This window comes from Chionomys nivalis, chromosome 7 (genome assembly GCF_950005125.1).
Source record: "Chionomys nivalis chromosome 7, mChiNiv1.1, whole genome shotgun sequence".
Lineage (NCBI taxonomy): Eukaryota > Metazoa > Chordata > Mammalia > Rodentia > Cricetidae > Chionomys > Chionomys nivalis.
Window position 1 is genome coordinate 1,989,606 of NC_080092.1, and position 72,089 is coordinate 2,061,694.

Here is a 72,089-nt window from a genome sequence, read left to right on the forward strand (position 1 = left end):
GAGATGCTCGGTTCACAGCTATGCTGACTCCCAGAAGTAAAAGATGAGTCAGTCTGAGTCCTCCTCCAAACTTCAATTTTCTCCTCTCAAAATAGGGATTAATGTCAGCCATCTTCTGAGACCGTAGTGGAATATGGTAGCTGAGTTAACGGGATTGCAGGGCTTCAGGAGCTGGGGGCTAGGAGGCAGAGTCCTCATTCAGCACCATGGGGGCGTGGTCATTCAGAACATGGGGGCGTGGTCATTCAGAACCATGGCCAGTACATATTTTCCCTTGGTGTATTTCAACACAACCTGGGTCAACTAAATTGCTGTTTAGCATGCTTTTGCCATTCTTGTCTGCCTTGAATTGGGTTGCCTAGCTTGCAGTAGAGATGCATGTGTAGATGCATCTTGAGGCAGTTGCTGTCTGGACTCACCTGCAGTGGAGGAATGGCAACCAGAGAGGATATAACTGGGAGGGTTCACAGAAATAGTGCCAGGTTCCACAGGACGCTTCAGATCGTGTGTTGTGGTACAGACTGTACTACTCAGAGGGCAAAGGGCTTGGCTGTGTGACTTCCTGTGAGCTAGTGCCCTGCTTGTCAAAAGCCTTCATTTCCCCAAGCGTGTCTGGGAAAGAAGCTAATCCTTCAGAGCAGGGTGCATCACGAACTAAGCGGCAGCAGCGTGGGGATGACACAGTAGCAGAGAACCAGCAGCACATTCTCCACTCTTCTGGAACATCTTGATTTGCCTTTGGAAGACCAATTATATACTCTCAGCCAAATCAGAGGCATAGAGTCAGAGATGACCATGTGACATTACAAGAGTCAGTGAACCCTTCACAATACCCACAAATAGCATAAAATATCTCGGAGTAACTCTAACCAAGCAAGTGGAAGACTGGTATGAAAATAACTTTAAATCTTTGAAGAAAGAAACTGAAGAAGATACCAGAAAGTGGAAAGATCTCTTATGCTCTTGGGTAGCCAGAATTAACATAGTAAAAATGGCAATCTTACCAAAAGCAATCTACAGATTCAATGTAATGTACATCAGAATCCCAGCAAAATTCTTTACATATCTCGAAAGAACGGTACTCAACTTCATGTAAAAAAGCATAAAACCCAGGATAGCCAAAACAGTCCTGTACAATAAAAGAACTTCTAAAGGCATCACAATCCCTGACTTCAAACTCTACAACAGAGCTACAGTACTGAAAACAGCCTGGTATTGGCGTAAAAACAGACAGGAGGACCAATGAAACCAAATCGAAGACCCGGATATTAATCCACACACCTATGAACACCTGATTTTTGGGAAAGAAGCAAAAAATATCAAATGGAAAAAGAAAATTTAGCAAATGGTGCTGACGTAACTGGATAGCAACATATAGAAGAATGAAAATAGACCCATATCTATCACCATGCACAAAACTCCAGTCCAAAGGGATCAAAGACCTCAACATAAAGCCAACCACACTGAACCTCATAGAAGAGAAAATGGGAAGTACACTTGAACACATAAGCACAAAAGACCACTTCCTAAATATAACCCCAGTAGTACAGACACTGAGAGAAACAATTAATAAATAGGACCTCCTAAAACAGAAGCTTCTGCAAAGCAAAGGATACGGTCAACAAGACAAAACAACAGCCTACAGAATGGGAAAAGATCTTTACCAACCCCACATCAGACAGAGATCTGATCTCCAAAATATAAAATGAACTCAAGAAATTGGTCATCAAAAGAACAAATAATCCTTAACAGAGAACTCTCAACAGAGGAATCTAAAATGGCTGAAAGACACTTAAGGAAATGTTCAACATCCTTAGTCATCAGAGAAATGCAAATCAAAACAACTCTGAGATTCCATCTTACACCTGTAAGAATGGCCAAGATTAAGAACACTGATGACAACTTATGCTGGAGAGGTTGTGGGGAAAAGGGAACACTTCTGCATTGCTGGTGGGAGTGCAAGCTGGTACAACCCCTTTGGATGTCAGTGTGGAGAATTCTCCGAAAATTAGGAAACAACCTTCCTCAAGACCGAGTAGTACCATTTTTGGGTATATATCCAAAGGATGGTCAATCGTGACACAAGGACATGTGCTCAACTATGTTCATAGCAGCTTTGTTTGTCATAGCCAGAACCTGGAAACAACCTAAATGCCCCTCAACTGAAGAATGGATAAGGAAAATGTGATACATTTACACAATGGAGTACTACACAGCAGAAAAAAATAATGACATCTTGAAAATTGCAGGCAAATGGATGGAGCTAGAAAACATTATTTTGAGTAAGGCAACCCAGACACAGAAAGACAATTATCACATGTACTCACTCATAGGTGGTTTTTAACATAAAGCAAAGAAAACCAGCCTACAAACCACAATCCCAGAGAACCTAGACAACAATGAGGACCCTAAGAAAGACATACATGGATCTAATCTACATGGGAAGTAGAAAAGACAAGATCTCCTGAGTAAATTGGGAGCATGGGGACCATGGGAGAGGGTTGAAGGGGAGGGGAGAGGCAGGGAGGGGAGCAGAGAAAATCAAAAAAAAAAAAAAACAAGAGTCAGTGAGACCCAAAGGGACTTTGATAGGAGCAGCACAAACAGACTCATTGGTTTCTCTGTACCTAGTGAGATTATGAGCTGGCCCAGTCAGGACTGAGGATGGGTTCCAAATTGAAAGCAGTCCAGTGCTGGCAGAGCTAGGAAGTGAAACAACACAGCTCCCAACTCAGTACCCAAATCAAGACACACTGAAGATTATGCCGCTGTTGCATTTTCAGTCTATGTGACAGCAGGGCCTCATGCTTACTAGCAGGGTAGCCTCAAACTTACTACATAGTCAAGGATGACCTTGAATTTCTGATTCTCTTGCCTCCTGGAATGCTGGAACTACAGGTGTAACAAGGACATATGCACCAATGGAAATACTGCCCCCTTTGTTATTTATTTTGCTTGGTTCTTTGGGCTGAGAGAATTCTGGGTATTTGTAACACAGTCTAAATAATATCAAGACCATAATGGATCTAGAAGCAGTATTCAAATTCGGACAGTCAATCAGTTTCTAGGAATACTGCTGTTATGTAAATAAACTTTTCTGCAGATTTTCAAAATGAGTTTTGTTTTCTGAGACAAAGACAAGGAATATTAGGGTGCTCTGAGGGCACTGACCATGCCCCCACCTCTGGCATGAAGACTTTCTAGCCAGCTTTCCTGGACATTTGAGACCAAGGTGTGCCACACCAAGAGAGAAAGTCGTATTGGTAGGAAAGGCATGTGAGGATGGAATGTAACTGCAAATCAACAATGCCTTGGGATGGACAGAATTATTTTATACCAAAACCAGCCAGCTAATCAGTCAATCCACCCTTCCGGCCAGGGAGAGGGATCCGTGGGATGAGCCCTGCTGCAGAAACCTGACAACCTGAGGACTTCCTCCCTGGAACCCACAACAAAACCAAGGAAGCAACACCTTGCACTCCGATGGCAATGTGGGAGGCAGAGACGGGAAAGTCTCCTGGGAGCTCCAGGGTGTGCCAACCTGGAACTCACAGCACAGCAGCAGAGCAGGAGACCCCGTAGGAACAAGGTGTAAAGCAAGAGCCAACTCCAGAAGTTTTCCCCTTACTTCTACATGCCTGCTGTGGCACACACATGCTGGTCCTCACATGGCACACACAGACACACTCATAACACTCACAGACACAAACATACAGACACACACAAACCACACATATAACACACACAGACACACACATAACATACACACACTCATAACACATACACACACATACAGACACACACACACAGACACACACATACACACACAAACCACACATATAACACACAGAGACACACACATAGCACACACACATAATACACACAGACACACACACACACATATACACTGCAAACAAAAATACCCAAACAAAAAATATTTAATTCATACAGCTTTCTTATTGATGAGGTAAATTTCATTGACTATGTAGTTATGAGCATTTAAAAAGTTATAGTTATGTTTTGATCATATTTTCTTCCTCTTACTCCATTAGTGTTTTCTTCCTCTAATGTTGTTTAGAGTATGCAGTGCTGTGGTTCCTGGTCTCAAATCCCCAGAATTCCAAACCATACCTGTGCTTTTAAGCATAGACACTATGGACACTTTTACCAAAAAAAAAAAAAAAAAAAAAAAAAAAAAAAAAAAAAGAACAACAACAAAAAAAACAATTAGCAACAACAACAACAACAAAAAAGCAAAACCCTGGTGCTACGGTGCTGTGGAGAAAGGTTGGCCAGGAAAGTACTGCTGTGAACCTAAGGACACAAGTTCAAGACCCAGTGCTTACAGTTTTTGTTGTTACTGTAATGCAAGGCTAAGCCCATCAAACTCCTGGGGACAGTTCTGAACTCGTGGTCACAGGGTTGGGTCAAAAGACACAAGAGACATGAATGCAAGAGAGGGATTATACGGGAGGTCCATGGGGTGGGACAGAGGTGGGAGTGCTGAATTAGTACTGTTTAAAAAAAAAAAAAAAAAAAAAAGCACTCGTTAGGCCTGTGTTGGGGTTTGGATATTAAATGTCCTCTCCAAAGTTTGGTACTCAGACAGTGGCACTACTAAGAGGTGATTGGATGATTGAGGAGCTAGCATCACCACAGGACTGTTTTATTGATGAGGTCATAGAGGAAGGAAGTGGGGTATAGTGGAAGCGTTGTCTGGGGAGTGTGCTCCATGGGGTGCACTTGTCTTTGCTCACTTGTTCTTGTCCTCTGCTTGGGTGAGCACCAGATGGTGACTAGCTCTGCTCTCCCAAAGTCATAACCCCCTCCCCACATAGTCTGCTGACCACCCAAAGTCATAACCCTCTCCCACATAGTCTGCTGACCACCCAAAGTCATAACCCCCTTCCACATAGTCTGCTGACCAAGAACTGATGTCTCCCAAATCAGAGCCAAACAAACTCTTTCTCATCTTCAACTTGTCTTCTTTGGTGCTTTGTCAATGATGCAAATGATGGACACAGTCTGTCCTTATAATTTTATCCATTTTAAAGAGTGCAGCAGTGTGACAGTGTGACTTTTTTACCTATACCCAGTCAGTAACAATAAGGAACATTCCTTATTTACTTTCTCTATGCCTTTTAATTAATTTTTTGTTCAGATATTTATATTGTGTTGGTTTTCTTCTTGTTGAGTGATGAGTCCTTTATTTATTATTAATAGGAGTCTTTCTACTTACAGATATTATCTTTGTGTGGTTTCCTTTCCACTGACTGGTTTTGGCATCTTTGTACAAGACCAATTACCTGTATCTACATGGGTATATTCGTAGACTGTGGTCCTTTTGTTGATTCGTTTAGGAATGACTTACACTCCCTTAAGTTACAACTGAGGACTCAGGAGTAAAGAACTTTCTTCATGAACCTGTACCCCGAGAACCCAGGAAAAGGTGAGGACAGTAGGGTGTGTGTCTGTAGCTAGATGTGAGGTGGAGATGGGGCGTCTCCAGAAGCTCACAAGCTAGGTGGTATTTATACAACAAGGTGGGAAATGAGACCTGACATCTGACACTGCCCTCCAACCTCCACATACATGCTGTGACATGCACACACCCTCACTCACAAGCAACACACAGGCTCACTCATGTATGCACACATGCGCACACGCACACAGTTACAGTAGAAACATGACTCTGAACCACACGACGGTGTTCAGTCCAACTTATTACAAAGCAAAATCGCCTTCACCACCTCGCTCTTTCCGCAAGGTTAGTTGTAGGCGGGGACTGTTAATTCATTCCCCAGCCGCCCAGACCATGGAAATCACACACAAACTATATTAATTACAACACTGTTTGGCCTATTAGCTTAGGATTTTTATTAACTAACTCTTACACTTTAAATTAACCCATTTCTATTAATCTATGTCTAACCATGAGGCTGTGGCCTACCAGTAAGGTTCTGACATCTGTCTCCTTTGGCAGCTACATGGCATCTCCCTGACTCTGCCTACTCTCTCTATATATCTCTGTTCAGATTTCCTGCCTGACTTTGCTCTGCTAAGTCATTGGCTGAAACAGCTTTATTCATCAACCAATAAAAACACAGAAGGACATGCCACATCAATTAGTCTCATGGAGCAATGGTTAAGCCTTCAGGTCTTTCCCCAACACATTAACAATAGACATGCTTTGTTTTTATTTTTAAATTATTAAAATTAATTCGAGGGCTGGAAAGATGGCTCAACAAGAACACTTGTTGCTATTACAGAGGACGTGGGTCTGATTGCAAGTACCCACATGGTGGCTTACCACCATCTGTAATTCCAGCCCCAGGGCATCTAATGCTCTCTCTTCTGATCTTCAAAGGCACATTCACACAGGCATACAAAAACACTCATACACATAAAACAATAAATGAATTTAAAATTTCTTTTGGTTATATTAAAAGGTATGATCATAAATGTAAGGGTTCACTCTCCTTTGCTATATCTCTGAAGCCAGAGCAGAAGTTAGGCACCTAGTAGAAGCTCATTTAATTTACATTTAAGAATTATATTTTGTTATGCTAGTCATTGCGAGTCAGGCAAGATTTTTCTTTTCCTGGTGCCATACTCTTTTCAATGTTTTCGTGCTCACTGGGTATCTTCGGGTTAGTATTGACCTTGTTATGTTTGGATGTAAAGTTCCCTCACAAGCACATGTGTTTGAACATGCGGTCTGCTGTTGTGGGAGCTGCGGGCCTCTTCCCATAGCCCGGCTCCCGCATGGTTAGCTTTATACCCGAAATAACAACACACAAACTGTATTCTTTTAAACACTGCTTGGCCCACTAGCTCTAGCCTCTTACGGGCTAATTCTCATATTTTGCCTAACCCATTTTTAGTAATCTGTGTAGCACCAGTCTTACTGGGAAAGATTCAGCATGTCTGACCTGGCGGCTTGCTTCATCGTGTCTGCTCTGGAGAGGAGCAGCATCGCGTCTGGCTCAGAGAGGAGAGCTATCGAGTCTGTCTCTGAGAGGAGCTGCCCTGCATCTGAGCTCACTTCCTCTTCCTCCCAGCATTCTGTTCTGTTTACTCCACCCACCTATGTTCTAACCTATGAGGGCCAAGCAGTTTCTTTATTTTTTAACCAATGACCTTCCTCCATCAGTCTGCAGCCTGTGGTCCTGTTTTTGAAGGGTGTAATCTCTGAGAAGTGGAGCCTAGCTACCAGAGTGAGTCCCTGGAAGCAGGCCTCAAGGGTTATATCCACATCTGGTTCCAGCACGCACTCTGCACATCTTGATCACTTCCATAATGGGTGTGAACTCCGCCATCCCATCTCCTTCTCAGTGACCCACGATGCAGAGGTGGGATAAACCCACCCTCCCTTAAGTTGCTTCTGTCAGTTCTTTTTCAGTGGTGATAAAACAGAGATGTGAACGTTTTCATCCTAGTCGAGTATTTTTGGTGATGATGTTGGTGAGAGACTTTATATAAGAATACACAGAGAATAACATGTGCACAAATTCCCATCCATCCCCCACGAGCTCAGAGCCACACTGCTCCTGAACTGGATGGCCAATGTTATGTTCATATTGTTTTTCATCTTGCACACTGCTCAGGTGAAGACTGTACATAAGCAAAGCACAATCCATTATCTTTGCTCTTATTTGTTCATTTCTGTTTCCCCTTCTTTTTTTGTCTCACTTTCTCTCTTATTGCATTCTTAAAGTCACTAGTCACTAAGGCTTCCTGATAAGCGTGTGTTCCTGCCCTGACTGTGCATCAGAATCATCTGGGGAGTCTTCAAAAAGCCCACTGAGGACCAGTCCCACAGAGTCACACAGAGCAATAGGCTTTCAAAGGCGCCTGTACAGCCAGGATGGAGGGCTTCTGTTCTAGTCCAGTAACATCAGGTATACAACACCTGCTTTGATGCCTGCATATGTTTTATAATGAGGATAACCAACATGTATTCATCTGATTCTGTATTTATGTACATTCAAACTGTACTGGATTATTTCCTTTGTGCCCATTTTGACTGAGAAAATTTCATTAATATAGAATTTTTGCCAACGGTTAGCACCTTTCATTCTTTTACAATCCCTCATCTTGAAGAATTTGTGCTTTTGGCCTTGAATTCTTTCTGTGCATGTGATGGCCCTGTCACTACTCTTGCTTCCTGTGGCTGTTTGTGCACTTGCCGAACATGCAAATCTGTTTCCTGTTTACTCAGCCACAGTTCATTTTGTCTCTCCTTTGAAGTATATGAAGTATATGAGCACATATTTGTCTCTCTGGGTCTGGGTTACCTCACTCAGGATGACTTTTTCTAGTTCCATCTTTTTGCCTACAAATTTCATAAGGGTTTTTGTTTTCAGCTAAGTAGTAGTCCATTATGTAAATGTCCTACATTTTCCTTATTCCTTCTTTGGTTGAGGGGCATCTAGATTGTTTCCAGGTTCTGGGTATTATGAATAATGATGCTATGAAAAAAGTTGAACGAATGTTCCTGTGGTATGAATCTGCATCCTTTGTTTATATGCCCAAGAGTGGTATCACTGGGTCTTGAGTAGGTTGATTCCCAATTTTTCTGAGGAATAACCATACTGATTTTCAAAGTAGATTTAGAAGTTTGCACTCCCACCATCAATGGAGGAGTGTTCTCCTTACTCAGCATTCTCTTCAACATAAGCTGTCATCAGTGTTTTTGATCTTAACCATTCTGACAGGTGTAAAATGGTATCTCAGAGTGATTTTGACTTGCATTTCCCTGATGGCTAAGGATGCTGAGCAGTCCCAGACTAGAAAGAGAAACATGGTATGTACTGACTCATAGGAGGTTATTAGGAATAAAGTATAGAAAAACCAACCTACTATCCACAGACCCATGGAGTCTAGATAACTCAGTGACCAAAGACAGATGCATGGATTTTCCTGGGAAGGGGAAGTAGGAAAGATGTCCTGGATAAACCCTGAGTGGGAGGCGGGGATGGGGGAGTGGAGGGATGGGAACTAAAGGGAATGGTTTGGGTGAGTTGGGTGCCAGACGTGGGTTAGAGGCAGGATGGAGGGGGTGTTCAGGGTTAGGGAGAAACCTGTTGTCAAGGAACCCAAAAGGATGACCCCAACTAAGACCCCTAGCAAGAGCAGAGAAGATGTCTGAACTGGCCATCTTTGGTGACTTCCATAATTGTCATCAGAGATTCTCTATCCAGTAACTGATGGAAGCAGAGGCAGAGATCTACAGACAAGCACTGTGCTGAGCTCTGAGGTCTTAAGTAAGAAGGGGAGGAGATATTATACTAGCCAGGGGGTCAGGATGGGGAAACACCAGAGACAGCTGACTGAGATCACCAGAGCTCAAGGGTGCTGGACCAACAGTTAGGGACCCTGCATGGGACCAACCTAGGCCTCTGCAGGTGTTTGACACTCCTGTAGCTTGATTGCTTAGTCAGGCTTCTAACTGAGAGCAGGACGTCTCCCAGGAACTTAGCTAAATTGTTCCCCTTGCTGGATTACAAAATGTAAGGGGAGGAGCTGGATCTTGCCCCGACTTGATGTGCCAGGCTTTGTGCAAGCCTCTGGGAGGTCTGCCTCTCTCTGAATGGAGTCAGAGAAGGTCCAAAGGGGGAGGAGGGTAGATGGGAAAGGGAGGGGAATGGGAAGAATGGGGGGGTGGGGAAACTGTTTTGTATATAAAATAAATGAAAAAAAATGTTATTTAAATAAATTTTAAAAAGAACACATATTTGGAAGTTTTTGAAGCCTTTGTCTTTTGACAGGAGTACTAGCAATTTTCAAAGAAAATCCAAAAAGAGGGGCTGAAGAGGTGACTCAGTGGCTAAAATGCTTCTTATGCTTGGTACTCACATGAAAGGTGGGAGGGGGTGGTGACCCCCTCCCCGAATCCCCAGTGTTCCAGTGCCCAGGAAGCAGAGTCAGGCTATCTCTGAGGCAAGCTGGCCTGGCTAGGCTCAGCAAAAAACCCTGCTATAGAAGGTACAAAATCGGAGATAAATACTAGGGAAAACAGGAATGTTAAACACAGGCTGTCTCTTCAACAGAAGGGATGTGTACCTGTTTTCGTTTTTGTTTTCCCAGAAGCCTAGGAGTGTATACTGTTATTTGCCTGGTGTTTTGGTCTAGGCCCAGGGGATACAGGGCCAGGCTACACCTAAATCTCCAGAATACTGTGTTTTATTCCATGATTTCCTAGACTATTATCTTGAGCATTGCTTCTCAGTCAATAGAATCCATTCTTAGAGGAGATGCCATAAGTACCTGATAACCTAGTAACCTCTCCTCTATAGCCATCAGAGACCATACCAGATCCTAGGCCCTTAAACTGTAGAACCCATCTTCATGGTAGGGATCACATGTACTTTACAAAAGAGTTTCTAAGTAGTCACAACTTAAGCTTTGTTGTGCACACAGAATTGAGGTATTTCTTACCAGGAAACACTTTTCCAAAGTTGCACTTTACTTAATTATGTTGTGAGATGTTGCTTATTTGTTTCCCGGTTGCCCAGCAGCTCAGACCTGAAATAATCACACAGAAACCATATTATTTAAATCACTGCTTGGCCCATTAGCTCTAAATTCTTATTTGCTAACTCTTACATCTTAATTTAACCCATCTCCACTAATTTGTGCATCACCACTAGGTCATGGCCTACCAGCAAAGTTTCGGTGCATCTGTCTTTAGTGGTGGCTCCATGGCTTCTCTCTGACTCTGTCTTCTTCCTCCCAGTATTCAGTTTAGTTTTCCCCGCCTAGCTCTGTTCCTCCATAGCTCTGCTATAGGCCCAAAGCAGTTCCTTTATTAACCAATAATATTCACAGCATACAGAGGGAGATCCCAAATCATAATTATGTCTGAAATAAACTGCCTGGGGTCAGTCTCTAGAAGCATGTACCATGCAGGCTAACTAAGACATATTGAACCTGATTTCTTTTCTTGCCTCTCATAGTTCAGTTTCTTGCTGGTCATAGAATTTACAGTAACTCACATCCTTCCTCGTTCTAGCCTTGGCATGCATACTCCTGCACACACATGTGGACACTAGCATGCTTGTAAGCCATGCACACATGCACTAAATACTAAAAATAGTTTTAAGCCATATTTTTAAAATTTCAAAAAAGACCAGGTTTCCAGTAAAAGTGCCTGTGGAGTGACAGGCACAGTGCCAGGTTGGCAGGACAGGGCTGACAAACCCTTCCCATGCGCCACTTTCTAGTTATGTAGCTTTCACATGAGCCTCTTCTTACCGCAGACACAAGTCACCAGAGCACTCCAGCACTTCCTTACTTCCACTGTTCCTTCCCTCCTCATCTGCAGAAGGTGTAAATGACTAACACTCATCTAAATAATGCAACCTCCAGTGTGTCTGTGGAACATTGCTGATAACTTCCAAATGACATCACCCCAAAAATACCACTCCAGTGAACCCACTCTGTCACAGGCATTGTTCAGAGAGAGCCCAAGTGATTCAGAGTGACCCACGGCAACAACACATTTGTAAAAGTGAAAATTGAAAAGTAAACCACACATTTCATTTCTAAGTCTAGAACTCTCAGAACTGTCCTCCTTGGGTATTTGATGAGCCTCTTAATGGGGGTGGGAAAGAGCAGGCCAGAAGAGGTCTTCAGTGCGGGCTGAAGGACCGAATTTCTTTTTTTTATTATTATTAATTAATTTATTTAATTATTAAAGATTTCTGCCTCTTCCCCGCCACCACCTCCCATTCCCTCCCCCTCCCCCAATCAAGTCTTCCTTCCTCCTCAGCCCAAAGAGCAAGCAGGTTTCTCTGCCTTGTGGGAGGTCCAAGGACCACCCACCTCCATCCAGGTCTATTAAGGTGAGCATCCATACTACCTGGGCTCCCACAAAGCCATTACGTGCAATAGGATCAAGAACCCATTGCCATTGTTCTTCAGTTCTCAGTAGTCCTCATTGTCCATTATGTTCAGCGAGACCGGTTTTGTCCCATGCTTTTTCAGTCCCCGGCCAGCTGGCCTTGGTGAGTTCCCGATAGAACATCCCCATTGCCTCGGTGTGTGGGTGCACCCCTCGCGGTCCTGAGTTCCTTGCTCGTGCTCTCTCTCCTTCTGCTCCTCCTTTGGATCGTGAGACTTCAGTCCAGTGCTCCAATGTTGGTCTCTGTCTCTGTATTCTTTCATCGCCTGATGAAGGTTAATATTCAGGGGGATGCTTATATGTTTTTCTTTGGGTTCACCTTCTTATTTAGCTTCTCTAGAATCACGAATTATAGTCTCAATGTCCTTTATTTATGGCTAGAAACCAAATATGAGTGAGTACATCCCATGTTCCTCTTTTTGGGTCTGGCTTACCTCACTCAGGACCGAATTTCTTAAAGGAAGTCTTTAACAATCATTCGATGCAAGGCACAGCACAGCGTCTGCCTTAGTGCCCTGCATGACACAACTGAGCAAACAACTTAAAGGCGGGGCCGTTTGTTGGCTTCATGATCTCAAGGCTGCCATCGGTGGTTGTCTGCTCCCATCACCTGGGATCTGAACATCTTTGGCAGAGGGTATTTACTTCATGAATGCTTGGAAGCAAAGCTTAAGGGAGGGATCTGGGATAAGTATATGCTTCAAGGCATACTCGCAGGGACCCACTATTGTGGGACTTTGGTTTGACAACCAATTGTATTGGGGTAGCCTGGCCCAATGGGTGTAATCTATTCTGGGGGTACATGACCAGATAATAACTGAGGGTGTGGGGGTGATCCCTTGGGCTGTGGAGGGCTCCCTGGACTTCCCAGTCATCCTTGGGTAAGGAGGATAAGCAGATGAAACAGCAGCAGTGCTGCATCCGTGTTCTGTATTGTGAGAGTACTTTATATTTAATAAACCTGGCCTAATCACAGATCCCTCCCTCATGACCCTCTTCCAATTAGGCCCCATCTCCTGCTTTCCACTCTCTTTCAAGATGTTACCAGATTATGAATCCATGGATTGATGAATGAATCCACTGATTAGGTCAGAATCCTTACAAGCAGTCACTTCTCAGAGACCTACCTGCCTCTGGACACTGGGTATCAAGATTAAAGACTCCCATTTTGAGAAGGACATATATCCAAACCAAGATAACACATGAACAAAGTCCTGTGTGAGAATTCCTGCTACTTTCCCATTCTACAGATGGGAGAATGGAGGTCTGCAAAAGTCATGTCATTTGCCCATGGTGAGTCAACAAGTGATATAAAATTCAAGGATTGGCATCCAGATCTCCGTAGTGCTAGCTCACTTCCTTAACCCACTATGAAAACCAGATTCAACATGGATTGTAGGGCTTTTATGATCTGGCCTCTACCAGCTTTATCATCTAGAATCTCCAGATCTCCTTAAAATCTGTGTTCTAACAATACATGCTTCACTGCTGTCTGATACACTTTGCTATTTTGCCTCACAGCCTGCCCAGGCTTGGACCCTGTAGAATGTGAGCTATTTGGGAGTAAGGATGACAGTCAGTGTATGTGCCCCGAGCACTCAGTGCAGAGCCTGGCACACAGCAGATGTTCAGTTACAGATTGTGTGATCTCACCTCAACAACCCCAAACTGTGAAAGAAAGGCCCCCTGGATTGTCCCATCCCTCTCCAGGGATGTTTGACTTGTTTGTATCTCTGAATTTTCTCTCCCTTATGTTATTTATTGTTCTTAGACACTTGTTATCTGATGATGTGTAACTGGAAGTTTCCCTCCTGCCTGCCAGTTCTTAAATAACCACTCTGAGTCTTAATATGAACTAAAACCTGGTTGACCTATTAGCTAAGGCTTATTATTAACTAGCCCTTACAACTTAAATTAACCCATTTTATTATTCTTTATTTTACCGTGAGGCGCATGGCTTGTTACCTCACATCTTGCTTCCCTGACAGCTGCTGGCATCTTCTGGACTCCACCTTCTTTTTCCCTTTATCTTTGCTTGGGGTTCCCATCTGACTCCATTCTGCCTAACAATTGGCCATATCAGCTTCTTTAATAACCAATAGTAATAAAACATATTCACAGCATACAGAGGGACATCATTCCCCATCACCTCCCCTTTTCTGTCTAATTAAAAAGGAATATTTTAACTTTAACATTGTAAAATTACATATAACAAAATAAGTATCAACCAAGAATTATAGTTTAGTCTGTCTGTATTTGAAAAATTAAATAAAATATTCAATTATCTATTTTATCTTTGTGAGTCTACATTTTCATATTTATCTTTTATCATAACTAAGGAAAACGATAACTATTACTATCTAGTCTTCGACTCCATCAAAGACCTCAGAAGGATATACTATTACCCGAGTAAACAGGAAGTGCATTGTAAGCAACTTCCAAAATTCTAGAAATGACAGAGACATCTGGCTGCCTGAACAGTCATCCAAAGTTCTTCCGTAATGCTGGGGCATCCATCTTCAGTCCATAGGCCTAGAGTGTCTGTCAGACTTCTTGGTGAAGCAGTCTATTTGAAACTGTCCTGCCTATATTGGCAGTTTGTCAGTCATTTTCCTCTGTGTCCTGCAGAATGTCTGGCAGTCTCCTTCACGAGGCAGGAACCCTAAAAGAACTTTCCATCTTGTTTTAGAAAGTTCGGCAGTCATTTTTTTTTGTGAGTCCTGCATGTCTAGTTCATACAGCATAATAGCAAGCCATCCAAGCAAGAGCAGTTTCTTGCCCAAATAGCTAGCCTTTACAGCTTGAAAGCAAACTCCATAAAGTGGTTCTTTGATGCCCATTATCCTCCTGAAGTAATTGGTGCTGCTAGGATCAGACATGAATCACTGTCAAAAAAAATTTAAATTCTTGTAGGGTGGTGGTGATGCACACCTTTAATCCCAGCACTCAGGAGGCGAGGCAGGTGGAGTTCCATGAGTTCGAGGCCAGCCTGGTCTACAAGAGCTGGTTCTGGGATAGGCTCCAAAGCTACAGAGAAACCCTGTTTTGAAAAACCAACCAAACAAACAAACAAAACAAAACCTAAGTTCTTAAAGCATTTTAAATGCTATATTCTGTAGATCTTTAAAGTGTTTGAAGATTATCTATCCATCTCTGTATATTTAGAAAACCTACCTAACATGACTACAAGTTTGACACTTATAAATGACTATTAATCTGTATTTTTAACTATGTGCTGCATAAACATAATATCTTAAACAAGTGTATAAATACACATACAGTATAACAAAATTTACTTTAAATTTGTATCAATAAACCAAAATCCATACCAATTTAATGAGGTATTTTGAGATTAGCAGTTATTTTTTAGGTTAAAGATTGAAAAATCTATATTTTTTTAATCATTTCTATAGTATATCCCCTTTTTTCTTTAGAAAGAGATTGACTATGACCATTAACCATTTATAACCAACCCCCTTTATCAACACATTGTAACTGGTTTAGAGGCCTTTTTGTCTGAATCTGTCTTTATTGTGTATTTGTAATAATTTTTTTTATTACGGCTTTAAATGTGTAAGCAGGCATGGCTAGGAGGTGACTTTGGCTGTTGACCCCTCCCCATTTGGCTTCCCAACATGGCGGGGGTACCCAGGAGAGTCACAATTACCCCAGCAACTCTGTGGTTTATGCTGCCACCAGGTAGCTTACAGACGGTCCACAAACCTTTTTGTCTTTATGAGTAAAAGCTAAATTCACCACGTAGTATGGGCTGTGTTATGCTCTCCAACCTGCAGCTGTACTCTCAAGCCCACAGGCAGTGGCTGGGAGCCTCTTTACCATGTCCTCTGTAAGAGACAGTGGAAACCTACCACGTGACTTAGCCCATGGCAGTTGGCGGCCAACTTTACCTCTTGGGCAGATGATCCAGAAATGTGTCTCTGTGCCATAGCCAGCAGGAGAGACTAGGAAGCCTAGTGTGGTTTGAGTTATTTATTTATTTATTTAGCACTTAGAACCGCCTTTTAAAAGTTTTTTTTTTTTTTAGGTTTTATGTGGAAACATGTCAGTCGGTGGACACCATTTGTAACTGGAGGCTTCTCTCTCACCCGCCAGTTTCTGAATAACCACTCTGGGCCTTAATATTAATTACAAAATTTTTGACCTATTAGCTCAGGCTTATTAACTAGCTCTTACAACTTAAATTAACCCTTTTTTTATTCTATATTTTGTCATGAGGCTCACGGCTTGTTACCTCACATCTTGCTTCCCCAGAGGCTGCTGGTATCACCCAGACTCTGTCTTCCTTTTCCCTGTATCTTTGTTTGGATTTCCTGCCTGGCTCTATTCTGCCTGACTGTTGGCCAAATAAGCCTCTTTACTAACCAATGGTAATAAAGCATATTCACAGCATACAGAGGGTCACCCCACATCAACATGAACTGCATTTTTTACATTTCCTTTCCTTTCCTTTTGAAGTACTATTGATCAAATCTGCACCCTGGGCATCATGAGCAAGCTCTCCACCCCCATGCTACCTCCTTCTCCAATGCATTTCCTCTCCACTAACTAGGAAGACCAGCAGGATTTGTTTATCCTGAAGCTAGTCACATCTGCTCCTATATGGTCCTTCCTGAAGATTCAGTCACATACCAATGTTAGAGACAGTTTGGGTTTCATCTCCTCATCTTCTTTCCCACGCATAGAAAAAGAGAGGTTTACCATTGGTTCTGTGTTGGGAACTGGGCAGTCTGCCAGTGTCTTAGTTAGGGGTCCTATTGCTGTGATGAAACACCACAGCCAAAGAAACTTAGGGAGGAAAGGGTTTATTTGGCTTACACTTCCGTATCACTGTTCATCATCAAAAGAGGTCAGGACAATAACTAAAATAGGGGAGGAACCCGGAGAAGGAGCTGGTGCAGAGGTCATGGAGGAGTGTTGCTTACTGGCTTGCTCATCATGGCTTGCTCAGCTTGCTTTGTTGTAGGGGCCATACTACCAGGTAGGGTTTACCCCACCCTGCAATGGGCTGGGCTGTCCCCCACCAATCACTAGTTAAGAAAATTCCTCACAAGCTTGCCTGCAGCGCAGTCTTATGGAGGCATTTTCTCAGTTGGGGCTCCCTCCTCTTAGATGACTCTAGCATGTGTCAAGTTGACATAAAATTGGCCATCACTGTGAATAACAAGGAGGAACAGCTCCCAGCACTTATACCAGAATCTGAAAGCTCCAAAATGGCAAAGAAGCACGCTTAAAGTACGAAAGGTGATCCAAAAAGAGACAGGAAAGATGGAGAAGCCCAAGTGTGGCTTCTTCTCACATCAGCAAGGTGTCGCCATGTGGGAATCCTGGTCTTTATAGCTTTCAACATTTCAAGACTAGTGAGAAATCTGGGCCTGGGGCTAGAAAGCTGGCTCAGTGGTTCAAAGTGCTGGATGCTCTTGCAGAGGACCCATTCCCAACATCAATGTTGAGCAGCTCACAACCACTATAACCCCAGGGGATCTGATGGCCTCTTTTGGACTCCATGAGCACCTGCGCAAGGACACACACACAAAAAAGAAAGTAGGATCTGTGTAACAATTAATTTTGGTGGTTGCAGTTCTAATTCTTTTTTAAATTGTGGTGCAAATTAAAATAATCTTTTGGCTTAATCTGGTTAGGTTTTTATTTTTGGGGGGGTTGTGTTGGGTCTAAAATCCAGAGTGATGAAGTATACTGATCTAAATTGGAATTCTAATATTATCATGTTTCCTGGGTGTCCTTGGAGGTTTGTCAATACCTCTGAGCTTTTCATCTACAGCATGGTGCCTCACCTTCTTAATCTAACCCCATATTAGTCTCACCCATAGACATGATTTCTGCACAGCACAAAGAAAGGTATTCCACCACAGTGCTGAAAAGAGTGCAGCGCTGTGACATTTGGTCTCTAGTGCAGAGGATATGACAAGCAGAGTTTAGGTGCGGTCACAGACAAGGATTGTACAGAAATACCCATTAGCCAATCAGAATACATTTGTTTGCCAGTAATGAGCCTAACTCACATGCCTTAAAGGTCTTGGGGGAGCCACATTTTACTCAGGTGTAGATTGGTCTAGCTCCCCTTTTGTGCCCACTTTTTCCTTTGTGGTTTAAGTCAAACAGGGTCTTCCTATGTGGAGGCAAGATGCTGCCTGAGTGTTTTAAGATGTTCTCAAAATAAATCTCTAGCCTTCATCATCTAGTCCAGTCAATTCTTCTGAAATCATACACATTTATAGCTGGGAGGGAGTGGTTCCTTCCAGAGGGAGAAAAGAAAACATACTGGAGACATGCTTTGGAGGCCACATCTGGATGCAGCAGACATGCACTTCTGCAGGTACACAGGTACTCCCTGGCCTCCTGATGGTGCTGAGATGGAGACAGCTGCAGAAGAGTGAGCATCAGCTGCAATCTCCCATCTTACAGCAGGCCCAGGGCTTCTTTGGCTCAAAGCTAATGATGCAAAGGGGATTTAAAAATCCCTTCCCAGAGATGCTGCAAAACACAGAAGAAATTTAATCAAGTAGTCACAGTATACACTAAGCATTTTAAAAATGCACTTCCCTTTGATCCTGCTGTAATACAGGGTGCCCAGGGCATTTGGTGTTTCTTTAATTCCTCATGAGGTTTTGGAGACAGAAGTTACACAGCTGTGGGACAATGGTCCGTACCCTGTCAATTATATTTTAAATAAATGCTGATTGGCCAGTAGCCAGGCAGGAAGTATAGTTGGGGTGCAGGAAGTAGAGGTGGGGCAATGAGAATTCAGGGAAGAAGGAAGTCTCAGTCTGCAGTAGTGACCCAGACACAGAGGATGCAAGATGTGACTGCCTCACCCAAAACAGGTCATGTGGCTAACTCAGACAAGAATTATGGGCTAACGTAAGTTATAAGAATTAATTAATAAGAAGCCTGAGCTACTGGGTCAATCAGTTTATGATTAATGTAGATCTCTGTATGGTTCTTTGGGACTTAATGGCTGCAGTTCCAGGTGGGACAGAAACGTCTATCAACATTACACCGTCAGAGTGTGGCAGCCCAGAATGTCAAGTACAAGGGGCTGATTATTCCAGTTCCTTGAGACCACATGCACCCTGGCTGACTCTTACATCCATGAACCTCAAGTGCACACGTGCTAGCAGCTGCACGTTGTGAGGGTCTCTGAGGACCCAGGGAGGCCTCCTGAAGCTGATCTGTGGTGAAGCATCCTCTTCTGGGGCTGTTCTGTCCACCCCAATATGCTCTTGCAGCTTCTAGGAGCAGATGCCCTTCTCTGGCTGGGTTTGGGGGGGGTGGCTGAAAGTCTGAATTTTGGTTGGTAAAAATAGTCCTATTTTGTCTTCTGTGAAATTCAGGTTAGGTCCCCCTTTTTCAAGAAGTTGGAAGTGGCTAGAGATGAGAACATGGGCATTTGACTTGAATGAGTGCTGGAACCCCCAACTTTATTGTCTAGAAGCTGTAACTTATTTACTTCACACATACACTAACATCAGTGTGCTAATGCAGAGATTACACTGTACCACATCAGAGAAGTGTGTCTGATGCCTACAAATTCTAGGTGATACCAGCACTGCTGTCGCTTGAGCCACCTCTGCACAGGATAGAGAGGCAATCCTCCTAATTGCTTACAGGATGAATCTCTTGAGATGTGCTTGGGGGTGGCACAGAAGAATTCTGGGTTTAAAACCCTTCCAGGCTGATGGTCTATATGAGGGTACTAAGGAGCGCAGAGGGAATCAACTCCCTGCAGTTGTCTTCAACCCTGGGATCTTGGGAATTTTTACTGTTGTCTTTAGGGATATAATTATCATTTGAGAGCTCAGCTCTGTATCTTACAAGACTCATATGCCTGAGAACCTTAAGTGTGTGTGTGTGTGTGTCTGTGTCTGTGTGTCTGTGTCTCTACATACACATACAGTAGTCAGATAAGGACATCTGGTAACTCCTGTCATTCTCTGCTCTATCCCCTTGAGATAAGGTCTCTCATTGAACCAGAAGCTCACGTGTGGGCTAGGCTGGCTGGCCAGTGAGCTCTGGGACCCACTGTCCTAGCAAGAATCTCCACTGTCCCACGCTGTAGGCCTTTTCCAGGATGAAGGATATTAAGGCTGCTCGGATATTTTTTACTTTCCACTTTGTCCTGAAATTAACACTGAATGTTGATATCTCTTCTAAATATTTTATTGTGCTATTTTTTTGTTTTGTTCAAGACATTTTCATTGTGCTTCCCAGAGCAACCTTGAGATCCTTTCTCCTGTCTTCCGAGTTCTACAATTACAAGCACTCACCAAGATCTTCATTTCAAGTATCTAGATATGGGCCTGCTGGATGGGAAGCTGGTTGTGCTGCCATTGCTGGTGTCCTCCTGCTCCTTTGGCTTATATTCGTCCAGTCTTTCATGGGTGTGTCTACCTTATTTCCTTGCAAGAGGGTTTCTTACTGACCTGGAAGATCCTCTTCTCAGCTAGACTAGGTGGACAGTGAGTTCTTGGGATCCTCCTATCTCTGATCTCTGAGGCTGGGGTTATACAGCTATGCCAGGTTCCTATGTGGGTGTTGGAGATTTGAACTCAGATCTTAACACTTTCAAAGCATGTGCTCTTACCCACTGAGATATCTCCCTAGCCTTTCTTTAGTCTCTTTTATTTTGCAAAATTGAAAGTGTTTAATAGTTGTTTTTACCCCTTTCAATGTATCAAAAATAATTTCCTGGTATCTTTTTTAGAAATACATTATTAATGATTATAGATTATTACAGTTCATTTAGCAGTTTCTTACTTTGATAAATATTTGGATTGCTTCTAGTCAGAAGTTACAACTTAGGCAAACTCAGATGTGGAAAGTGGGCTACAGAGAGGAGCACTGCTTTAGGAGAGCATATCCTGTTGTCCAGTATGACTTCACAACCACAGCGCACTTGAAATAGTCAGTGCCGTGCACACCCTGATTATGTACTAGTGGGGTGAACGAGCGGATGAATGAAGTGAGGCACTGAGATCCTGGCGTTGAACAGGGCAGCTGATGCAGAGCATCCGATGTGTGCTCATGACACGACAGAGTGAACGACAAAGAACACATTAAAAACTACCCAGCCATGACTGGGATATGCCAGGAGGCTGGCTCTGAAACATAATTTACTTCTTCCTGGTACAAGAAGCCACACTCTGTTGCCTAGAAATACTTCACAAAGTGAGAACTTACGTCATAATTTGCTCTCAGTACGGTTTCAGGAAATTAATTGTTCCATTTCTTAAAGACCTTTTCTGTACAATAATTAAAGAAAAAACCCTCCACCATAGCAATTATCTATAATTACTAATGAAAACAGGTGTCTCAAATGCCTTTTCAAATTGAGACATGAATGGTTCATTATCGTCGCAGGCAACTACCAATATCCAATTTTCAATGAGATGTTGAGATCAAACAGAAGGTGGAGGCTGGTCGGGAGCACAGAAGGCTCGAGCGTTTCCTGGATGCTGCTCACTAGAGGAAGCCTGGCAGAGGGCAGAGTCTGACAAGATTCAGATGAGAAGCAGGGAGCTGCTTGGGAAGGCAGCACCCAGTGTGGCTGAGGAATGTATGAGGCAGAGCAGTGTGGGGGGCAAAAATCTCCCACTGAAACTCTTCATGGAGTAAGAGTAACGCAATCAAGCTGTGACCGCTAACCTTCGTCTTTCTGTTGAGTAACTGAGAAAGATATTAATCAGCTTTAGAACTTCTGCATGTCATTTAAGGCTATTGTGGGGCAGCAACTGAAGGAGTGGATCGGAAGGTGCTAGCAGTGTCCAGCTGGCGTCTAGAGTTCAACATTAATGAGGTCCCTTTCCAGTCTGTCCAGTCATCTTCTCATACTGTATCTTCATTGATAAAAGTGTCCCATTTTTCCTTCACAGTTTTTCGCAGTTCTATATTCCATGAGCTTGTAATGATAGAACAAGGTGTGTAAGCACCAAAGAAAGTCGAACTCCACTCACTCCACTCTCCCTCTAGTTCATGCCCCAGTGCATGCTGGGAAACCAGCGGAGGCAGGAGGACTTTGAGAAGCATCACAGTTTCTATGGCTCAGGATGCAGTGCCCCCAGTGGTGGGGGATGGGAACGTTTGGAAAGCCATAGGTGCCCTGCCTTTAACTGGATACAATGAGATGTAGTCAACGTCTTCTGGAATGTTCCTTAGTGATACGATGGTATACTCTGGAGGAGCAAGCGTGGGTCTCTGTTCACTAACACAGCTGTAGCTTGCCACTGGACTGCCATTTCCGGAGTTCAAGCCTCCAACTATCTTCTACTTAAAACTTCCTACAATATGAAGCATTTGAGGAAGGTCACACACTGTCTCTCTCTTTCCTGGACAAGTGGCTGTGGAAATGAGTGTGATGGATGGCTGAAGTCCTGCTGTAGGAACCCCAGACACCCCTAAACCCATGTGGCCACAGAACTCTCACACCTAAGAATCACTAACATTCCATCAAGTTAGTGGGCATGATTTATTTATTCATTAGTTTTATGTATGAAGATGTGTGTATACTTGTTTGTGTGATGTATGTAATGTAAGTGACAGTGTGTATACATGTATATGCAAGACTAGGCACATGTATGAAGGCCAGAGGTCGATATCAAATGTCTTACTCAGTCACTTTCCACCTTGGTCTGGTGGGCCAATCTTTGTGTAAGATGTGTTTCTGTTTAACCTCACCTGCCTAAGGCACCTTCTGATTGGTTTAATAAAGAGCAGAATGGGCAATAGCTAGGCAGGAGAGGGTAGGCAGGACTTCCAGGCAGAGCTAAGAACTGTAGGAAGAATCTGAGAGGCAGGGATCTGCCAGCCAGACATGGAGGAAGTCAGGTATACGGTACAGAGGAGGGGTAATGAGATGTTGTCAAATATAGACTAATAGAAAGAGGTTAATTTAACAGTGTGTTGGGAACTCGTCTAAGATAAGACAAAGCTTTCATAAGTTAAAAAAAAGTCTCCATGTCACTATTTTGGAGCTGGCAGTCTAAAGAAAGTCCAACTATATTAGTCTATATACCAGAGCTTCTTACTGGGCCTGGAGCTCATTGACTTGGCTAGACTGGTTGGCTCAGTGAGCTTTAGGGATCTACCTGTCTCTGCCCTCTGAGAGCTGTTACACCTGACTTTTAGGAGGGTGTTGGGGATTTGAACTCAGATCCTCTTACTTGTATATATGGCAAACACTTGCCACTTGAGACATTTTTATAGTTTTTGTGGGAATGTTTATAAAGCATTGACTTGTAGACCTATTTTTCTTCAGTTTCTCTATCAAAGTTTGGGTTCTTCTGGATGCAGAAGCATGCTAGAAAGAAACCAAACCAAAGGGAAATTTTCTTTCTGTCCATTCATTTACCCATCTTCTTCCCTAGCAGGTGAGCCTAATAAGATTTTCATTTTTAGATCCCTTCTCTGGCTTCCATTTTAAGACACCAGATAAAATACAAGGCAAACAATTGAACTTGAATTTCAGAAAAGGAATGAACCAATTTTTAGTTCACTCTGCATCCCATTTCTATGTGACTGGACAGCCTTAACACTGTGGTGCGTGTGCACTCCAAGACCTGTCAATCATGGAAGCAACGCCTTTGCTCAGACTGTGTGCACTGGAAATGGGAAGCCTACCCAATCCAGGTCAATCAGAGAACACTCTGTGTGAGTCCCAATTCAGTGTGGGAGGAAAGTCATTGCTTTTCATGTCACAAAGCTGAAAGGCTGGTAGTAACCAGGGACAACAGGTTGTCTGTGGAAGATGAAGACAAGGCCACCCCTTTAGGAAAGCAAAGTGAGGGAGAGACAGCACACTCCCAACATCGGTGATGTTCCTGATCCACTCCTGCATGAAAGAAGCCCCATCTTTAAATTGCCAGAACCAGCAGTTAGTGCATCTGTCCTTGGCAGTTTTTTCCTTTAGCTAGTATGAGTTGCAACAATAAACAAACCATTCACTGCCACTGTTTCCCTGTCGCTTGACACCATTACTCTATTCCAAGGCTTGTGCCGAGAGAAATGGCATTAGCTTAGCCCTGACTCCAAAGGCTCCTCTCATCATAGTCTTGAGCTTCGTTACACAGCAAACTCATGGGGCCAGTGCTTTCACTGAGATCCTTTCCTCCCACAACCTCCCCACACCTCCTCACTGATGTTTTGCCAGATCTGAGTTTAAATAGAGTCCTGAAGACTCCATACACTTCAGCACAGACCCCAGACAAAAATGCCAAGGGGTTTCACAAGCTCCCCCACCCGGCCTCCTCCCTGCCCAGTGGCTATCAGTATAACTAGGGGAGGCTGTGGCTCAAGCTGCCTTTTCCCCTGGAGGGCTGAGCACCAGGGGAACTGTCTGCCCACAGCGTGAGAGGAGAGTGGTGCAGATTCTTCCTCCTGTGTTGTGGATGTGAAGCTCCATCTTCCCAGTCTAAGACCCGCACATTCTATAAGGAATGCGTAGTGGCTGATGGAGAAGGCCGCGGAGTCAAGTGAGAGCTCCGTGACTACAGTGCTTAATTAGTAAGCATGAGGACATTGGGTGAATCCCGCAGCACCCAAGGAAAAGCAGGGTGTGCTGCGGATTACAAGCACTTGCAATTTCAGTGCTGGGGAGTGGATAGAGACAGGTATATTCCTGGCACTTTCTGTCCTACATAGAAAGTTCTAGGTGAATGAGAGACTTTGCCTCAAAAACCAAAATAAACAGCATTGAATAAGAACACACAAGATTGTCTCCTGTCCTTTACAAGCACAGAGACATGTGTGGACATATTGACACCACACACACACACATATATATATATATACACGCAAAGGCATTCACTAAGAATTGGTGTTTATTAACGAGCTCATGTGTGTGTATCTGTGTGTGCGTGTGTGTATGTGTGTTTGAGGGAGGATGTGAAGAGAGGTATTCAGAAAGCTGTAACAAAGAGAAAGAACGTGGAAACAATACTTTCACTTATGTGGGAGATAGATGGTACTGGCGTTTCTCCAGTCTTCTCTTTCTCTTCCTCTTCCGTGCGTCATAAGATCCAGATGTGAGCTATTGCTGAACTTGATTGGGGGTGTGAATCAGGAGTTTTTCACTACCATGAGACTTGAACAGAAATGTCTCTAGGGAAACAAATTTTGCTTGAAAGGATGGGAGCTTCTCCAACTCTCTTCCTACACTGGAGTTGTTGGAGGTGTCCCACGTGTCCGTGTGTGTTCTACAGTAGAAACTAAGCTTAGTTAGTATCCATTTCCTGTCTTCTCTTATATTTAATATACCTAAATATTGACAGATATTTTAGATATTAACACCAGTATCTAGATCCATGGTTATAATGTGTGTCTAGCCTCCTGACCATGGTGATGGATTCAGGAATGACTTTATGACCCAAACTGATCCAGTCAGGAATTCTCAAGTCTTCAATGGAAACCCTGGACCACTGGATTCTTTTTTGTATCTTCTAGAAAGCCTGTGCCTATGAGGGAAGCCATTCTGCAGACACAGTTGCTAGAGTTGCAGAGAAGTGAAACCTCAGTACTGAAGATGTGGTGGTTGTGGTATCAGGAAACCACACCTGAAATGTGCCTTCAACCTGGACTTCCCTGCTGCATGAGGTGATGCATTCTCTCTTGTTCACTTTAGAGCCACTCTGACTTTATTTTTTTTTCACAATTAGGGTATCTATAGTCTTCACCGATGCATAGAGACCTCCACTTTCTTCTCTGTGAACCTTTCCCAGAGAGATCCACTGCTTAAAATCAAGTCAGTCATTCCAATTGGTGTGACTGACTTTGACTGAAGGCTCTTCTGGGAGTACCTCCTACCTACTCTGTAATTCAGCCTATCAGCACTTACTGAACACTCACTTTGTTCTGAGCAAGGAGCCAGATGCTCAAAGACATCCCATAATAGCAAAGATAGAGTTGGCCAGGTGGTGCTGTAGTAGAATGAAATGGAAGGAACCTTGATAGGCTTAAGAAATCCATGCTTTCTCTGCTTCACACTTGCATGAGATGTTGGCTAATTACCATCCCTTTATGGGGGTTTGTTTCTCATTTGCTGTAGAAGGGAGCTGTGGGCTGCGTTCCTGCCACCCGGCTCCTGGCTGCCTGGCTAGCTTTACACCCGAAATAACAACACACAAACTGTATTCATATAAACACTGCTTGGCCCATTAGTTCTAGCCTCTTAATGGCTAATTCTTACATCTTGCCTAGCCCATATTTAGTAATCTGTGTAGCACCAGTCTTACCGAGAAAGATTCAGCATGTCTGACCTGGCGGCTTACTTCATTGCTTCTGCCTCAGAGAGCAGAGCTATGGCGTCTGAGCTCACTTCCCTTCTTCCCAGCATTCTGTTCTGTTTACTCCACCCACCTAAAGGCTGGCCTATCAAATGAGCCAAGGCAGTTTCTTTATTAGCCAATGACCTTCCTCCATCAATTTGCAGTGTGAGGGCAATGGTTGACTGTGGGAATTGCAGCCCCGAGTTGATATCCCTGCCCCCATTTGAGGTGCTTATCTGCAAGGGAAGCATAATAAATTCCCTCTGCTCCTGGAGCGGGGAAGGAAGGAATTTTGAGTGCATGGTGACCGGTCCTTGATCCCTGCCAGGGTCAGGTTACAGTCCCTTCACAGCCCCCTCCTCATTTGGTGCCATGGTATAAAACCAGCCCAGCAGACAATAAAGAAAGCTGTTCCACCTCAACCTCCTTCTCTGTGTATTCATTCAACCTGGACACCCTCCGCCGAGACTCTTGGTTCCAGCCCGCGCTGGCGCGGCATCTGGAGGTCCCAACCGAGATTGGAAAGTGAGGTACAGTGGACTGGGTCGTCCCGTAAGCCGGCCGGGATGCATTGGGGAATTAATTATATTAAAGGAATATTAATTAATTAATTAATATGGGAAATATTACGAGTAAATCAGTTAAAGTTTCAGTCAAAGAGATTATTGAAAGAGCAGGGAACAGCTGTAAAAACTAAGACTTTAGAAGATTTTCTTAAAACTATAGAGATGTGGAGTCCCTGGTTCGTCACCAGTGGAGCCCTCAATATTTCTGAATGGGAACAGGTCCACGGGGATCTTCAGAAAACGTTGAGAGAGGAGGGGCCTGAGGTCCTACCAATGGGAACAGGTCCACGGGGATCTCCAGAAAACGTTGAGAAAGGAGGGACCTGAAGTCCTACCAATGGCCACGTTCTCCCTTTGGAGACTGATCAGGGATGCTTTGCTTACAGAGAAAGTCCGGGTTAAGCAGGCTTTGGAAGCAACAAAAGAGGTGTTATCTGAGATCCAAGATAGTGAGACTAAGGCTTCCCTTTGTTCTGATAATGCCTCTGATGCAGAGGCTGAACCACTCTCTCAGCCTGCTGAGGGGAGGCCCGATAAGGTAGAAAAGAGAAAGATTAAAAGAAAGCCAAAACCTCCAGACAAGGGGGAGAGAAGTGAATCCCAGGACCAAGTTTCCTCTGAGAGCTTAGGGGCTCGTCCCAAGCAAAATTCTTCGGCGCAAACACGCCTCTACCCTTCTTTGTCTGATTTTGAAGAAATCCTGGGGGAATCAACAGGTTCAGAAGGAGAAGTTTTGGAGGGAGAAATCGCAGCTCTGCAGTGGAAATTACACAGGGCCCATTAAAAAAAAAGACAAAGGGGACCTCTGGGGAGCAGGACAAACCCCCTCCCTATCCTCTTTCTGACTCAGTCAGGACCTCTCTGGCCCCTCCCACTTGGTTGGGCTCGAGGAGGCTCCGCTAGGAGGAGGCTCCCAGCGGAGGCGTTAGGTGCTACCTAGTGATTGCCCCTGTTATAAAAATTCCTGACCCTAACAATCCAGGACTGTGCTGCCAATCCTTCAATTTGTCAAATATATGTTGCAGCTTCTTTGGATCCACTTTGGCTTAAGTTTTCCTCCTTCCATAGTGTCCTTTATATGGGTGATATACTTCTGGCAGCACCAACAAAAGAGGAAAGTTTATTAATGTTTGAAAGTTACAGACCCTTCTAGAGGGACATGGGTTTATTTTGGCCCCAGAGAAGGTGCAGATGCAACCCCCCTATTCCTATCTGGGCTCTCAAATCCAATCCATTGGGCTTCAGCCTCAGAGACTGCAGCTGGATTGCTCCCATTTACAGACCCTCCATGACTGGCAGAGATTATTGGGAGATGTTCAGTGGATCCGTTCCTCCTTTCCATTCCTACAGGAGCTCTTAAGTCCCTTTATGATATGCTGCCTGGGGACCCTTCCCCTGCCTCCCCCAGGATCATGACTCCAGCGGCAAAAGAAGCCCTGTATGCCTTGCTTAATGCTCTTGAGCGAGCACATCTCCGCCGCCTCGATTATGCCCGCCCTTTTTATTTCATGGTCTTTTCTTCACAATTTTCTCCTACTGGAGTTTTTTGGCAAAGGGGACCTATTTATTGGCTGCATTTATCCGTTTCCCCTAAGAAGGTGGTGACTCCATATTATGAAATGGTGCTACAGCTCCTATGGAAGGCATATGATTTTAGTTCACAAGTTTTTGGCAGGATCCCAAATAAATTTCTAATCCCTTATCAAAAGGAAGAAATAGCAAGGCTACAGAGGGTTCAAGATGGATGGACCTTGTTCATCGCCACCACTGGAGCCATTTTTGATAACCATTATCCTGATTCCCATTTAATTTCTTTTTTAAAGAATCATCCTGTTATTTTTCCAAAAAATTATTAAAACCTCCCCCCTTAAAGGAGTGCGCTCAGTGTTCACTGATGGTTCTTCCAAGGGCTATGCAGTGGTAGTCTCTAATTCAATTAAAGCAAAGCAGCCCCGAGGTCCAATTTCTGCCCAAGCTGCAGAACTCACGGCCTGCCTTATGGCCTTTTCTCTTTTCAAGGATCAACCCTTCAACTTGTATACTGATAGTATATATGTGGCAAGGATTGTCGGGCCATTTGGAAACCTCACCATACATATTACCTACCTCTCAGGTTTTCCACCTTTTGGTTCAGCTGCAAAGTCTTATATGCCAAAGAGTGTTTCCTGCCTTTGTTGGTCACATTCGGGCCCATACTGATTTGCCAGGGCCTTTGGCAGAGGGAAATAAGCTTGCTGATTCCCTCACCCGCCCAATGGCATTGTTCCTTTCTGAGGAACAACGAGCCCATCATCTTCATGAAAAGTATCATTTAAATGCCTCTTCTCTAAAGTTTCACTCTGGCTGTTCTCTAGCCACAGCTATTCAAATCACGTCCCAATGTCCAGCTTGTGCTCCATTTCATAATGCCCCCAATGAAGTTGTTAATCCTCGAGGCCTCTGTCCTAACCACCTTTGGCAGATGGATGTTACCCATTTGTCCCAAGCTGGCAGACTTAAATTTGTACATGTCTCTGTAGATACTTATTCCAAGGTAATTTATGCCTCCCTACATTCAGGGGAAAAGGTTAAGGACGTTATTGCCCATTGCCTACACGCTTTTGCCTATATGGGCATCCCAGACTTTCTCAAAACAGACAATGGACCGGCTTATACCAGCCAACGGTTTGCAAAATTTTGCCAAGAACAACAAATTACACATACCTTTGGAATTCCACATAATCTCACAGGACAGGCTATAATGGAGTGCACACATGCTACCCTTAAACAGTTCTTTTGTAAAATAAAGAAGGGGGAGTATATCACCTCCCCAAATACCCAATTATCTACAATTTTATACATTTTAAATTTTCTAACAGTAGATAAACAAGGTCTATCAGCAATGGAAAGACATTGGCAGAAACCCTCCCAATCTCTGGGCTGGGTTATATGGAAGGATAGTATCACGGGACAATGGCAATCACCCACACCTATGCTGGCTAGGGTGAGGGGAGCCATATGTGTCTTCCCTCCAGGAACCAAGAAACCCATCTGGGTGCCAGAGCAGAATGTTTGGCTGGTGGAGTCGGGCCCTACTGGCCCTGATAATATGGGTTCAAGTGAAGAACATCGAGGGAAGCCTGAGATGGGCACTGGTGAGGAATCCACCCATACTGATGCCAGTAAGTAAAATAAGCTCTGTTTTTCCATCCTTTTACTCCACCAATTATACCTTGAGAGTTCCTGCAGCAAATACAGCATTAGAAAGATCCTCACTGGGTAATTTAATGTTTGATATATCCCATACCCTCTGCTTCCAGAGGATTAACAATATTTCAGAGATGCCTAGTGTCTCCCTTTCTGGATTGTGTGTGGTCCTTAGTAATTATTCTCTGGGAGACTTTTCTTCTAATTCTTCTTGACATCCCTGTTTTGGATTGAGAGATATCTTTTACCCAATAAATTTTAAAAGAAATGTTTCTGGACTCCCTACCCCTCCGAGACCAGCTCCCTTATGTTGGAAGACGCCACAATCCTTCAAATTATATTTACCATTGCCTTGGGGAAATTGTGCTCCTAAGGAACCATGGAAATTGGAGGGAGATAAATATTTATGGTGGTTTTGTAACCGACCTACCTTTAAAAATTCCTTGGGAGGGGCCTTTGATTATTCCTATAGAAATCCAAATATGGCAGGAGTTTCACCTACGTTCGCAGGCATGTTTCTCTGCGGCCCTCGGGCATGTACAGATATTAGACCTTTAGCCCTTCAAAGAGGCTTGGCCTTCAATGCCACAGCCCGATGGAACACATCGGATATCTTTGAAACCTCCCTCCAGATTAATTATGCAACGGGAATGAATTTCTCTATTGTCAGCCTAGCTTGTGTTCTACCTCCCTTTATGTTTGTCTCCTTTAATGGGTCGGTCGGGGAGGATGGTGTCCTTAATTGTTCTTCCAGCTCCTGCTTTTTGAACAACTGCTGGTCCCCGACGGATGAGTCCGTGCTGATGGTGAGAATTCCTGCCCTGGTTCCCCTGGTGGTAGAAGACCCACATGATGGACGAGAGCTTATCTTGTATAGAGAAAGGAGAGACTTTGGGATCACCATCACAGTCATCACAGCTATCGCCATATCAGCCACAGCCGCCACTGTTGCAGGAATCACCGTGTCCCAGAGTGCAGCTACTGCAGAGACTGTTAACACTCTTGCTGCCCGTGTTACCTAGGCCTTTAGAAACCCAAAATACTATTAACTCACATATTCAATTGGGGATGTTAAATTTAAATCAGCAAACAGCCTTATTACAAGAACAGATTAATGTGTTGTGGATGGTGCAACAAGCCTCTTGTTCTCATTTTTATTATTCTGCCTGCGTGACCCTTATGGAAGTGAAAAATATGTCCTTTGAGGTGCAACGCCTTAATGCTTACTTTAGGGGACCTTGGAATGATTCCTTTGTAAACTTTACCCACTCTTTGGTACATCAAATTATTTCAATTAATGAAACTCGTGTTGAACCTGTATCTGCTGAGGGATGGTGGAATACCATGGCCCAGATTGGGGGTTGGGCACAGCGATGGGGAGGTGCCTTATCCCTGGGGATCTTGGGACTAGTAGGGGTGGCAGTAGGCCTGCTCCTCTTAAAATGAGTCTTAAATATTTTCACTCTGACTGAGTTTGTCCACCGTCAGGTGTTACTCAGTCTGGCACATGACTCTCCCGGAAGTCATGAGGTGTGGCTAAAGATGCTGAAAAAAAATGAGGGTCTCCAAGGATGGGCAACCTGTGGGGAGACCCCCCACCTAAGACAGGGCATCGGGGGCCCTATGACAGGTAAGGGAAGGTACTTCTCTCGCAGGACCTAAGACAGGACCCCTCATTATAAAATAAAGTAGGGGGAATTGTGGGAACTGCAGCCCCGAGTTGATATCCCTGCCCCCATTTGAGGTGCTTATCTGCAAGGAAAACATAATAAATTCCCTCTGCTCCTGGAGCGGGGAAGGAAGGAATTTTGAGTGCATGGTGACCATTCCTTGATCCCTGCCAGGGTCAGGTTACAGTCCCTTCGCAGCCCCCTCCTCATTTGGTGCCATGGTATAAAACCAGCGCAGCAGACAATAAAGAAAGCTGTTCCACCTCAACCTCCTTCTCTGTGTATTCATTCAACCTGGACACCCTCCGCCGAGACTCTTGGTTCCAGCCCGCGTTGGCTCGGCAGTTGACACTCTGCATCACTGGCATTCTACATCTCTGTATACAGATGAGTCTGTGTGTTCAAACCATACAACTTCAGGATTTCTCCTGTAGCCAACATTGCTAAGTGTCTACTATGTTCTAGTTGCTATAGACACAGAAGTGAACAGGACAGAGAGGGGCACATTTGGCGATGGCTTATATAATTCTCATTGTTTCTAGGACTCGTATTTAAAATTTACTTGCTGAGCTATTTTTATGCCCCAGATCAATACAAATAAATTGTATTTGTTACTGTCAGGGCCTTTTACAGATACATAAAAACCTGGAAAAATTGGGGATTACTTATACACAGGTACCTGCTGAGGCTGAGCCATCTGAAGCCTTCTTTCATGTTAAAGAGCTAGTGTTTTAAACAGGTGTTATTTGTGGTCCATTTAGAGCCAAGCCATTTAGATTCATTCATGGTGTGTGTGTGTGTGTGTGTTTGAGAGAGAGAGAGAGACTGTGAGTTTTCTGTTTAAATATACACTAAAGCATTTAGTGTCTTTATTTCCTTTTCAATTTTGTGTCTCTGTATGGGTATGTGAATGCAGGTTCCCACAGATGGGGTGTTGGATTCTCCTGGTGATGGAGTTGCAGGTAGTTGTGAGCCACCAGACATGGATGATGGGAATTGATCTTGGATGGTTCACCACAGTCATCTGGAGAAGGAGCAGAAGGTTGTGATGTGCTTTCAGCATAAGAGTGTGATGCTCAGATGTACTGCTGCTGGTCATGATATGAAGCCTGTAAGCCACACGTACTAAATACTCTTTAGGCAGAAACACTAAGATCCAAGGTGAGAGCTGATTGGCTGGCAAAATTCCTGTGGTCGGATACTGAAGAGAACCATTTAGGGGTTGCCTCTATTTTTCTAGAAGCAATGGTTTGGGATTATTTGCTGACTGAGCTCCCATAGCCACTTTACTGATGATAACAAGAAATGGCATGTGCTGTGTCAGATGTGGCCAGAGAGTCACAGGGCAGCAAAGCAGGAGACAAGCAGGTTCCAGCTAGAGCAAAGGGTGAGAAAGGGGTGTGACATGTGCATCTGAGAATCTCCCAGAGCTGGCGTGACCCCGGGAAGGGAGCAGGGAGTGCAGGGAGAGGTGATGAAGCTGAAGATGTTGAGGGAATCCTGACTGGAAGGGCTTTGTGGGCTTGGATATAGCATTGCTTTACCTTGAGTAGAGCGTGAAATGAGAACTGGTGAAGGGTTTTGACAGAAAACGTTCATGGTCTGAGTCAGTGCATGTGTGATATGCATGCAGGAGCACATGCACATGTATGCACATGCATGTGCAGGCCAGAGGGCAACCTTATTCATCACTTCACAGTGACGAATACTTTGGTGTGGTTGTCTTGTTTTTTGAGACTGAACGTTTTTCTGGGGATATGTAACTTACGGATTCAGGTAGGCTGGCAGCCACCAGTACCCTGGGATCTTCTGTCTCCACCTCCCCAAGCCTGGGATTACAAGTGTGAGCCACCACATTGGCCTTCCTGGGTACCAAGGATTGAACTCTGACATGAATATGCCATCTCCCCAATCTCCCAAATCAATCTTAATGGGGTTCTCTGGTTATGGCTGGAAGCATAAGAGTCAGGGCACAGATGAAAAGGAAGAGGATCAGTGAGGGGTTGCTGCCACAACATACAGACTCAAACTGACAGTGAATCCCAAAAGAGCCTTGCATGGCAGCCATTAGCCTCCTCCCTCAGCAGAGGTTTGGGAGTTTGCAAGGCTCTGTTATTGCAAAGCCCTTGATCTTGAGCAGTTTATGTTATCTTCAAACTTTCGTTAGTGCACCTTACATGGTTCTGTCCCCCAGTGCCCCATGCCCTGCCTGCTCCTACTGAGAAGTAGCTATAAATAACACAAAATTCAGCTCTCATCAGGGCAACAGTGCCTGGAGTCTTCTCTGGGTGCTTTCATATCCAGCCTCTCCTCACCCCCAGATTAATCTTTTTATGAGTTGGTTTTATCGGGGTATCTCCTAACCATCATTTAACTGCCACACTCAAGCATCCTGCTCATCACTAGGCTGAGGCTTCCTTAGTGGTCTCAAAGGAGTTCTGAGTTCAGATGAAATTCCAGCCAAATGTCTTTTCAGAAAAATCCATTTCACTGGCATATAGGGATGTATTTTTATCTTCTTATCTGAATTCATCTTTACGGATGAATTACACCCCAGGTCCCACGGTGCTGACTCAAGAAGAGAGTAAGACGTTTGTATTCTGTTTTTGCTAACTCCTTATGGTTATTAGGAGAGGACAAGAGAAGGATCTGCTGAGCACATATGTGTCCATTTATTCATTATTAATATTTATTGAGTACCTACTATGTACCAGGCATTGTTTCAAGTGTTCAGGAAGACCAAGTGATAGACTCTCAAGACAGACAGACACACACTGGTCACCTGCATGACAAATGGGATGATATACTGGTTCAGATATGCACTCTGGAACCTGGCTGTGTTCAAAGGTTTTCCTGGTGCCTATAAGTTGTGTGACTCTAGGCAAGATGTTTAATCACCCCGTCAGATAGGTAAAAGAATTAGTAAGATGAGATAAGACAAGCACCTGGTTGTAACGATCTAGTTAAACATCAGAATTCTGCAGGTGTGATTTGGGTTTGGCTGACAGGTCAGGTCTGGTGAGCCTTAGTGCATTGCACGGCTCACTTCATCTAGACCTCTGCAGAAACTGGGGAAATGATTGCATTCTTCTTAGTTCTTGGAAAGAAATGAACATGAGAATCAGGAGTTCTGGGCCGCATCTCACTAATGAGCTCAGTGACAAAGTCTGAACCTAGGCAGACTGAACCTAGCTAGATTCATTTGCAAAATCTTACTTCTCCAGACTTGGTCTTGGAGGCTAATTTTAATTTTCTCTCAAATACAAAGGACTCTCTATTACCTCCACCTAAGTAGCATGTGGAACACAATCTACAGAGAGAACAATGAAATGCTGGACTAGTGGGTAGTCTTACTACAAACCCACTGTCTCTTTTTCTCGAGTCTTCTCATTCTCTACTACTATCCCAGGCAGGTTATCTCTCTTATTTGCGCTTCCTGCTGCTGAGATAAGATACCCTGGCAAAAGCAACTTGTGGGAGAAAGGGTTGGTTGGCTTTCAGATCATAGCTTACCACTGCGAGAAAGTTAGTGTAGCAGGAACGTAGAAGGACTAAAGTCTGTTCCGTCCACATTCAAGAGCCTAGAGCAGTGGACTAAGGCATACAGGGAGACCCGCTCAGGAATGGCGCCACCTACAGTGCTCAGGTAATCCCCGCATCCGTCCCACAGGAGATCATTATCACGATGACAGTGACAATTGTCCACCACGCTGTGCTGCTCATAGACCTCTTGGGTTTCTGGAGACACCTTTTGTACAAAATGGCCTCTCAATCTCATGCACACTCATTTATTCTTGCAGTGCTGTGAGTTGAATTTAGGGTTTCACACATGCTTGGCAAGTAGTGAACCACTGAACCCCTTTTTAATTTTAGTTTTTATTTTGAGAAGATGTCTTAAGAATGGTTTTGAAGTCTTTTTTTTTCTCCACAGCTGGCCATTTACTTGCTTTGTAGCCTAGGCAGGCCTTGAGCTTGCAATCCTGCTATGGCCTTTCAAGTAGCTTGGAACCCCCCAGGGCTCATTCAGTCACCTGCTTTTTCTGCACCTCCACAACCTTGCTAGTGCCACTTTTGTCTCTGTCATGGTAAGCTGGGAACAGCTTCCCATCATACTGCTGGCCGTCTGGAGGACTTGGTAGCTGGCTTTGCAGCACATGGGCTTCTGATTGTAGGTGGCTTGGTGGATTGCACTTGGAAGGAGCTCAGAGGCATGAGCATCTCAACGCATACCACTGAGAACTTGCCATCTCCGAATCACATGACCCAGCAAGTGCCTTCTGCTGTTTGACTATGGCCTGTCATCCACCAAGACACAATTCGGCCTGCTCACCAGGAGAAGCCCTGAAGTTTCCCCGACACCAGCTCCTCAATGCCAAAACTCCGGCTGTCCTTATACCCAGGCTCATCCTCAGTTGTTTTGGTGGCGTTCTTGTCCCCAGCATCAGCTCCTACCAGCTAAGGGGTGGTGGCCACAGTAGGGGGTGCAGGGTCAGTGGGCTGCTGCACAGCAGGAAGGCTGGCCTCCTCCACCTTCTGAGCTCTCCAGGGGCCTGGTTTGCCTCCATAGCATTCATTGCTGCCATTATTTTTACTTTGGTCTTAGCCCATAAGGCCAGGCACAGCCCTTCTGTGGTCCGGGTCTGCTCGTTTCATTCTCATGCAGTCATGGATAATTTTTATTTTCCCAAAGATGGCTTGGGCTAGGTAAAGAGACACTGCCTCAAAAAACAAACAATCAATCAATAAAAAAAAAAAGAAAGAAAGAAGAAAGAAAGAAAGAAGAAAGAAAGAAAGAAGAAAGAAAGAAAGAGAAAGAAAGACCCATAGATGACCCATGTGCTATATGTACTCTGTGAGTACAAAGCTAAAGTTGTTTTTTTACATCTAGTAGGTTATTTGGCATTATCAATTAATAAGAACAGTATTAATTATTATCAGTTAATAAGACCAAGGGAATGAGTGAATGACTTCAGATGTAGAACATGTACATCTTGGTGGACAATTAAATTTGTTTTTATCATTTTTCTACATTGTACCTCAAAGATGATGCTAAAGTAGATAAACCCTAATGTACTAGAAATGGAGTTTCTGAAACATCCTCCCTAATAATAGCCTTTGTTTGGTGGAACTAGGAACCCCTTTTGAACTCCAGAAGCTTGCATCAACATTCCTTCCTTACCTACCTTGGCACTTCCAGATCTTAGTCACATACCAAAGTGTCATCCTTAGGTGGAGAGTTAGTGGTAATTCATGACTTCTCTAGAAAAATACTCCCATGCATGTTGTCTAATTTCACATGGCTAACCCTGGTCTTATGTACATATGAGCAACACTAAATAGGCTCAGTACGTGTGTGTGTTAATAATAATAATTAAGAGGTCATGGATTTGGAGTGGAGTGGGGGAACATGGAAAGAATTGGAGGAAGGAGGGAAAGGAAGAAGTTATAAACAGAGAGGGGCAGTGAATATGTTAGGCTCTCAATCATGGAAAATAAAGAAACAAATAAAATTTAAAATTCTTTATCAAAGATATGCTATTGTTTAATTTTTTCCAATGTACTTGAAGGAACTAATAAACATGGACCAGTTGCATATTCACAAAGATCATTCAGTGACTCACTGACCCACCTACAGAATGCATAGGAAATTAGTTATGCTAATAACACACTTGAATGTTCAAGATAGGGGAGGTACAGATGCTCCATTGTGGCTGAGCAAATACTTGTTCTCTGCACTTTGACTAGTTGCTTTCCAGCTGAGGTCAGCAAGCTTCACTAACTAATCTGTCTCTAGGGATATGAATTAGAGGGTACCTTGTTATTATGTCCATTTGACAGAATAACAATTATGGGTTCAGCAGTAGGGCCTGTGAGTTCCCCAACTTTTGGTTCTTGGCCAGATTCACAGGACCAGGAATGCATATCTCCCATGAGAAAGGCATTGAGTCCAACTGGAAAGCAGTTTGATTATCCTATGATGTTTGTGCCGCTGTTGAACCCATGGATGTATCTTGTCATGGTAGTTCTGTTCACTGCTGTAGGAAGTTCTTCAGCCAGTAGCCTTTAAGTTACCTGCCCTCTTGGGCATGGCCTCTTATACTATAAATCCTGTTGTAAAGCACATGCCCACTCTCTCTTCTGGCTGCTGGATTCCCTGTTTAAGCAGAGGACTATGATCTGTAAGTCTACCCCTAAATAAGTAACCCCTTCTTATATTCGATTCTGAGCTAGTGTAGGATTTCTTTTTAGTGTCCCTTATCATCTAGTGCCCTACATGTATCCTACTGGGTGGACTGGTCCAATGTCTAAAATGGTCCAAAATGGTCCACGGCCCAGAAGGTCTCCCACCTCTGCTCGCCTGGCTTGCTTTCACCTACTCCCCTGCCACACAGAGCTAAGTGCATGGTGACTTGGAAATTTCCCAAGCTCATGCACATTTCCCCCACCACTGCTGCATTCCTTACTGCATCTGTTTTGTGTTCCCTGCTCCTGAGTTCTGGGTTCCTTGCTCCGTGTGCAGAGTTGATTTGACCAGCGCAAATGCAAAAGGCCAAAACTGTGCAGAACTATTTGTGCTACCATTGGTTGCACCACCAGATGCTCCACCGGTTGCAACTCTGCAACTGTGACACCTGCTGGACAATAAAGATTATTACACCTAAAACAGTTTAACAGATCTCACAACACGGGGAACTATTTGATTAATAAATAAATCAATAAACTTGAAAGTTATATAATGGCAGACATTACCCTGCAAAATTTTAATAACCTTTTTGTTGATATTATGGATTGTATTCTGCAAAAATACAATTTTGTATAACCATGGATTATATGGTTTGATAACAAAGCCAAGAATGAGGCACTTCTAGAATGATACAGTCTTTACAGACTAATAATGAACAGCTAGCTGACAGGATTAGTACCATCGAAAATCATAAGTTACCTGAAAAAATTAATACTATTGAAAAGGATAACATAACATAACATTAACTTGACAGACAAAATTCAATCCATGTCAAAGGGTACTGAGAAATTATCTGAAAGAATTCATACTGTTGAATTTGACAATCAAAATCTGTTAAAAAGTTATTATAGGTTTGCAGATAATGTATCTCTCCAGGAAGGCAATCTGCATGCTATCCAAATCTGCATACTATCCAAATAAGGTCAAAGAATGAGATGTTATATTTAAAGGAAAAACTTCAGACCTTAGAGTCATATATGCAGAACGAGGACCAGAGGCTAGGTGCCTCAATGAAATCACTAGAAATATATACAGGCCAGGAGATTTAGACTTTACAAAAGACACTAGTAAAAAGATTTGAAACCACTGAGGAAATTATTGGAGCTAATAAACAGGGAAAGTAGGCACAAGGACAGGATTTAACATCACCAGTAGCTGTCAAGAGATGATTTGTCCAGAGTTTTAGCTTCCTACCTTGTAATCTACTCTGAAAAAGCATCAAGTTCTAAATGCTCAAATGGATCCAAGAAGGTAGATGGATACCTACAGGAATGATTTAAAAGAAACTAAGCAAACAGTAGTATCTTATGGCGTGTATTCAACATTTGTTAGAAAGATGGTAAAGACATGGGCTTCTAGCATTAAGGCTACCCCACAGGACTGGCTTCAATTACTTTTAGCATTCCTGAATGATGGGCCCCAACTTCTGCGGAAATGTTATTTCAGAAAAGAGGCTAAAATTTTAGAACAACAGGAAAAAGCAAAAGAACTTGAGACTTCCCAAATCAAATTCTTGGTGAGGGTACTTAGGCTCAAGCTCTTTATGATAAACAAATCTTGTCCCTATGCCACAAAGTAGCCTTAAATGCTTCATACAGGATCAAGAACCAAGAAAATGAGTTAAATCATATACCAGGGTTAAACAGTGCCAGAGTGACTTTTTCAGAGATTAACTGAGGCTGTACAAATAGGAGTAACAGAACCAAAAACTAAACAAGTACTTGTTGAATCTCTGGCTTTTAAAACTGCCAACTTAGAATGCAAAAAGATACTTAGGCCTTTAAAGTTAGATTAGCACCAATGGATGAATGGGTCATACATACAACGAACATTGAGATATTTGACTATAATACTGAATCTTGGGTAGAAAAAGCAATTTCCAAAGGTATGAGGAGACATCAAAATGTCAAATGTTTTCATTGTGGTAGAATAGAACATCTGTTGGGATAACATCTGACCTTATAGTTCATTTAAACAAAACCTTAGATGGTGACAAAGACTTAAATAGTCCCAGAGTATTAAAAGCTGAAGTGGAAAAGGAATTGATTGTCATTGCAGAAAATTACAGGAGGCACATGTGGATAGAGTGAATCCAAATCTTAATTGCATCTTAGTCATTATTGCCTTCCAGAATATCCCCTATAGGAATTTTAATGCAAAGGGAAGATATTATCTTAGAGTGAATCTATTTTAACACATAAACCAAGTAAAAAATTAAAAACTTATGTGGAAAAGTCTCTGAATTAATTAGCAAAGGGAAATCGAGACTTCATCAACTAGCAGGTATAGACCCAGCAGAGATTATAGTGCCTTTTACTACTGTGAAAATTTAAAAAAAAATATGGGAAAACAATGAATCTTGGCAGAGAGTTTGTGCTATTTTTTTTTAGGAGAGATTAATAGCAATTATCCCAAAAGTGATAGAATCTTATAAAGAGAACTATTTGGAGCCTTCTCCACATTGTACAGGACATACCAATAACTGGAGCCTGTACAATTTGTACGGATGCAAATAAATCATAAAAGGCAGAAGATTTAAGTAAGATGGAACAAAGCCATTATAATTCTGTACAAAAGGCAGAATTATATGCTATTCTTATGGTACTAAGAGATTTTAAAGAACCTCCTAATAGAGTTACTGATTCACAGTATGCAGAAAGAGTTGTCTTGCATATTGAAACTGCTGAATTTATACCAGATGATATAGAATTGACTTCATTATTCATACAAGTTCAAGATATAATCAGTAATAGGCTTTGTCCCATATACATAACACACATCCAGTCCCATATGGGTCTGCCAGATCCTCTAGCACAAGGTAATGCAGAAGTTGATTGATTACTGATTGGAATTGTGTTGAAGGCCTCAGAATTTCATAAGAAACATCATGTCAATAGCAAAGGCTTAAAGATTTTTTTAATTACATGGCAACAAGCTAAGGAGATTATAAAGAGATATCCTACTTGCTCTTCCTATAACCAAACACTGATATCTGCAGGAAGTAACCCAAAGGGTACTCAAAGGATGAAATCTGGCAAATGGATGTGTTACACTTTGCAGATTTTGGAAAATTAAAATATGCATACCACACCATTGACACCTATTCAGGTTTTCAATGGGCAACTGCTTTGAGCTCAGAAAAGGCTGATTCAGTAATCACACATCATGGGTATACCTGCACAAATAAAGACAGATAAAGATCCAGTACATGTCTTAAGGAAAATGAAACAGTTTTTTGCTTATTATAATATAAAACTTATTACAGATATACCAAACAATCCTATAGGTCAGATAGTTATAGAAAGATCAAATTGAACTATGAAGGACATGTTAAACAAACAGAAAGAGATGGAAAACATACCCAGAAATAGATTACATAATGCTTTATTAACCTTGAATTTTCTTAACACTAATGAGAAAGGAACAACAGCAGCAGAGAGACCTTGAATAATAGAAAGTCTTCTAAATTACATCAGCCAGGGTATTTCAAGGATGTGTCGCCCTCACAATGCAAACCAGGAGATGTGCTATGTTGGAAGGGTTTTGCTCTTATTTCCACAGTAGAAGAATGGTTATGGATACCATCAAAATTAATAAAGATTTGGTTTGAAAAAGAGAAATCTCTTGAAAAAGGAAAATGATGGCTTATCCATAGAGGTGAGAACCATGCAGGTGGTAAGGAAGCTTCATAAGGGTTGGTACAGGGTTCTGTTCTCATCTTTGCAGGAAAATACTCATCTTCAAAGAGTCAAGAAACCTTGGACATCTAGATGCCTAAAGAGGAAAATATAATTATCCAAATAGGATAATCGAGCAAAGAAAATTATGACTTATGAGGACAGGTCATCGAGGGTAAGAATCTCGAAACATAAACTAGAATAATTGTCATGACTCACTTAAAAATCAAAGCTGGCTTTGGAGTTGGACAATGGCTCTGTCCTTCTCTAAATCCAAGCATGCTGTTAAAAGAAAAATTCAGAGATTCTGTCTCATGTCAGGAGATTTCTGGTATGGGACAGAAAGAAGAAAGAATTTGAAAAAAATTACTTTTCTTCATACCTATTTTTGTTTCTATTGTACCTTTCATTGAAATATGTCTGTTTAAATAATGTTTAGGTTTTCCACAATGAACAATGAATTTTCCTGCAGCGATTTTTGAAGTTTCCAGAAAGAAGGTGGGGCCTACAACAATGACTCCACCTGATTGCTATGATGTCATGATGCTGATAGTGCTACCATAAGACCTGTTTTGGGTACCAACTGCTCAAGATGGTTCCAACTTGGTTAGCTGAAATGGTGAACTTTTTTTTTTTTTTTACAACATTCTGGCCAGAACTCCAAATTGAAACCTCAGAAAAACCCAGAGACTATTTGCAATTATACCAGACAGTAATCTTGAAACTACCATCATTTTACTTTCACAGGATTCTGTAGAGAAAACATTATCCCCATGACAACTGGAAGTAATTCTAGAAGAACAAAAAAGTTTGTTCTCAGGGTTTAGGGATACCAACTAGGGGTTGATAATAATTGGTATAGGTTTTGGGGCTGCAGGAGGAAATTATATAGACTCAGGGATCTCTTTGAGGGAAAAGAAGCGAAATTGGATGGAATAATAGATTAGTGTGAGCTCACTAATTATAATAGTGAATAATATAGTGGATACTTGTGAGCTATTATTTATAGGCAATTTACATTGCTATAGACTCTTGTATATACAAACTTAAATTGTATTAAAAATGTTCCTATTTTTGTCTACAATATTTGTATACCTAGGCAAAGTTATTTTGTCATATTGTATGCATGCATGCTTCTACCTCTGCTTACAACATTTTGTGTATTGATACATTTTGAGGTTAATGTCCTCATGTGTTGCACAGTTGTTTAATATTTTCATATGAAGTCTTAGTCTTTAAGTGATATAGGTATTAAGAATTATAGGTCAATAGTCATCCAAGTTTGTCATACTTGTAGTTAGACTAATCAGGTCCTTTTAGACATAGATTTTATCTTGCATAGATAGGTAATCTTCAACCACTTCAAAGAGCTGTAGAATATGGCTTTTAAATAACTTAGGGTTCTGTTGACATGAGGCATGATTGCTCCTGGCAGCATCGATCTATTCCCAAAGAATGTTGAGTACTGAAGACACTCCACTTGGAGCTTGTTTTCTTCTTGGTAAAACTGTCCTTTGGGCAAGGAACTGCCCATGAGTCGATCACTGACAAAATGCATGATGTCTGAACAGGACAAGCAGGATACAAGAAAAAAGACTCAAATCTTGCCAAGACAGGGCAAGACCATTTTGAAAAATTTCCTAACTCTGAAAATGTTCTGTCATTTACTCTAGGCCTTAGCCAAAGTTGGTTGCTCCAATGTTGCAAATGAGACTTTAGGTGATTGCCCAGGTAGCAAGTTGTCTCTGTCATTGGTTGCACATTTTGGAAGTGGCTTGGTTGCACTTCCTGTTTACTCAAGTAATATTATTTCCCTTCTTGGGTCTTTGATGGGGTTGAAGACTAAATAGTCATAGTTACTTTCTTCTCATGACTTGGCCAAGTTATTTATAATACAGTACTTAGACTCCTTAGGATAGGATAATTATTGAAACATTTATCACATGTTTCTTGTTTGATATTGTTTATGCTGGTTGTATTCTAATCTTTATACTGGATATTTGTTCTTATTGTATATAATTTTGTATTAGGGTTAGAACTCTCTTATTTAAACAAAAGGGGGAGGTGCTGTAGGAAATCCTTCAGCCAGTAGCCTTTAAGCTATCTGCCCACTTGGGCATGACCTTTATACTATAAATGCACATGTAAAGCACCCACAATCTCTCTTTTGGCTTCTGGATTCCTCATTCAAGCAGAGGAATGTGACCTGTGAGTCTACCCCTAAAATAAAAACCCCTTTATTATATTCAATTCTGAACTAGTGTGGGATTTCTTTTTAGCATCCCTCTTCACTGGGGACACTGTTGATGATTGTCCCCACCCCAGTGACCTGTATAGTACTCATCAGAAATGTGAAAGCTGGCCAGTAGGACAGAAGCTTCCTGGACAGTGCCATCCTGATTCCTCCATATCCCATAACTGAAGTATGTGGTGCTTTCAGTGGCAAGTACTGGTGGGCAACCAAAAGCAATGTCAATCATCTCTACTATTCTGGGGGTTCCTAGATACCTCTTACCACAACTCAAGGGAGGATGACCCACATCTGACCCTGGGATTGTTTGCTTTTTATTTGGAAATGAGTCACTCTGGAAAGCTCACTATTGCCTGTGGAGGGCAACTCCGATTAAACACCGTTAATGCTGTGAGTCTTTAGACAATTTTCCTTTTTTGGTTTCCTTATCTGTATCGTGGCAAAGACACATGTGGTTCAGGACTGCTTGATGACTATGGGAATCATGGGTATACAGCTTCTGCATGCACATGTTCACGAAGTCACATTTCATTCTTTTCTAAAATCATAGGATATGTTAATAAACTCTTTTATTGACAGATAGGAATTTAATACAAGAAAGTGTATGTTTAAAATTACTAGAAAATCCAACTCAAGTTTACTTTCAGCCATAGAGGGGATTTAGAGACTCCTCCATCTGAACTGGGGAAATATCTTAACCAAATTATAGTAAGAAGAAATATCATAAGGCAAAGTCGTATTAATGCCACACCATCTACTAAACACAACAAAGTAAGGACAGTTATACCAGGCACTGGAAGCTCATCTTGTTGCCCCCATTTGTGAGAGTCTCGCTCTTCATAACACTAGCTTGAGGAGAAAACTGAATTTGACAGACTCAAAATTTGAAGTATTATTTCTATTGAATGCATTTTAATTTTATACCATTAGGAAAAAAAGTCAAGGCATTTTAAGGTGGGAGTAAAGCTGTATCTTATACGAGAAGGTCTGGCTTCTTCAAGTGGTACTGAGTAGGGGCAAAGATTGTTTTTCATGTCTCCTCTCTGCCCTCCTCTTGTCTTCTCCATTGTTATGAGTCAAAGTGGCTGGTGAGAGCTACAGCTCAGTTCTTCCTCATTCTCATGCTCTCTGTCCTAGGACAGAAGAGATTTTTCCCCTCTGCAAATGGACCCTCTTATCTTATTGGGTCAAATCATATCAATTAACTAAATGAATCACAGTGGTTTCCACAAGTGTGGAGATTGGTTCAAGCCAGTTGGAGCCCACACTGGAGATCTGGGCAAGGCTGCAGATGTTACAGAGGACAATGCTCAGCTCAAGTGAGCTGAATTACCCAGAAGAAAGGGAGTAGATGTCAATTGTATTGTCTTTCTTATTCTTTTTAAACCATTGAATTTCCCTAGAAGAGAGTGTGTTCCCCCGGAATATTTGAAGTTTTGGTTTTGTACCATTTTAGAGAACCTGGAACATATTAGATTTTGACAGAATGTTTTTTAATCCTCAACAATCCAGGATCACTTATTTATGTCACAAAAAGATGAAAGTCAACATCTGGGTTGAATGCTAAGATCTCTGTGCTTCCCCACCATCCCTGTAATAATGAAAAATGTGCTGAGCTGCAAGGGAGCTAATTGGCACTAACCAAAGGATAAGGTTAGTGGTGATTCAAAGGGAAATCAGGGTTAATTCTCAACCATAGGGTCACAGGAAATTATTTGCTTTCAAATCCAGTTGTACCCTTTCACCCGCATATCTATGAGCCAGCATAAGATGCTGGAGGGATAAATGAACCTTTGCCAGGTGGTCTGTTCTCGCAGAGATTGCTGTTGCAGTGTGGAGTGTCTCCCACAGGCTCGTGGATCCGAACATTTGGTCTCTAGATGGTGATGGCACACTTGGGAGGCTGTGGCACCCACGGGAGGTGGACCTTTGCTAAAAGGGTTACTCCTGATGGCGTGCTTTGAGAAGGTGTATCCTGCTCCCACTTTCTGTTCAGTCTGCTTCCTGAATGTGAATATATTGTGACCTGGGAGCCTGCTGTCTCCATGGCCTTGCCTTCTCTGCAATGACCAACTTGATTCTCTTAAAGCGTAAGCCAGAAAAATAGACCCTTCCTTGCTGGAGTTGCTTATCACACAATGGATAATGTCACCTCAGCTTCTCTCCTGGAAGAATGACTATCATAGGAACTACTCCATAGAGAAGAGGTACATTGAAGTACACACTATGGCGCTTGGCACAGAGTAGGCTCAAGAATGTGCAGCACAATGATTCACAAGCAGGGATAGTTTTGTCTCCCAAGGACCCCCTAGTACTACCTAGGGATGCCTTTGTTTACCATACCTGATGGAGGTGTGCAGTGTCTGTCTGCAGAGACAGTGTAATATCTCATAAGTACAGGTCAGCTCTTCAACAAAGGATTGTTTGGACCCAGAACATAAATAGTGCTGCCGTGAAGAACTGCCACACTCAACAACCTCAGTGTGTGTCTTCTGATCCTTTGTGGGATCTCCTTCCTGGGGTGAGTTGTTAGAAGACATAGGACAATGGGCAGTAGAGACAGGAGCCCAGCCAGCCTTGTGAAGTGGGTTTGGTTAGATTCAATTCAAAAAGACTGTTAAAAACACAAGGCTTAAAAATAACTTGTTATTTTAAAACTCGCTGCCCTTCACCACCCTCTGAGCCTGTCTTTCCAGAGCTGAGCTACATCCAAATATCCACACATCAGTCATGACCCTGAGCACTTATTACTGATCCTATCCTCAATTTATCTGTCTGCAAATTGGCAGTGGTGATATGTTTATCTCTTTAGATAGCAGCAAAGAATGAAATGAGTGAAGGCAGCAATGGCAGGCACTTTAAACTGTACAACTAGAGAAGACTCTAGCTTAGTGGTCGTTGCCTCTTATGCGACCTGCCCTTCCCACCTTCTCTGAGACCTAAGCATAGAAAGGACATAGATGGGTAGTCTCCAACTCAAAGTCAGAGGAATCATAAATGTATGGATGCCATTAATATTGATGTAGGGATTCAGAAGAACAGCTGGAAGACTCGTTCAGTGAGGAGTTCATGAATCTTAAGAGCACAAACCAGCTCCCTGTGGAGCGTAAACTCACACTCTCTTCTTTGCAGAGATGAATGTCAGACTTCTGGTTTCATTCCAAGATGTCTGCATCTCATTTTCTTGACTATTTCACTTATTCCACTACAGTTGATTTTCTGATTCATAGCAGAAAAATTCAAAGTAAAAGCAAAATGCAGAGCCAACCCTTTACGAAACATATTTCTTTGGACATTCTAATTCAGGGAATGACGTAAAAGCCCCCTAGTGTGTGTGCTTATGTGTGTGAATGTTTTGTGTGAGAAGGTGTGTGTTGCACATTTCTAATTTCTCATGCGCATGAGTATATATTCACACGCCCGCCCCCAATTGCGTTTGCAACACTATGGCATGTGCTTAGTTATCCTGGGGTCATTTCATGTATTCACGTCTCAGGAGGATCACATTCAGTGGGATTCTGGAATTCCCCCTTGTTTTCTTTGATTTAAAGGAGTATTTATTTCCTTCCATAACAATGGTACTATCTGGTAAAGCAAGAATGTACTATGTCCTAAGTACCATGGATCGAGTAGATAGTGAAGTCACTTCTCTTTGGATTGTTATTCTCTGGGTGTGGTCTTTGGCAAATTGTTCAGCTTCTCTGACCATGTTTACTTGATGACAAAACTGAGGTAAGTGTTGCTTAGATTACAGAATCACCATGAAGAGTGAAGTGGAATATAAACACATACTCCATGCCGTAAGGCCCGGCCATTGCTGTATGGCCCAGCCTGGGCTATGTCTTTTACTAGTGGCCCTGGTTCTTATGAAGATGGGGCAAGTTAGGAGGACAAACAAATGACCATGATGACATCAAGAAGTGCTAATTTGCATACAGTATCAGTTTTCTATTCTGAAGGGCACCAAAGTCAAATCTAAAGATGCGGGAACCGTGAGATGCTGAGGCAGAATGATTTCTGGGAGTTCAAGACTACTTAAGAACCTGTCAAGCAAGCAAACGTGTGTGGCTGTCCTAGAGTTGTTCCCTTTGCAGCGCAGCTGGTAAAAGAGGTCTCAGCTAGGACATTAATGCTTCCGTCACAGGTGGGTCAGCTCCTCAGTTGTGCAACCTTCTTGAAGAGTTTGAGACAAGCTGATCAGAACAGGGAAGGGACTGTGGCTAGTGGTGCTATTGAAGGGGAAAAATGCCGCAGTGCTCAGGGCGAGGTCTCCGTTGTGCTGTCAAAGCCTACTTTTATCATGACAGCTTGGGTGGCCTAAATTGCAATGTCTAATTTTGCTGAAAATCAATTTACCCACTGGTAAAATGGGTATCAGAATGAAGGTACACTTGAGTCTTTCGCACATCTGCTGCGTGGCTCTCCTGACAGCTCCTCACAGAGCAGCAGCAGAGGGAAGCACTTCAGAGTGTGTTGTCTTCCAGGCCTCCTGCCACCCTGCAACAGCAACAGGAGCTTGGTTTCTTTGCCTGGCCACAGCAGGTGGTCTCTTCTGAACCTGCTTGGATGTCAGAGATGCTCAACAACATTTAGAACAGGCTCTTGGGCAGTCAAGTTCCAAAGTTTTGCCGAAGTTCCAGCTTTGAAATGAACTGTTTCTCTTTTCTTCTGTCCTTTCACACAGTTCATGGCCAATGATTTTTTTTTTAATTCCCCAAAGATTGTGCTATTAAAGTCTTTGTATGAAGCTGTGATTGCCACACTTGGAGCTCAAGATGCAATCAGGGGAGATAATCGATGCCTCCTAACCCCAAGAATGGATGTGCTCCTGCAGTAATTACTGTGTAAACTCTGTGTTTCTGAAATTGAAACTCCATGGCATGGGGATAGTTTATAAAAATCTATAATTTATGATCGCTTTCCATATTGTTTCTGCTTGTCCTCATTAGAATGTTGCTCCCCACCCCCACTCCAGTCCATCACCACCATTTCGTCCTGAAGGCAAACACACAATGCAGTTGAAAAGGGATCTTCCCAGATACAGACAAGCTTTAAAGTCCATTTTTTTTTTTTTGCCAAAAGACAAATGTTGTTGTCGTAGTTTGCCATGTATTTTCTGACAGTATCTAAGGTGTGGTTTGTGAAAAGGTTGTGGAGAGATTTTTACTTCAAATGTCTGGTAATAGCACCACTTTTTTCCTGTGATCACCAGATTTTGTATGTTTCACATTTATAAAAGCCTGACAGAGGGGCAAGGACTGGGATGTAAGTTTTGCTATCAGAGGGCATTCCATCACAGAGCCATCCAAAAGAACAGGTGTGGCTCTGGAGGAGCTATCCAAGGGTGCGCGGTCCACAGGTGTGCCTCTGGCCCTGAGGAGCTATCCAAGGATCTGCACTGCCTGTATGTCTGTCACACCAGTGAATGCCTGTGTGCTGTTCTTTTTCCCACTGTTTCTTCTGAGATAGAAAACAAAGCCACCAGGAAAGATGTACAGCTCTCAAATGAGTGGTCAGGAGGCTGCGGCAGAGAGATTTCTGTGAGACTGAAACCAGCCCAGGCCACATAGTGAGTGCCCAGCCAGTCCAGGGTGTACAGTGAGAATGTGTCTGAATATACAGACAAATGAACTCAAAGATGTTTGAAATAAACTTCAGTGAAACTTCTGTAATCTAATGTATTTTTCTATTTATTTGGGTATATTCATTGTGCAACATGATGAATTTCATCACACACTTTCCATATAGATGCACCATAGACTTTATTTACATCCCACTACCTTAGGTTCTCCCTGCCCCACTGGTCCACTTCCTCTTCTCAGGTAGTGTGTTTTCTATACCCAGAGCAGGAACTCAGAGGTTAATCTTGATGTCCAGCTAGAGTGGATTGAGACTATGTGGGAAATTAATGAAGCACCCCTGTCACTGTATCTGGGAGAGTTTCCAGTGGGGATTAGATGATGAAGGCTCTGGCCTTGTGACCTTGTCAACAGTTTGAGTAGGCTGTTTAGAGGTGATAGAACTGAGAAGTCCCAGTTGAAGGAAGCAGTTTGCTCCAAGATGTGCCTTTGAGACATGTAGTTTAGCCCTTGGCCTCTTTTTACTCTTCTCTCCACTTTAGCTGCTGCATTGTTGGCAATTTCCCACTGTGGTCCACTGCCCTTTGATTACTGTGTGCTATGTCATCAAGGGACCAGTAGACCATGGACTAAAACCTCTGAAAACATGAGCTGAGCTGCATTTCCTCCTTTTAAGAAATTTCTCTCATGTATTTGTACAGCATGTAAATATTCTATCCAACTCAAATGGAGAAGAGGAGAGAGAAAAAAAGCTCGGGCTAGTTAGCAGCCTTGAAGCATGCAAGCATTTAGAGATTGGCATATAGAGAAGATTCAGCAGGAGAGGAGCTTCCAGATGACATCTCCCAAGGCAGGGACACAGCACAAGCTAGGGAAGTTAAGTTCATCAGAGAATGTTCAGAATTTTTGTATGAGGCTTGAGAATTGGCCATTAATTTCAATAGCATAGAAGTTATTGGTGACCTTAGTAAGAATAGATATTGTAAAGTGGTGTGGATAAGAGATTTAAGGTAATAGTGTTAGGAATATTTCCTACCCGAGCCTCTCCACTGGCACAAAGAACTCCAATCAAACCAGATTAGACCGAATCAAAAAATGCCCACATTTAATGAATGCCGCACTCTCGGGTGGCTGGGAGCATGGCAGGGGAGGGGGAAGACAGAGGGAGAGCACACATAAAACCCCGAAACCATGTGTTCCTTTTTCCAGTGCAGCCTAAATACCCTGTGAGAGTGGTTCTAGCCCTCCCCGGGGAGGGGTCAGTGCTTGGCAGGCTGGGAATTGAAGTCTAGGGACTGGGGTGACACTTCAAAAGTGAGACCCCAGCCCTCAAACACACCTATATCCAAAAAGTCTAGAATGCAATATTTAGTTGGAAGTGGTTTTGTATTTTGCATGTGCTCTCCCTCTGTCTTCCCCCTGCCATGCTCCCAACCATCCGAGAACACAGCATTCACTAAACGTGGGCATTTTTGATTCAGTCTAATCTGGTTTGATTGGAGTTCTTTGTGCTGGCAGAGAGGCTCGGTTAGGAAATATTCCTAACAAATAGAATAGGGTATTTTATTGTAAATTGAAAAGATAATTGAGATAGTGTCTTAGTTAGGGTTTCATTGCTATGAAAAGACACCATGACCACAGCAATTCTTATCAAGGAAAACATTTAATTGGGGCTGGCTTATAGTTTCAGAGTTCTCATCCATTATTGTCATGGTGGGAAACATGACAGTATGCAGGCAGACAGGTGCTGGAGAGGAGCTGAGAGTTCTCCATCTTCATCTGTAGGCAGCAGGAGGAGACTGTGTTCCATACTGGGTATAGCTTAAACATATGAGACCTCAAAGTCCACCCCACAGTGCCACACTTCCTCCGACAAGGTCACAACTACTCCAAAAAGGCCACGCCTCCTAATAGTGCCAAGCATTCAAGCACATGAATCTACCGGGGCCATTCCTACTCAAACCAACCACCACATAAGGACATAAAACATCAAGGTAAGTATTCTTAAATTTTTGAGTGTTAGGGGAGGTGGTTCTGAGTAAAAGCATATGTGCATGCATGAGGACCTGAGTTCAGAGCACAACACCCACATGAAAATCTGAGTGTGCCTGTAACTCCTGCCCTGTATGGGAAGGAGGATTGCTGGGGCTTACTGTCAGCCAATCTATCTCCAGGTTTAGAAAGAGACCTTGTCTTAAAAGTAGAGAGTAGAAAATGATACAGCAGGATGCTTAATGTGCTCTCTGACCTCTGCAAGCATGAACATAGTTACATGCATGTGTATACACACACACACACACACACAGAGAGAGAGAGAGAGAGAGAGACAGAGACAGAGACAGAGAGACAGAGAGTCAGAGAGACAGAGAGAATAACTCTACCCTCACGGAAATGTTCCACAAAGACAGGAGCGCTGATAGAGAGGCATTGGGACAATTGCAGCAGCAGTGCTCTTGGGAGCAAGAGGAATCATAGAAGTGTAGAATTTGGCCTTTGATAGTATACCCACTTAACAGGGAACTCAGGCTTAGTGCAATGCTTGTGTTTTTGGTAATGAAAATAGGATGCTAAGATAGTTCCTAGGGATGCTATTTTATAAAGGAAATGAAATAGTAAAGTTTAGTTTTCTAAGGATAAAAGAAGAGGCATTGGAGGCTAGCAGAGATATTTAATAATTTTATTGAAAATAGAAAAGGCAAACTTTCCAGGGAAGCACAGTAGTATTTTCCTGCATGGCTCTATATTTTTAGAATAAGTTTAGGTCAGCCATCTTGGTAGACTCTTTCTTGAACTGTCCTGGGCCAATAGGCATCATGCCAGCATAGGTGATTTCTGGCCTTGCCTTGGTTGGAGAAGCAAATTAGGAAGAGAAGAAGTAAGAAAATTCGTGGCATTTCCCAAATGATACATTCCAGTTCTTGGCCATGAACGGCAGCTGTTTGAAGAAGACAGTGAATGTGGACAAACAGTGGCAACTAGCTGAGGAGAGGCAGGGAAACGTTCAGGAATCGCTGAGTTATGGGGTTCACAAAAAGTGAATTGTAAGGATGAGAACGTGTTCACAGAGGTCTTGAATCTGGGGCAGAGTCTAGAGACACCATGCAACTGGGCCTCGGTAGGGCAGAACAGGTTTGTAGAGGTGGAGTGCTCCCGAGAAGAATGGGTAGTGTGTAGGAAGTCAGAGGGAGGAGGCAGAACCTGGCTGGAAGGCATGTTCCATGGTAGAATGTTCGGTGATGGAAAGGGAGCAGCAGAAGGTGAGAAGCAAAGGCTTTGTGTAGTCAGGATTGCTGGGAAGGTAGCAGCTGGAAAAGTGCTGCTGGGCAAGCATGAAGACCTAACTTGGAGCCTTCAGACCAATGCAAAAAGGTGGTCTTGGTGGCATGTGCTCATAACCCAAGTGCTGAAGAGACAGGTGGGTCCTGGCTGAGCCCAGGTGGTGAGCCCCAGGTCTCAGACCCTGACTAAAAAAACAGGGTGGATGACCCATAAGGAACAACATCCAAGGTTGACCTCTGTCTTATTCACACACACACACACACATACACACACACACACACACAGAGTCACATGTGTACCCCTCTCCATAGTCACACACAATCACATGTGCACCCCCTCCATACACACACACTGAGCCACAGTGCACCCTCCCCATACTCACACAGATATGTACACACACAGTTGCATGTGTACTTCTCTCCCTACACATGGGCATGCACGCAAATGCATACACACACACACATACACACACAGATTTGGCATGGGCTTGAAAGGAGCCAAATTTTGGATTCAGGAAGGAAAAAATATAGCTAGGAAACAATCAGTAGATATATGGAGGGCATTTACCTCCATAAAAAAAAAACACTAACTAGCATCTATACATAGAAACATGCAAACACATATAGAGTCAAGTGTAACATAAAGACCTTTCAGTTAACAACAAACCGCATATATGATGGTGGTCTGTAAGATTCTGTCTTGTAAGGTATTCCTGTTGTCTCACTTTGTGTATGCACGATCCTATGAAACTCACAAAGTAATGAAATCTACTAGCAACACCTTTTTCAAAACTTATCCTACACCAGGTGGTGGTGGCACACACCTTTAAACCCAGTACTTGAGGGGCAGGGGCAGGTTTGAAGCCAGCCTGGTCTATAGAGTAAGTTCCAGGACAGGCTCCAAAGCTACAGGGAAACCTTGTCTCAAAACAAACAATACTTATCCTAGTGTGTGATGGTATACACATGTATTTGTACACACATGTATATTCATACATAACTAAACATATATGAATAAAATCACCACACTCTGTATGCTCAGTGAGCCTACAAAACCTATTCAAGTCCACAGGGAACCTCTTGGACACCAGCCCAGGTGACTCTCTTGGTTTTGGAACCTGTGTAGTTCACTATGATAGAACCCAGGTACCATACTCCGTTTGGTTCTACAATGGTTGTTTCCTCCACCTGTTCTTCCTTAGTTCTGACCTCGTAGCTTGCTGGAAGGAACTAGGAATCTTCCATCTGTTGAGCAGTGGGCTCATCTAAGAATCCTTGAACTTGGTCTGCAAGGTTAATAACTCATATACCAGGGAATTCACCCTTGACTTCTCCCCAGTCCAGATTCTATTCAGAGGCAGAGATAAGTCAGGAGCGACAGCTGGCTTTCATTCTGCTGCTGCCTATGGGGAGATAATGAGTCAAATTGGCCCTACTTATGAAATGGAGCCTGGAAGGGATTATCACCAAACTCCTCCATGAGGAGAGCAGAGAAAGGGATTTAAATTAGAGGTAACTGCCAATTTGGTTGGCATTCTCACCATCTCCCTGAGTATTTCTTCCTCATTGTGCCATCCCTAAATGAGAGAGAGCAGACAACTGGTAACCAAGAGAAGGCCAAGCACGACGCTTTGTGCTCTCATGTCTTCGGAAGCTCCTTTACTGGTCCAGTGTAGCTACTGATACCGCACCATTCTGCTCAGTTCTCAGAATTACACCTCAGGAAGGGGTGACCCTTTCCACCTCTAATTTATGTGTGTCGTGTGTAAGGGTGTGTCGTGTGCAAGGGTGTGTCGTGTGCAAGGGTGTGTCATGTGCAAGGGTGTGTCATGTGCAAGGGTGTGTCAACCTCAGGTGTCACCTTTAGATGCCATCAGCCTTTGTTTTTTAAATTGGGATTTTTGAGAATTTTGTCCAATGAACTTTGATCATATTGGTCCCCCACTCCTCCCAGAGCAATGAAACACCCACCCACTCAACCACATCTCCTTGATTTGCTTAAACCTATCGAGTCCTATGAGTCCTGCCCATGTATTCTTAGATATGTAGTTCACCACTCAAGTGTGGTTCACTAGCTAGGGGCTGCAGTGTTGAAGAGTATCAACTCTCCATGTCCCAGCAAGTAACAACTGACAATGGTTCCTCGGCTAGTGCTGAGGCTGCGGTGAGGCTCTGAGTCCATTTCCTCTGTCCCTGATGGGATTTGGTCTGCCTTAAACTTATGCAGGTCTTATATGTGCTGTTACCTGTGTGAGCTCATCTGTAAACGGCTCCCTGTATCTGGAAGACGTTTTCCCCTGTGACTATGCTGCTTTTGCCTCTTTCACCCTTTCTGCCCCTCCCAGAGCGGTCCTTGAGCTTTGGGACAACAGTAGGCGATGTGTATGCATGCGTGTGTGCACATGTGTGTGTCCTATTTAGGGATAAGTATTTCTTAGCCTCTTATTCTCTGCACTTTGGCCTGTTGTGAGTGTTAGAGCCATTTGCCATCTAACACAAACAGAAATTTCTTTGATGAGTGTTGAGGGATGCACAAGCCTGTGATAATTCACCAGGAGTTGGGATATTATTATGTCCATGTAGCAGGGTAATAGAAGTAGGCTCTCCTCTAGGGCCTACACATAGTTTTGGTCCAATAGTGGTGCCAGGTATTGATGTTCTCATCTCAGAAAGTGGTTCGTCATTCCCACAATGCTTGGGCCACTGTTGTGCCAGTATGTACATCTTGCCAGGTCCTGCATTGCCATGGCTCTTGGGGTTCATAGCTATATAAGGCTGATGATGTCTTTTCCACTCTAGCATTGGGCACAGTGCCTTGTAGAAGTATCAAAGCTGCCTGGCAGGGATGACGCCTCCATGGCTACCAGACTGATTTCTCTGCATTCCATGACTCAAGTATGATTGAAGATGTGATGTCTCCAGCAACAGTGTTGTTGAATTCTGGAGGGTAACCAACAGGATTGTCAAATAGTCCGTAATGTTGGGGGTTTCTATGGAAGTTCAATGCCCAGCAATTCCAAAAGAGATAACACATTCGTTCTTGTTACTGGGACTTTTATCTGTTACCTGTGGTGCCTGGTAGGAGCATTGTCCCCTCATCATAGGGTAGCTCCATTTAAAACATAACCTATCTGTCTGTCTGCCTGTCTGTCTGTCTACCCATCTGGAGGTTTTGACAGTGTTAGGTCTGACTTTGGAAAGGTTTCTCATTTCACTCATTCTTCCTCTACCACATCCTCCCATCTCCGCCAAGCTCATGTTCCATTGCTTCTTTCCAACTCTTTGTACCGGTCTTGTGAAACCTTCCACCCTAAGACTCCTCACTGACTTCCTCACCTTTTGGTGTATTCCAAGCCAAATACACATCTCTGAAGATTCAAAGCTAACATCTGTTTTTAGTCCTTTTTGGAACTCATTTAGTCAATTAGACTGTCGGCGAAGGAACCCCAGAGATTTGTCCACCTTCCCAATGCTGAGATTACCAATGCACACCACCACATGGTCTGGATTTTCTTCTTTAAAAGTGGCTTCTGGGAATCAAATTCAAGTCCTCATTTTTGTGTGGTACACACTTTGATAACTGAGCCACCTCTCCAGCCCTACTGAGGGTAAGCAGTCTAGTGCCCATCTGACTATGCATCCTAGTTAAGCCAGGCACGCATACCTGGTTCCCAGATCACACCCCTTCCATTTTGCTTGGTTAGCGCTTCCCCAGAGACCTCATTCACCTGCCTTGGTTTTGTTTAACTGCTGGGGTGACAAGAAAAGGCCACATCGGGAAGCCAATCCGCTGTCTCTGTGGTCTTCCTCCCTGTGTCACAGATCTGGTACTGGGCTGCTGGGTTTAACTATCACCTGCCAGCTGCACGCCCTTAGGGAAATTACTTGGTCCCTCTGCACCTCATTTACCCCATCTGGAAGATCGGGATGATTATAACTTTTATCTTATGGGGCCGTTGTGAAGATTAAATAATTTAAATATGTTAAGCATTTCCCACTGTGGCTGGCACAGAGGAAGTGGTCGATGTTATTTTTGTAGCAGAGGCAGTTGTTTTTATTGTGAGCAGCTATGTGACTGGTAATGATGATTATCATGATGAAGGCGTCAATGATAAGATATAATCATTTGTTTTGCCTTTACTGGGGTGCCAGGGTTGACTGGGACAAGTGATTTAACACGTGTAGTATCGTAATTAACCCTCATCAGCTAAGATACTTTTGGATGCAACGACAGAAATTGAAACTCCAGCTGGTTTAAATGACAGGTCATTTATTATTGCCTGGAACAGGAAACTCAGACTACAGCAGGTTTCAATACGGGTTGATTGAGGGAATAAATGGTGGTACAAGTACCCCGGCTCTTTTGATGTATCTTCTATGCTTTACTTGGTTGTTGGCTTCATCTCCAGTCTGTGCTTAAGTTTTGTAGTCCTAAGCACCAGAGGTAGAGCAGGCAAGAAGAAATGGGTGAGAGACGCCTGGAAGAAGAAACAAAAGCTTTCCCAGAAGTCTCCAGCACACACCAGCCCTTGTTTCATGGGCCAGAGCAGTATCCTACAGCCGTCTCTGAGACAGTGGCCTGAACGATATTTCCCAGTGTCATTTAGGTCAGTCTTGGGCTGCATAGTGAAAGGAGAGGACTTGGGTGAGCGAGAGTCAGGACCTACCTACCTCACGTGGGTGTTGTTACTGCCTTTTTACTGAGAAAGAGATGGACATCTGAAAGGAGAATGATGTCATAGCCTTACCAAAGTAGGAGTGATGTTCAAAGCCAGTCCTGTCTGGTCACAGAATACATGTTCTTCTGGGCCATACTGAAGTTATGTGTTTGGGACCGGGGATGTCACCAACTTCACTGAGCATATATATGGATGTCATGGTAAGCACAGTATGGACAGACATATGATAACAAACACAATTAATGTATTTGTGTGTAAGGGTGCAGATGCACATATATGAAACTTGTGGTTCTGTCCCTCGGGTGTCAGCCACCTCTTCTCTGAGATAGTCCCTCATCGGCCTAGAGCTAGCTAAGTAGTCTAGATGGGATGGGCAGTGAGCCCCAGGGTCTCCCCACCCTCATCTCTACCTGCACAAAGCTGGGGTTTCACATGCATGCCAACACACTTGGTACTTTTAAGTCTGATCTGGGGGCTGAACTCACATCCTTATGCTCGCGCAGTTAGCCGTCTCCCCAGCCCACATTTATTAAGTTAGCGGATTAGTCATTCTAGGACACTTTACTATGTGGACAGACAACCTGGGGTGCATGAAGAGACAATGACAGAACGCAGACCGCTGACCTCACAAAGCCCAACCTTGAACCCGAGTCTGCCTACTATCAAAGGCCCAACTTTTTCTTTGATCTCCCCGAAAATAGCATGTTCTCACATTCCTGTATTTTTGGGGATGCATATGAAGAAAACTAAAACTTTTAATGAGGATCCTGATGTATTTCAACTCAATGACCCAGTTTTGTTTTTTTATTAAATCTCTTTTTATTTTAGGATGAGGTATTTCAAAGCACTTGCTCTAGTGACCTTTTTCCTTTTTTGTACCCAGAGTTCTGTGACCCGCTCTGCCCACCTGCCTTCACTGAAAACTTTGAGGATAAAACATTCTAATTGGCTGCTCTGGTGCCCCCTGGGCTGCATGGAGTCAGGACTATAGAAATTGCCTCTTTGGGTGACCGGATGGCAGTCCTCCTCTTCTCCCATGGCCACAAGCAAGGAGAGAGGCGAGGTGATTTTGATCACATAAAACCCAGGCCACTTCCTGTCTCAGATGGCATGCGCTCAGGAATCACTCCTGTGTTTGCCCATATCTCTTCAGGGTCACACACAGGGGTGGGGTTATGATTGGTAGTGACCCCACTGAAGGCCCACGTTACACTAGTGTTTAGTATTCACAGACCAACCCCTGTGATCCACAGCGGTAAAATACATGCCAAGATGCCACCACTGTTAAGTGCAAGCTTGGATCTGACCTGCAGCTGACTAAGCCTTGTGTTTCCTGGGTTGTGAATTCCTTGTTGGTACTCGTCAGAGTTTTCCAATTTCTTGAACGCCTTCCTCATGTTGCACACAGTCATATTGATTTACACTATTTCACTTGCTGGTAAGGGAGACCAATCAGATTAGCCTGATAAAAGGGGAGACTTTGTTGTACATTGTTGAGGTTTTCCCAGAGTTTAAGGGCAGTTGTGTCCAAAGTAACAGGAATAGCCGAGACACTGAGTCCCATGGAGACTTTTTCTCCACCTATCACATGAGCTGAATGATTGGTTCATTCTTCTGGCCCACTGTAGGCTAATCTCCTGTGCTCTCCCCACTAAAGGGCCTCACCACCTGCACTTACCTGCTGCTGTGCAATGGGGGAGATTAGCCACATGATGACGCACAGATTCTTCCCCTTCTTTCCTATCTCTTCCCCTCTTCTTCCTGCCCTGCCATTTCTGTGTGTTTTGTAAAGAGAATAATTTCTCTGACTGATCTGTAGCGACCCTAGCAACTCAACTGTCTCCACCGACTGAGGAGAAATACTGTGCCAGATGGCAGCTCTGGATAGAACCTTGTCGGTGGAAGATAGGTGATGTTATCCAAAATAATGAGGGCATGTTCTAGAAGGCCACCCACATCTCTGTTTTCCAGAGCAGTTTATAATATAATAATATCTACACATTTCAAGGACCCAGTAAATTGCATACAGAACGGCACCCTATTTGTTAACACAAGAGCCCAATGCATGCCCAGTGTTGTCACTTAGCCCCTTCTTTGAACTTGAGGTGGAGAAACAAACAAGTGAGAAGCACAAGGACAGGGTTCTGGCCCAGGAAATGGGGAAGGAAAGTCCAGGCTGTGGGATTCCTAGAACAGAAGGAAGTGTGTATTCTGGATACAGGAACACTCAAGAAGTGAGGATGTTTTCCCCTCTATCATCAGAACAGTGATCTTAACCAAAGATGCATTTTGTGGTCAACTGAGGGACTTGAAACTATTGATGCTTATGCCTCATGCCCATGGCTTTGGTTCCATTGATCTGGGTATGGGTTTGTAAGGAAGTTTTCAAAAAGGTTTTTGGAGGAGTTAAATTTCATACAAGAGAGAAACACCAGCTTAAAATGAGAAGCAGTTTCCTGGGGGCTTGAGCTGAATCCAGGAAGATACAGTGCCACACAGCTGTATCATCAGGGGAAGCCCCAGACAGATGCTGGCAAGCCTCTGAAATGGTGTTCTCCTTGGGGTACCATGCTGAAGTCACTGGTGGTCTCATCTTGAGTGGGACCAGCTCTTGATGACCATGAGGGAAGTAAATGAAACTTGGCGCATCTCGGGGGTGTTGAGTCTACACCTCCTGGCCCCTGTTCTTCCCCATCTCCCCTGCATATGAGCTCCTGGCATTGGGGGAATCTTTAAAAGAAAAAAGATGCAGTACCAGGTTTACACGGCTGCCTCTCACGACAGCCAGGACTGGCGAGCAGGAGGATCTGTGCTTTGCTGTGGTGATTGGCACTTTAGTCTCACCGCCCATTTTCTTTCTAGACGGTTCGGACAACTGCCCTGCCTAGTTCTAAGCGATGACAGCACCCTGAATTTGTATGACACTTACAGCTTCTAAGGCTCCCTGACAAACATCACAGTCTTCAAAGTGTGATGATGCGAACCTCAGGACATAGAGATACACTAAGGTGCACATGAACATTTTTAGTTACCTTAACACATTTTAGGGAAGACTTAATTAGCAAGTGAAAATCGCGATTTCACGGGTATTATTTGTTATGATTAAGGTGGTGATTATCCATTTAGTGAGTGGATTTGAAGAGAAAACTGAGGTCTTCAGAAACCTGTTCTTTCAAACACAGACTATGTTGTATACTGAATATTGACAACAGGGTTTTTGACTGAGAGTGGGTTCTCCTGGCAGACATTAGCCAGGTGTGTTATCATCCCAACTGAGGGGGAGGGTGCTGAAGACACACAGTGATTACTGGTTGTTATGCTTCCTCAAGTGCCAAGGGAAGCTCCCAGTTCCCCAGGACAATCATGGTGAGTTGACAGGAAGGATGCCAAGAGGGTAAGGAGCTGCGGCTGTAGGCTGTTCATGGCTGTATTCGGACCTGAATTGGATACCTAATTGTCATCAGGGTTAGGAGTAGAACATAGACCAAAAATCCAGGCAAGATCGAGGCCAAATGTAGGGTTGTTCACATACATTTGTCTCACTGGACACTTGAAGCACAAATAATAAAAACTCAGGGTCAGAAATTGGGGTTCAACCTGAAGATCCAAAAAGCAAAACAGCTAGCCACTGGCTCTTACCTCAACCTCAGTCCAAAATGGTGATCCTGCCTCCTAGAATCTCAGAAGGAGATTGCGTCTGAGAGCTGTCTCGCTCCATCTTATATTTCTGTCTATGGCTGGGATTAAAAGCATGCACCACTCAGTTTCCATGGCAACTAGTGTGGCTACTGGGATTAAAGGGGTGTGTTACTATAACCTGGTCTGTCAGGCTGACCAGAGGACTGTTTACTCTCAGATCTCCAGGCGGTCTATTTACTAAAACACATTTGAAATGTCACTACAGACACTCTATCTCTGTTGAACTTCAAATTGCTTCCTGGATGTTGAAATTCTACCTCTACAGAAAGGGAGGCATGTGACAGAATGGTTGGCATCATTGTCTTGTGTATGGAGAAGAATGTATGTATGTTTATGTGTGTGGTGTATGCAGCTGTGTGGGGGATCACATAGGTGTCCTGCTCTACATCTTTGCCTTTTTCCCTGAGACAGGTCTCTTGATGAACCTGGAGCTCACAGATTTTCCTTTGTCTGGTTGGCCAGCAAGTAACAATGATGATCCTGTCTTGATTCTCCACCACAGTGGGTTAACAGGCATGGACATCCAACTCCAGCGTTTAAAAGTATTATTTAGGTTGTTTTTTGTTTTTGTTTTTGTTTTTGTTTTTGTTTTGACAAATTGTGCTTGTACACAGCACACTATGATGACAGTCACCTCTCCACTCCCACTGACCCTGTCTTCTTCCCAACTTGCAACCCCCCATCTAGGCAGTCACCGCGAACTCAGTTACAACAGCCATGCCATACTCAAAAGACAGCACCGCATCCCTCTACCCCGTCCTGTGTCCCCATAGTCTTTCCTCCTCTTCGCTCTTCTGTGCTGTTCAGTGGACCTTAGATGAAGCGGCATCAGTGTCCCTTTGTGACCAAGCTCTCTCAACAATCACTTATTTCAGCGCTTTGCCCGACCTGAGCCCTGCTGTGACCCAGACTGAAGGAGGCTGCTCTGACCAAGGCCAAGAGATGCACCAGTCTACGGCTCTAAATATCTATGTTTGGGAAAGAGCTTAGCTACAGGTCTTGGCACTTGATGTGGTGTTGGGGATTTGAACTCAGGTCTCATGTTTGCACAGCCAACTCAACCATCTCATACTCTTTGGAGTGAAACCCCAGCTTCCTCACTTCTCAGCTGCATACATCTAGGAAAATCATTTTCTTACCTGCAAAGTCAGGGAGACAGTGTAATTTTTCCTTCTCAGTGTTATTAAGAGGATCAAATAGAGCAAGTATATAATCTCTTCAGCAGCTCCAGACCCGTAGACAATGCTTGCCTCCTGCTAATTACAACAATTATTATTTTCCTTCAGTGTCTTCATTTATTATGTCTTTTCAATGGGAAAAATCCCCTAATCACATCCAAAATAAGCCTTTTCCCACTCCCCATCTTCCATATGCTAGGTGATTTTGTCTAGGATTTTACCCTAGCCCCAAAGGCTGATGTGATTTCCAGCGAGGGTGGGGCAGTATAACACGATAGTCAAAGACGTAAATGCTAAGAATTAATTCCAAATGATGATTAGCAGCAGAAGATGTGTTTAAGCAAGAAGGGCTTTGTCCCGGGTAAGCTGCCCACTGCTGTCGTCAGGCTGGTTTGGGTCAGGGCTTTCACGTAGTAAAAGGGAAGAGATGGAGTCTGTTCACCCTTGTGGGTTTAAAGCTCACTTGCCTACTAGAAAATGCAGAAATCACAACCAGTATCCAGGTAATACCAGGGAGAAGGGAGCAAGGGTGAAACACCTCGCTGTTGGTTCAGGGCACCAGTGGGTTCCGCGTGGTCACTAGCAGAGCATCTCCAGGTTGGCTAGAGACGGTCTAAGCACGGAGGACAGCTGTGCACATGTCACTAAGGTGGACATCGTTCAAGGGTCTCCTCTGTGTAACAGGTTGTCTGACAGTCTGCCTAGAGGCTCCACTTCATCATTTCCCTGCTAACCACACTTCTTTCTGCCCTGACACCTGAGGATCACACTAATGACCAGCACAGTGTGTGTGCATTCCCGCACTAGTGAACAGCCATGCATCCCCGCACTAGTGAACAGCCCATGCATCCCCGCACTAGTGAACAGCCATGCATCCCCACACTAGTGAACAGCCCATGCATCCCCGCACTAGTGAACAGCCCATGCATCCCCGCACTAGTGAACAATCTGTGCATCTCTGCACTAGTGAGCAGCCGGTGCATTCCTGCTGGCAGCAACCTTCTTCGCTTGTGCAGAGTGGTGAGGAAAGTTCTTTGAACAGAATTTGGATTCCAAGGCTAGGGGAGGCAGAGTGAGGGCAACTCCTGCCAGCTTTGTTGTGGGTGTTGTTTAGCCCCCAAGTGTTGTCTAGGGTCTGAGTGGGCTTCCTGCACAGGTAGAGTTAACTGGCTGCCCTGACTCCTGAAAAGAGAGGTCGTTGTTGCTTATCTGGAGTATTTCTTCTGAAGCACCCTAGGAGGGTGCGTTGATCGATGGAGACTCCACTTCAAAGTCTGCTGAGGTTTCCAGAGACGAGTGATATTTTGGTGACCCATTCTAGCAGCAGCGGTAGGGGGACTGGGTAAAGGTTAATAGAATTTAACTAAAAAAAAAAATCACGAAATTGTTAAATGCCAAAATGTCGGACTTAAAACCCTTTGTCAGGCAGAGGACAGACACTCGCAGCCTCAACTGCTTTCAAATGATCTGTGACATCCAGAAACACCCAGCTCGGGGAACCAGGGAGATGGCTCAGTTGGTACGGTATTTTACCGCATACGGATCCAGATCCTGTAAACCAACATGTTAAACAACATTTTTGTAATCTCAGCACTGGGGCCTGGTGTGGCTGTCGGCAGACTCCTGGAGCTCGCTGGCCAGCCAGGCTCGCTGAATCCCTGGGCTCCAGGTTCATTGAGAAATGCTGTTTCCAAAATAAGGTGGATGGGGACGAGGAAGACAAGTGACATTGACCTCTGGCCTCCATACTCACCAGCACACATCTGCATGTGTGTGTATACTCACATGCATGCACACATGCAGGAGAACACGCACACACACACACCACACACATTTTAGAGGTGGGCATGATGAGGTCAGTTGTTATCCCAAGCTCTGGAGGTAGAGGCAAAAGGTCTGGAGTTCTAGGCCAGGCTAAGTAACAGGGTGAGATCCTGTATAAAAAAGAAAAGAAAATTCTCATTTGAAACAACCACGCTACCATCAACCCCATGATGAACAAAAGGAGAATCCCTAGGTGCTCCTAGGTATCTGCAACCTTCCTTAAACCTTCACAGAGGGTCCACCGGGGATTCTGGGTGGACAGCTCCTGACCTAAACTGACAGAGCGTGGCATACTTTATTCCCTTAGAAAGGTAGAAATGACTGTGTAATAAATACAACATGGCAACATGAACTGTATGAAGCCCAGGGGTTTCTATGACTAATTTCCTTTTGGGGTGTGTGAAGGAAAAGTTCACAGAAGATAATGAGAGTGATCTGAAGGAAGACACAGAGTCTACTAGTGGGGGAGGAGGGGGAGGAAAGGGAGAAGGAAGCAGTCGTGCTCTGTGCTCAACTAAACAACAGCCAGGAAGGAGCTGGAACTCCTCGACCCAGGACCCACCAGACTCAAGTGACGGGAGAATTCTCAGTTTAACTCAGGAACTACCCTTGACTGACAAGAAGTCAGAAACTGGAAATTTCTTTCTCTTTAGTAGACCTGGAAGTAAAAGTTAGAAGGTCACTTGTGAGCAGTAACCTACTGAGGGTAAAAGGTGCCAGCAGGTCCTCAAGGGACTGCTTTCCACTTGGACTGTTAATATTTAAAGCATTTGTTATCACTTCAAACCACCATGATAACATGTGTACCCTAGAAAAGGCAGACAGACACACACAGACATGGACATACACACAGACAGACACACACACAGACACAGATACAGAGACACACAAACACACACACACCTGCTGAAAATGTTTTTAGATTTCCTTAGAATGTTTTAGTGGCTTACTGTGATTGTTAATCTCAATTATCTACATAATTGGACTGGGTCATGCTTAGAGGTGTTATCATTGAACGGGATTGTGAGGACATTTACAGAGATCAGACGTTAACACTTCTGCCCTAACAGATGGAGCAATCCCTCGATGAATTCAGAATTAGAATAGACTGTATGAGGTAGTGGGACCTGGGAAGGTGTAGTCTAGTCCCAGGAAGCAGGCTCCTGGGAACATGTCCCTGGAGGATGTGTCTTGCCCCGCCCCCTTCTTCTATTCCCTAGTGTGTTCTCTCCTTGGATCACCACTGTGACATGGATGTTCTGCTCTGCCATAATTTGCTAGCCATGACAGACAGATACTTGTGAAATTGTGAGCTAGAATAATTCTCTCCTCCTGGGCGGGTGAACACCATCCTCTGAGCAGATGGGCCATCATCCTCTTCATCAGAGCAGCTGTAATTTTTGCAAGAGTCCTGAAGATCAGGCCTTGTAGACACATAAGAGTGGAGGGAAGGGTCATTAGAGATTTGAGATTCCAGCCACTGTCTCCTGAACCCCTTCTCAAATGTGTGTAATTCTGTCCAGCTGTCTGCAGTCCTGGGACATACAGAGGGTGAACATATAAATTCATTAAAGGAGGCTTCATCTGTGCAGATGTGAGGAAGTCATCATCCGTGTGCTGGAAAGACCTAAAGTATTTCGCCCATGCCCTGTAAGTAAACCACATAAACTCACTGACTCACTAAGGAGAGGTTAGGTAGGTAGAGCCATGTCTACCTGTCTGTCAGCAGTGCCTCATCTGGGTGGAGCAGTCGTGTGTTCACACCTGTCCAGTAAAAGCTGCCACACTCCCTAAGACATTCAGCTATGCATTTTGGTTACAGCTACATGAGTATAATTAATAACCCAAGCATGCCGCGACAATTCTGGGCAGCAGAGGCTTTGTTTGAACAACATTTGCCTAGGTTAGTTTACTAAGCAGGTCTAAAATGTTGGCAGTGGGGTCAAAGCCATGTCCTCTTGGAGTTGGACAGCCCCATGTTGACCTCCTGTATTGTTGACCTTCCATCCTGCATTAGCCCAGATGACCTGCGTTAAACCTCATTCCATGGTTCTTTCTGCCAAAAGCCTTTGCCCCAATCTCCAGTTCCTTCTGGTGTTCACAGGAGCTGTTCCCATGGTTCTGACAATCAGTTTGAATGGTGTCCCAGTGACAGAGACACTGCTCTGGGTTCACGCTGCAGTATTTTCAGGAGGGCAGCTGATGCACACGATGCAGCTGCTGTTGCAGTCATTTACGAAGGCTTGTGTAAAGTCTGGGGACGTGATGGGAATTTTGGCAATCACATTCATGTTTGAGGTTGACACCAGTCAAACCACTGAGTGACCAAGAATCAGCTGAGTGTGAAAAGGTTTGTATCTCATCTGTCATCCTTCCAGCCATCATAGTCCGTAGTGGGATTACCCACATTGCTCTGGCCACTGTCCTTGTTTTGCTTTATTGCCGTGTAGCCCAGTCAATCCTTGAACTCAGAATTCTCCCTTAGCTGTCTCAGTGCTGGGACTGCAGGCTTGCAGCGCCATGCCCAGCTGCAACCACAGTAATCTAAAACAATCAAGAACCTAATCTGCTCTAAATGTGGTATTTTAAGGAATGCACTGTCACTTACGCTCTATCCTTAACCCTCTCCCAGTGTCTCACCTGCATATTTGATCATGGGGTGAGACTGTGGGGAATATAAAGAGTCCTGTACGGTCTCCGTTTTGTAGAAAATCACATTGACTTTGATTATGTGTTATGGCCCTCAACAAGTGTGTTTCGGAAATAAGTTTCCAATAGACCAGTGTTGAGAGGCAGGTGGGGACCTGTAGAAAGGTAATTAGGCCATAGAAATGTCCCAGAAGGTTTACGTCCCTTTGTCACCAGGATAGAGTCCCTGTAAAAGGAAGCATTCTGTCCCGTCGTCCCCCCCCCCCCCGCCACACCTTCTATTGCCATTCTGCGTTCTGCCACGGGATGGAAAGCTCTGCTATTCTGAGTCATTGAGGGACTCAGATGTTATCTGATAATTACAAGGATGCTTGGACTTTGTTAATACATCCAAGGCCACACCATGCACAGCCGTGTGCTTCACGTGGACCACATGGACGGGAGTCTGCAAGGAGTGGTTCACCCCAAGTGGAGATACAGAATGGGAGGCAGAAAGGAGCCTATTCCAAAGCCTGCCTGGACTGGAAGGGCACAGAGCACAAGTTCAGTTGCCACTGGGTTCCTCCTTGACTGTCAGCCAGAAGCTCGGCAACCAGGCAGAAAGGGTCATCTCCATGGAGACCAGAAGAGCCAGGATTCAGTGATGGGATCTGAGCAGAGAGACTGGAGAAGTCCCTCCCTTCACTGTTACCATAGTACCGTGTAACACTGCCTCCAGCTCCTTATCCGAATACCTAATGAGGAGGAAGTGTAATGAGGCCAGGGTGTGTGTGTGTGTGGGGGGGGGTCAGAAATGGTGGGGAGAAGCTGAGTCCTCTTCAAAAGTTATATGAAAGATTGCATCAGACTGAGTTAAGTTGGTTAATTATTGCCACTAACCCTGGGGATGAAGATCTGTGAAGATTATCAGTTAATTCAGGAAATCTAAAATGCTGCATTTTGATTTTGTTTGAAATCTAGATATAATGTACTAACTTGTAACCTAGCATGTTAGAACTGCTGCAGCTAGCCACAAAGTGGGCGGCTTATCTAAGAGAAGTTGTGTTTATCCAGGGCTCAGGAGATCACAGGTCCCCTATTAAGGTGCTAGCAGCGTTCATGCCTTCTGCAGGCAGAGGATACCTGCTCTGGGACTCTTCCTTGACATTGCTGGATGTCAGCAGCTGGGGACACTGTCTTGTAGACACACTCCTCCAGTCTGCCTCCATTTAGACACAGCACTCATCTCTAGGTATGACACTGTGTGTCCTCTCTGTTTCTTAAAAAAATGACCCTTATTTCATTTGGGATAAACCTTAATCCAGCATGCCTCATCTCAACTAGTCATGCCTGAAAAATTATTTCCAGCTACTCTAAAGTGATGGGTAGACACAGCTACTTACAGATGCATCGGCTCAACATTATGAGCCTCTCCTGCACTGCCTTACAAGTGATATGAGGGCACTAGCAGGCCAGTTCTATGCAATGTGTTTGACACCTCACATGTATGTGTCCCACTTAACAGTTAATGACACACTGAACGAATGCACACGGGATCCGTTCTCCTGCTTCCTTCCCTGTGATTCTTCCACCCATCCCAGGAACACCTCTTCAGTCCATCTAGCTGGACTATTCATTTTTGTCTCTTATGCAAGGTCTTTATTCTCAGTGTGTGAGGCTTGTCAAGGTATGTGGCCTCTCTCTTCCAAGGAAGTTGGTGAGCCTTCATTCTGTCTACTTGACTTGCGATGAGGAAGAAGCAAGTCCTGCCTTTGTGCAAACAGAAGGCATTTGTTCCCCACCATGGACTGGTGGGAAAGTTGAAGCTCTTCCATCCCCACTGACCTTCCATTTTCTGTTGCTTCTCTAGCTGAGAATTAACTTGGGCCAGACACATCCTCTGCAGCATGGAGTGATTCAATGCAGAACTATAGAGGAGTTACTATCATTATTCCTATTCTCTTGCCATGTGATCAAGAGATAAAATAGGTCATAGGCAACTGATGGGAGAACGGAAAAGAACACAGTTTATCCACTGTGATAAATGTGGCAGGTCTACAGTATAATTCTGGCTAGTTCTCAGGGATTGCTTCATAAGAGAGTATCTAGGCAAGCTTCATTACGTATTTAGGACCTGCAAACTATGATCAGTATGGTGATTTTGTTGTCGGACTCTTCCTTTGGAGAGGTGAGCAAGCATGATTCACCTTAGATAATGCACAAATGACAGACCAGCAATTCTTTTCCGCCTGAGTAAAGGTTTGTGCACCTAGGTTGCTGGGGTTGCTTACAGGAGCATGGAGGACTCAAAGGCAACTTCATCGAAATGTGGGCTCTGTGACATAATGATTGCTGTGTTTATATTATGGTCATGCTGTGTCTTGGGTTTATTTTGCTGGACATTTACAATAAGGAGAGTATCTAGGCAACTTTGGTCACAAATCTGTCCTGAAGACTAAATTCTATATAATGAATAGCTACCGAGTTCTTTCAAAGTTCCAAGAGCCCAGCTTTTCCCTGTAATAGCTGTGTTCTCTGCTGAGGTCTAAATGACTCTAAATGATCCCTTTTCTTCTTGTAAAATGTTCCCACCTTTTCTTACAGGCAGAGGAACTCAGGGGTTAAAATCCCAGCATAGTCAGACAGACTCGGTCTAGTTGACTGTCCTTGTTGGGAGAGTTGGGGAAACCCAGAAAGTGGCATTTGCACTTACAGCTCTACAGGATGAAGAGGTCTGAGATGGCCAACTCGGGGCAAGGAAAGAGTAGGCAAGGAGAAGGGACAACCTTCCAAAGTCAAAGGGAGGAGAGGCTGATACTACCTTTACCCAAGGAAGTAATTCCCTGTTTTGAATGTGGCAATGTTCAGGGGACACCATGCTGGGAAGAACATGAAGAGAAGTGGAAGCAGTGGAGAGAATGTGGAAACCTGAGGCAAACATGTGGGCTATTTCGTGTGGTACTAGCTGGGGCACAGTTGGGAATGTACCACTTTGCTAGTGGTAAGTTTTGAGGAAAAGAACAGTTCTTGGTATCTCATGAGACTGGTAATTCCATGAGGTTCATTCCCATTAGATTTAGCAGCACCAAGCCGAACCCCAAGAGAGCATATATTTTCCCAAACGCCTGCGATGCATCCCTTAGACTCAGAATGAAGTCTATTGACCATCATCACCAGCATCGCTTTACACAATGTGTTTAGTAGCAATCGGTCTTGGATTCTGTTCCAGACTTAGTAACTATGAGTGTGGATTTTAACAAGAGCCAGGGTGATGCGTGCTCACACCCGCACAGGCGAAGCACTGGCTCAGGGGCTTCTCTTCTCTCAAAACAGCTTTTTGAATTTGCATCCAGTTGAGCCCTTCTCTCATCACCATAACAACGTGTGTTTTATGATAACCAATGACAATGGTAACAAGAAGGGCAAATGAAGTAAGCTGCTGAGCACTGCCTTCACCCCAAATTAGAAATGTTGTTTCCAGTGTTTAGTAGTAGTATTGATTTCTTCTTTGGAACGCTCATGTATGTGTTTGTGAGCGTGTATATGTATACCTCTCTCTCTCTCACACACACACACACATACACACCTCTCTCTCTCTCACACACACACACACAATACACCTCTATCTCACATACACACACACACCTCTCTCAACACACATCTCTCTCTTTGTTTCTCTCACAAACACTCTCACACACTCACCTCTTTCTCAAACACATGCACACACACTTCACACACCTCACACACACACATCTCTCTCACACACACACCTCTCTAACACACACACAGACAACTCTCTACCTCTCTCCTCTCTATATGTTCTCTCTATATCTCTGTCTCTCTCTCTCTCACACACACACACATGCTGTGGAACAATGGTCTTTTATCCTGTCACTAGTATTATTTTTAATAAAATGCAGATTGGCCAGTAGCCAAGCAGGAAGTATAAGTGGGGCACCGCACCAGCAACCAAGCAGGAAGTAGAGGCATGGCGATGAGAATTATGGGAAGAGGGAAGTTTCAGTCTACAGTAGTAACTTAGCAGTAAAGGAAGCAAAATAGCAAGATGTGACTGCCTTGCCAAAAATGGTACCAAGCCACGTGACTAACACAAACAAGAATTATGGGCTCATATAAGTTATAAAAGTTAATAAGAAGCTCGAGATACTAGGCCGATCAGTTCATAATTAATGTAGACCTCTGTGTGTTTTTTGGGGACTGAACAATTGCAGGACCGGTTGGGACAGAAACCTGGGTCAACCCACACACTTTGGCAAGAGTCTGTGTGTTTCTTCCTCAATTTCTCTCCACTTTATTTTTTTGAGAAAAGGTTTCTCAATGCACTTGGCTAGTACCAATGGCCAGTGAGCTCTAGGGAACTTTCTGGTTCTGTCTTCCTAGCACAGGGACTAGCTTTTTATGTAAGTGCTGGGGATCTAAATTCAAGCACTTTACCAAATGAACCCTTGAAATCTTACTTTCTTAATTGCATTGTATGTGCATGTTTACATATGTGTGAAGGTATGCATGCACATTTGTGCACATGAAAGAGAAGTTGTGTCCAGTTATTTCCTCAGCCGCTCTCCACCTTGTATTTTGAAGCAGGGTTTCTCATTGAGCCGTAACTGAGTTCAGCTTTTTTAGATAGCCAGTTTACCCTGGGATCCTTGCCTCTGCCTTCCTAGTGCTGTGATTACATATGAGCCACCACAGGTGCCTGAGTTTTATGCTGGTTCTCTTGATCCAAATGCCAGTCCTCACACTTGTAGGGCAGGTAATTTACCCACTAAGCCATCCTGACAACCCCAAAGTGCAAATTCTTAACATATTTGTTTGCCAATTGTAGAGAATCAACACTGGATTTTGGTATTTTGGGCCATCACTCAGATGCATGCCTTCATTTTCAAAGATGACATTAATCATGAGAGTTGTATCCTGTTCTAATCACTTGATGCCTTGATTGCTTCTGTAAACACTTTAGCTCAAGATCTGCACAAATAACTTTCCTTGGGTAAGAGTTGCATGGACAACACTATTCATTGTCTTTCCTTATAGATTTATCATGCATGCCAACTTTCTTATCATTCCATGGCATCTTATAGAAAACAAGCTCATGCAATTTATTGTTACCACTAAGTTTCATCATGGAACAAACTTAATAGATGTATTAATCTCTCACAGGGCACAGTTAGAATAATCTACTCTAGGAAGAAATAGATGAGCAGTGTTGGGGAGCAAACAATGCCATTGACTAGAATAAGAGAGGAGGGGAAACTGTCAAGTGGACTTGAAATTATTTGTTGGCTTCAGATCTCCGTTCTATTAGAGGTTCTCATAGAATCATTTCAGTTAACTGAGAGGTTCTGCTTATGGTAACAATTGCAGTTAACTGAGAGCTTCTCATGATCAGAACCATTCCAGTTAACTG